Source organism: Gavia stellata, unplaced genomic scaffold (genome assembly GCF_030936135.1).
Source record: "Gavia stellata isolate bGavSte3 unplaced genomic scaffold, bGavSte3.hap2 HAP2_SCAFFOLD_85, whole genome shotgun sequence".
NCBI lineage: Eukaryota > Metazoa > Chordata > Aves > Gaviiformes > Gaviidae > Gavia > Gavia stellata.
Window position 1 is genome coordinate 108,002 of NW_026776263.1, and position 72,089 is coordinate 180,090.

A 72,089-nucleotide genomic window follows, 5' to 3' on the forward strand; every position below is an offset into this window, starting at 1 on the left:
TTCATCATATTTCCAAGAAACAATTAACATATTCATACAATTTCTGAGAACTCATTAATATATGTAAATGCTCGTGACGCATGCGCCTTCAGGTACAGAGGTGGTCGTCTGACGTCCTCTGGTGGTCGTCCATAGTCTTCCTCATGGTGTCCTTTAGTTGAACCCCATCTTTGCGCATGCTCAGGTTGGTTGCAAAATTCCATTCTTGGAATCATCTTAAGTTTTCCTCGGTTTACTGACCAGGCCTATAACTTACCATTCTCTTGACAAGCAAACCCTATCGATTCACAATGCTACATTGTTCAACAGTTAGTTTATGACTAAATCACAGATAAATCATGCCTAGTTACCTTCATACAGAATATATATAATTTATTTTTTATTAATCGCTCTCTGGATTATACTATTCTATCAATATCCATCCTTAAAATAATCAATGGTTATTTCTATTAATATCTATTGATTGGCATTCTTGATATTCAAATCAAGATGGGAAAGGTAAGGAATTTTCCAAGCAGCATCACTGGTGCCTATCAGGTCACATTGTCACAGGACTCAAACAACACTTTTCTGTTCAATGCTTCATCGTTCCATCTCGTTACTGTTAGTTCCTTAGTATGGAACGGCAACTCCCTGGTGAGGTTCCTATGGTTATTGTTTCTAACATAACAATCCTAACTTATTTATTTATTAATTAAATTTAACCTTTTCTATATATCATATTTTGATTAAAACCCAGAATATTTACAACAACTCTGTCCTGGGAGGGGGCCAGGGAATCCAGTTTGGACTGGGAATGATCCCAATCTGTCCTGGGAGGGGGCCAGGGGATCCAGTTTGGACTGGGAATGATTCCAGCGTGTCCAGGGAGGGGGCCAGGGGATCCAGTTTGGACTGGGAATGATTCCAGCGTGTCCAGGGAGGGGGCCAGGGGATCCAGTTTTGGACTGGGAATGATCCCAGACTGTCCTGTGAGGGGGCCAGGGCATCCAGTTTGGACTGGGAATGATCCCACTCTGTTGTGGGAAGTGGCCAGCAGATCCAGTTTGACTGGGAATGATCCCAGTCTGTCCTGGGAGGGGGCCATGGGATCCAGTTTGGACTGGGAATGATCCCAGCCTGTCCTGGGAGGGGGCCAGGGGATCCAGTTTGGAGTGGGACAGGGCCCAGTCTGTCCTGGGAGGGGGGCAGGGGATCCAGTTTGGACTGGGAATGATCCTGGCCTGTCCTGGGAGGGGGCCAGGGGATCCAGTATGGACTGGGAATGATCGCAGTCTGTTCTGGGAGGAGGCCAGGGGATCCAGTTTAGACTGGGAATGATCCCAGTCTGTCCTGGGAGGGGGCCAGGGAATCCAGTTTGGACTGGGATTGATCCCAGTCTGTCCTGGGAGGGGGCCAGGGGATCCATTTTGGACTGGGAATGATCCCAGTCTGTCCTGGGAGGGGGCCAGGGGATCCAGTTCGGACTGGGAGTGATTCCAGTCTGTACGGGGGGGGGGCCAGTGTAACCAGTTTGGACTGGGAATGATCCCAGTCTGTCCTGGGAGGGGGCCATGGGATCCAGTTTGGACTGGGAATGATCCCAGTCTGTCCTGGGAGAGGGCCAGCGGATCCAGTTTGGACTGGGACAGAGCCCACTCTGTACTGGGAGGGGCCAGGGCATCCATTTTGGACTGGGAATGATCCCAGTCTATCCTGGGAGGGGGCCAGGGGATACAACTTGGTCTGGGAATGATCCCAGTCTGTCCTGGGAGGGGGCCAGGGGATCCAATTTCGACTGGGACAGGGCCCACTCTGTCCAGGGAGAGGCCCAGGGCATCCAGTTTGGACTGGGAATGATCCCAGTCTGTCCTGGGAGGGGGCCAGGGGATTAAGTTTGGACTGGGACAGGGCCCAGTCTGTCCTGTGAGGGGGCCAGGGGATCCATTTTGCACTGGGAATGATTCTAGTCCATACTGGGAGGAAGCCAGGGTATGCACTTTGGACTGGGAATGATCCCGGTCTGGATTGGGAGGGGGCTATTGGATCCAGTCTGGACTGGGAATGATCCCAGTCTGTACTGGCAGGGTGCCTTGGTATCCAGTTTGGACTGGGACAGGGCCCAGTCTGTCCTGGGAGGGGGCGAGGGGATTCAGTTTGAAGTGGGAATGATCCCAGTCGGTCTTTGGAGGCGGCCATGGGATACAGTTTGGAGTGGGATAGAGCCCAGTCTGTCCTAGGAGGGGGCCAGGGCATCCAGTTTGGACTGGGAATGATCCCTGTCTGTCCTGGGATGGGGCCAGGGGATCCAATTTGGACTGGGACAGGGCCCACTCTGTACTGGCAGGGGCCAAGGGATCCAGTTTGGACTGGGACAGGGCCCAGTCTGTCCTGGGAGAGGGCCAGGGGATCCAGTTTGGACTGGGACTGGGACCAGTCTGTCCTGGGAGGGGGCCAGGGGATCCAGTTTGGAACGGGAAATGATCCCGTTCTAGACTGGGAAGGGGCCAGGTGATCCATTTTGGACTGGGAATGATCCCAGTCTGGAATGGGAGAGGGGCCAGGGGATCCAGTTTAGACTGGGAATAATCCCACTCTGTACTGGGAGGGGGCCAGGGGATCCAGCTTGGACTGGGACAGGGCCCATTCTGTACTGGGAGCGGCCAGGGGCTCCAGTTGGAACTGGGAATGATTGCAGTCTGTAATGGGAAGTGTCCAGGGGATCCAGTTTGGACTGGGAATGATCCCAGCCTGTACTGGGAGGGGTCCAGGGGATCCAATTTGGACTGGGAATGATCCCAGTCTGTCCTGGAAGGGGCCATAGGATCCAGTTTGGTCTGGGACAGGGTGCATTCTGTACTGGGAGGGGCCAGGGGATCCAGTTTGGACTGGGACAGGGCCCACTCTGTACTGGGAGGGGCCAGGGGATCCAGTTTGGATTATGACACGGCCCAGTCTGTCGTGGGAGGGGGCCACGGGGTCCAGTTGGAAATGGGAATGATTGCAGTCTGTACTGGGAGATTGCCAGGGGCTCCAGTTTGGACTGGGACAGGTCCCAGTCTGTACTGGGAGGGGGCCAGAGGATCCAGTTTGGACTGGGACAGGGCCAAGTCTGTACGGGGAGGGGGCCAGGGGATGCAGTTTGGACTGGGAATGATCCCGGTCTGGACTGGGAGGGGGCCAGGGGATCCAATTTGGACTGGGACAGGGCCCAGTCTGTCCTGGGAGGTGGCCAGGGGATCCAATTTGGACTGGGAGAGGGCCCAGTCTGTCCTTGGAGCGGGTCAGGGGATCCAATTTGGACTGGGAATAATCCCAGTCTGTCCTGGGAGGGGGCCAGGGGATCCAGTTTGGACTGGGAACGATCCCAGTGTGTACTGGGATGGGGCCAGGGCATCCAGTTTGGACTGGGAATGATCTCAGTCTGTCCTCGGAGTGCGCAGGGGATCCAGTTCGGACTGGGAATGATTGCAGTCTGTCCTGGGAGGGGGCCAGCGGATCCTGTTTGGACTGGGACAGGGCCCAGTCTGTTCTGGGAGGGGCCAGGGTATCCAGTTTGGACTGGGAATGATCGCAGTCTGTCCTGGGAGGGGGCCAGGGGATCCAGTTTTGACTTGGACAGGTCCCAGTCTGTCCTGGGAGGGGGCCAGGGGATCCATTTTGGACTGGGACAGGGCCCAGTCTGGAATGGGTGAGGGGCCAGGGGATCCAGTTTGGACTGGCAATTATCCCAGTCTGGACTGGGATGGGGCCAGTGGATCCAGTTTGGACTGGGAATGATCTCAGACTGTCCTGGGAGGGGGCCAGGGGATCCAGTTCGGACTGGGAATGATCCCACTCTGTCCTGGGAGGGGCCATAGGATCCAGTTTGGTCTGGGACAGGGTGCATTCTGTACTGGGAGGGGCCAGGGGATCCAGTTTGGATTGGGACAGGGCCCAGTCTGTCCTGGGACGAAGCCAGGCTATGCACTTTGTTCTGGGAATGATCCCCGTCTGGTCTGGGAGGGGGCCATTGGATCCAGTTTGGACTGGGAATAATCCCACTCTGTACTGGGAGGGGGCCAGGGGATTCAGTTTGGACTGGGAGAGGGCCCACTCTGTACTGGGAGGGGCCAGGGGATCCAGTTTGGACTGGGTATTATCGCAGTCTGTGCTGGGAGGGGGCCAGGGGATCCAGTTTCGACTGGGAATGATCCCAGTCTGTCCCGGGGGAGTGGCCAGGGCATCCCGTTCCGACTGGGACAGCGCCCAGTCTGTCCTGGTAGGTGACACGCGGAAACAAACTTCACAACTCACACAGAGTTATAAAGCTGACATTGGTTTATGGCGGCGCCGGGTGCAAGGGGATTTCTCCTCCTAACATGCACACCGGGTTAAAACCATGACAGGTATTTAAAACAGTTAACAAAGTTAGTTACGCCTCCTGGTAATTAACTATTGGTTAATAATACAACTCCTTAATTAACTATTGGTTAATCCTTTTCTTACTTCATCTGAAAGTTGCAGTTCTCTTTTATTTCACCACGCACGCTCAGGGAGTAGGGGGCTAAATTGGGTTGGGGCTTCTCTAGCTGGGAGGTGTGTTTTTTACTATGAAAATGAGATTATAATGAGACAAGTTAACTGTAGGGCACTATTTTGGCAGTCTTTTCTATATTTCTACGATTCGTCCTTGTGCTAGTTAGCAGAGAGTCAGTGAAGACACTCTTTATCAGCAGAGAGTCAGTGCAGACAGTCTTTATCTCTAATATGTCTAAGTACGGGGTGCAATTGTTACAAAGTATCTTCTCTGCACTTTTCTTTCTTACTTTTAGCCCTTGTTTCTCACGATGCCCTGTAACATTGTAAAGTTCCCCCAGGATCTAGTAAAAATCCTCCAGGATACTATCTTTTTGAATGTGAGGTATTGTGGTTGGAGTTCTTATTTTTAATTAGCTTAAGCAGGAATGTGTTCATTACTTGTAAAACATGCTCTGGAAGCTAGGCAGTATGCAGAGCTGAAAAGTAAACCCTCATCAGAGAATGTTCTGAGGGCCCCACAAGCTGTACCACGCACTTTTCAGAGTACTAGAAGTTGGGAAACTATTTGTCAAAATCGATGAAATACTGCCCTCTTTGGATTAAATTTGGTCTAGAGGTAGCTGCACTTGCAAGGAAAGAAAAGAGATCTGAAGAAAGAATAAAGGGACAAAAGATGCGGCTTGGCAACTGGGTGAACCTTCTACAGCGGTTGTTCATTGGGGAACCGTCATAATTTCTGAGTGGCAAATACAGTGACCCCCATCAAAGCGAGAGATATGGGTAGCCTGAATAAGAGCAACACGCAATGTACCGGTGTATTTTAGGATAATAGCGTAATGAAAAGAAAGGTGCCATGAAATGCAAGCAGCAGATGGATGCCTGACAGTAAGCAGGCGGTGGTTCTTGGTGTAATTAAGCAATGGAACTTCTTGCTGCTCAGTTTTGTGCATACTAACCTTTTGAAACGTTTAAAACCAAGGAATCCAAGCCCCCAAAAGAAAAGCCCATTGGAGAGCTTTCACACACAAAGACACATTCAGGAAGTATGACACAGGTGCAGTTTCTGCTACTAAGGAAATGGACTGAAATCTAGGACTGCTAGGAAAGACCCGTAACCATATTACGCGCTAGGATAAATGTTTTCTCTCTCTTCTGCCGATCCTGTTGTTTTTATTTCAGCTGAGACTGTTCAGTCTTCTTGACCTCACTTTGTGCATACTTCCCAGTGTTGTCCTCGCCTTCAAGGACAGAAAAACCCACCTTTAAAATACATTCTTCACAAGGGAACAGCAACAGCAAAATCACACATCTCTACTTCCGTTATTAGAAATAAACCAAACCGTTCCTCTGCCTGACCCTCCCTCCTAGCCATTAGCTTCCTGTTTTTCTTGCTCTCTGACAGGCCATTCATGGTTTCAGACAACCTACTCCATAGTCATGTGGTCTCCTTTACAGCTTCTTTAATCTTTTCCTCCAGTCAGGGTGAGAGTCCAGTCCTTCCATTATGTGCCAATGTACCATACGACCGGCCCAGAATTATGTCCTCCAAACACAGCAAATGAAATGAAATATTTAGTATGTGAACGGAACAAAGTCTCTAAGCTTAATTAATATATTCTAATCAGGTGACATAATGTAATCTGTTAATTATTCAGTAAAATGAATTGTAGGGAAAAAAGTAATGGCCTACAGATTTTCTAAAATCCAAACACCATCATTATGCCTCAGAGAACATTCATACAGTGATAGAAGATACTTCTTATGAAAAATTAAATAGTACACAAACAGGAATGCAGCACAGCCATGTGTATTTAGCAACCTTTTTCAAAAGCTGTTCAGCTTGTGATTTTGACTTTTAGAAATGAAAGGCTTAGTCCGTGTGATTTAAGTTGTTAGCCAACAGTGTATATGCCTTCCTGTATTCATGTAGTATTGCCTACTTCTTCAACCCATTAGGCAGCCAGAGGCATATAGTATAGTGTCCTTTTTCAGCACTTACAGTCTGTAACAAGACTGTCCTCCGAGGTTTGTATGACTAAGCTTAAAAAATGTGTTTGTCAGAAAATACTCTTCCACCTAATGAGGCCTTTGTACCTACTGCAGAGAACATACGACAATGTGAGAGAAATGCTATGGAAACATTTGCTGTATACTGAATGTATTGTAGTTAGGAGTACACAGCAACATCACTACACTTCTTCCATTACACTGAAACAGTCGTTTCAACAGAGTAGTCCTTTCCTTTGGTACAACGCCCTGCCTTGCTGCTTATGGTCCTCTTAAGCATATAAACTAACAGAGCGTAATTGACTGCTTTCGCTTTTAACAATTCACTCTCCATACAGCCAGCAAACACACTGCGTTCTAAGGTGCAACGTCCGATTCCCTTTCAGTCAGATGCTTGAAGATAGCTGCAAAGCTGAGGAACTACAGAACAGGAGACCTGGGACATCCAGGAGACAGAAAGGAGGCTTCAGCTGTATGTGTGGGCATGCAGTCACCAGTGAAACACTACGGGTGTGGAGCTTCAGGAGAGCATCTGCTTGGATAAAATGAGTATGTTCAGATTACCCACGCAACCTTCCTATGAGTGATGCACAGGGGCAGAAAGGATCTAACCGAATACAGGACACTAATCAAAATACAAAATCAAAAAGTTGGTAAGAAAATATCTGTTTACTTATCATTCAGATGCTGGAAAAAGCGCTGGTTATACACTTAGCTAAATTATAATGTTCTCATGTCTTTTATAGGTAATTTCTCAGTACTTACACAGAACAACGTCCACTGTATGTAGCTGAAGTCAGATTAGATTCATTCCTTTCTTTGCTTGCCTTACACTTCTCTGAAGCTGTCTTCTGTGCCTCTCTGCCTTAATCAGATAAACTTCTTAACCTATTCCTATTAACGAGACAGTAGGTTGAGCTTCAAAAGGGAACTTTTGCTGCCTGCTGATTAGATTGCTTTTAGCAAGGGTAGCATGTTGTGTAACTGAAAAAGCTGGCAGATGACTTGGAAAACAGAATCTTCACTTGAATTCTTAGTGAATGTTTGGACTCACTGTGTTTGGAAAGCCTTCCTGTTTGTCATTAGTCCTGTGGTTGCCTAAATACTGGAAGATAGTTAATTGTGCATTTCGATGCCGTTGACTACTGTCTTAGTATTTTGTGTTTTACTTCAAGCTCAGGCTCTGAACACCCAGAGATGCTTAAGAATCTCAGTTTTCATTACGAGGAAATGTTTTTGATCCTTGTGACTGCAGAGGAAAAGCTGAAAAGAAACAAAGAGGAGCAAAGCAGAGAGAGTAAGTAAACAAAACTCCGGGTTTCCCCACTTTCTGACTCTATAGCACCAAAAAACCCCGACAAACCAAAGCCAGGGAATTTGGTGACCAATTTTCTTGAATTCAATTGCAATTTTGAAAATTTTGCAACTTGCAATTTGCAAATTTTCCAAATTTCAGAGCAGAGGTTATGTAGCACCTGTTCAAAACACTAAGGCTATTAAAAGGTTATTAAAAGGCTAGCTCTATCCTGAAAATTTTTTTTTCCCACAGTGGACATTTGGGCAGCCTGATGGATCACTATTCAAAGTCTGCATGAGAGATCCTTGGTCTTGTACGCACTTCTAGGCTCGTTGTAATACTAACTACATGGGCAATTACCTAAAGGCTATGTACCTCAGGTATCTCAGGGACATCTCAGATACCTCAGAGAAGTAGGACATGAACTTGACGTCGGGGCCAACACACACAGGGCTGTTTACATTTCCCTGGGACTGCAGAACATTTCTGGAGAATCTTACCTGCTCTTTAACTGACTGAATGCTTCATGTGTTCTTTCTCTCTCCAGGACTTCCCCTGCCTCCCTGCCTTCAGGGAAAGTACACCAGAGTCTACCGACTCATTGGAACAAGTAAGTTTATTTCTGACCACGCAGAGATACAAATCTGGATACACGTGCAGCAAAATGCCCCTTTGTGAAACCTGGTGAAAAGAACGCAAAGGAGAAGTAACACAGTCACATTGCAAGCAGTTACCTCTTACTTTGACAGAGGGCCTTGGCAAAAAAACCCTAAACCAAACCATGCCAAAACTGGACCGTTAGTCGATACTGTAAGAAGAATACAAAGGCTTTGCTGAGACTGCCAATTAAGCATGCACTGGGTAAGATGGGGAACAATGGAGTTGTATGCATTTACAGCTAAATCCCAAGTTATTCATCAGTATATGAATAATTATTTTCTCCAGCGTGCCTTGAGTTTGTCTAGATTTAAGAAAATGCTTCACTGTCCTGAGCAGCTCCTTCTTATGGAGTGTGTTATAAATTCCTGGGCACGTAGCCTTTGTGAATGTTTTGGAGAATCCTGAAGTCCAGTAATCAGAAGCAAGCGAGGTGGTACCGCCAGGATACTGGAGCCAAAAGCAGGTATCAAGCTTGTCATTCCAGGCATAGGGGAGGTCATGGCAGTATGGCTTCTGGACTGCAGCTGACTGTATGCCTGTAGTCTCACTCAGAGAGACGCATACTCTTTCTTAGGAGTCACTCTTTCCTAATATTCCCTCCTTTTCTTCTCCATCTATATATTCTACGTTTTTCCTTTCATCTCCTCTGTTTAGCTTGTATTTAATGTTTCTGCCCCATAGACAGTACCTCGCTCAAACAATTCTGAAACAAGGAATTGGTGGGCCTTCCTGTGCACATTCAAGTGTGAAAAGGGTGAACCTAAATTAATCCTGAAACAACTCTGAAGACCAAAACTCTTTCATGTAGCCTGCTTTAGTCTTTTGTCTGTTTTAGAACAGGGAGTTTTACTTACTACAATTAAATCCACAAGATAAATAGAGGGAGATTAAACCATGATTTTTTTTTCCCACTGTCGAATAGATGGGTTAGTTCTGCTGTACGCAGGTTCACTGTACGCAGCAGTAGTGTCTATCATTCCAATGCAGCTTATCGGGTCTGTAGTTGTTCTTATTTTAATAATAAGCATATAAATTCTTTAACTTGGCAGATTGTTTGGGATCAACAGAGAAAGACTTTCTTTTTCATCTCTTGGAAAATAATGTTGCTGTCTGGCTGATGAGCACTAGCTCTCCTTTCCAGCATCTTCACACTACGCCAGACAAATTAGACAAGGTGCCACATCACCCCGTTCCATCTCACTGTAAAGTTTTCAGTAACACAAGAAACACTGCTTCGTGTATCTTCACATCGGGAAGTACAGGTGAGGATGTGTACTAACAAAGTACAACTGCAGCTCTCTGAAAATTTAGCTGGTATAAATTTAGCAACAAAACAGGCGCACAAAAAGACAGAACTTGAATTTTTAAGCCAAGATAGGGAGAAATTCATTTAGTTAAAAGCATAGTACACTTTAAACCATTTTTGTCTTGGCATAACAAGGGCGTAATTCCAGTTAGTGACCTTTCACATAGCTATTCCATGGCTGAACTTTATTTCTTAAACATAAGGCCAATAAAGTCAGTCTCTAACAGCTGCTCAGATTCCATAGTGACAGAATTTCACAGGTCTATACTAAAAAGAAATATGGGCAGTACAAGTGCTTGGGCCTTGTGAGAAAAGTGTTCCTCTGAGACTGACCTGAATAATGAAGCTTCACCTTACTTCCCTGGGAAGCAAAGGGGAATCCTTCCTCTTGTCAAGCCAATCAACTTTGTAAAAGTTTTTCCTATTGCAAATAGCAGCCGAGCAGCACAGTGGCTCTTCAGAAGCTTTCCCATTCTCGCTTTGTGGCGAGGGAACACTGTGTGCGCGGTCGGTCTGCACTCGCCTGTGAAGGGTATGGACTTTCTCCCACAGACACAGCAGATGAGAGGATTTAATAGCCTTACAGGCAGAAAGACTAAAGAAGCTGAGAGACTAAGGAGATGTACTCATGAGGTAAAGACTAAAGGAGGGGACAGACAAAGACTCAGAAGAAAAGACAATTCTCCCTCTACCTTCCAAACATAATTCTGTTTGCAGCAAAATTATTAATGCAAGCAGTACATTTATAATTATTTGCTTTTCTCCCATTGACAGGTTTCCCAAAAGCCGCTATCATCACTCATCTAAGAGCTCTATCTGCCTGCTTAGCATTTACTCAGTGTGGTGCAGTTTCTCAGCATATTCTGAAGCTCACTCTTCCCTTGTACCACATGAATGCTTCTCGGCATCAGTGGATGCACTGAATTAGGCAATCTTTGCCTTCTAGTGAATTTTCATTAACTTGAGAATGCTGTAACATTCTGTTGTTTGGCAAGTATCTCCGTTTGGTGAGTAACTCAAATATTATGTCTACCAATAGACTTGTGTCATTTTCTCATTTTTATCACCTTCTACGGTCTGCAAACAATATCTAAGATACATGCCTAGTTTTTGAAGCTTAGAACAGATGCCAATCGTTACACAGATCCACCATAACATGACTTGAGGTCTGCGTATTGCTCATACCACTGCGTATGTTCTGCAGGTTTAACTTAGAATCATATTTGTATCCTGTACCAAAAGTCTAAAAGGGCATTCACATAGGTATCTCGGCAGTCAGGCTTGATTTTTAGTGTCAGAAGGTACAAATGCATTGTGGAAGCTTTAACTAACCTTCAGAAGAAGGTCAACTAAATCTGTGTTGGAGCTTTTTGAGTCACATATTTGAGCAACACCTACAGAATTGGATTCTTTATATTAAAGGGAAGGAAAGGAAGAACGACGGAGCCTCCCCTTTTGATTCTGATAAGGGGGGTTATTTGTAGAGAGCTAGCAACCAGGTGTTTTTTCAGGTATGTCCTCCTGTCCTGTCCTTAGAGTCTTGCCCAGATGCTGGTTTTTGGTATGCTAAGTATACACCTGGACTGTTTTAAAAGCCATTTCAGTGCTTTGTTTCTTAGGGAACAGCATGGGCAGGCATGCTGGGCTACAGCAACTGATCCCAAGACTGCTGCTGCCGAACCAAAACACAAAAGGGATGGGAAAAGGCACCTTAAAAGTGCAAGGAATACACCCCTTGTGTACTCCCCACAGGACGACCTTCTGCAACAGGACAGGAGAGCATCATCTGCAAAGAGCAGGAAAGGGCCCCACATTACATCTTCTGAAAGTTTGAGCAGACCGTTTTGTGCTGTTAGGGGATGCCGAGAGGCATTCGGCAGTTTTGCCTCTCCCTAAATACTGACAAATTGCCTGAAAGGCACAAATTTGACTGCGAACAAGATGGGAACCTAACGGAGAAAGCACACAGAGAGAGTATACATTTAGAGAGAAGTGTAATTTTTAGAGAGTTTAAAGAATTGAGGAAAGCTATTTTTTCACTAATAGGTTACTGTACTAAGTAAATGTATCTTCAAATGCAGTTAGCATAGGTTATCTACGGTGCCTCAGGACAGCAGTGCCCTCTTCTCGGAAAAACCTTTGGAACAGACTTGTCTTTATGGTTCCATTAGATGGAGAAAATCTATATGGAGCTCTAGGGTCTATATATCTGGAACCGACTAAACCTGTTTGCATTTATGTGTTCTCTGACTAAAGCTTTTTTAGCTAGCTTACTACCAAAGATACTATCAGTACTAACTGATGAACATCTACACATGTGTAAATTCTTATTAAAGCAGATAAGAACAATCTTAGAAAAAACCCTCAAAATTACAAAAAACATATCGTTACTTTAAAAAACATCTTAGGGGAGGATAATAGGATGAATGCTGAACTCACAATTTTCTGAGTGGACAGATAATTCAGTCCCTTCTGAAAAAAACAGATGTGTCTTGAGAAAGAGTTCATCCTAATCAAGAGTGACAAACAAAAATATGAAATTCTCCTGCAAAATTGGATTTAAGATCAAATCAATCTTGAAAATTTTTCAGCAGTCCATATGTGGGCTCTTTCTAATATAACTTGCAACCATAGTTGACTGATTTTGTGAAAACCAGACAGGCTGAGAGTTGTTCTTCTCAACCTCCCTGACTTGACTCTAGAAGAAGAGCAGGGGCCCAGGGACAATGATGCATAGAACCAGTGTACTCCGAGGCTCTGAGATAGTAGGTTTTTCACTTGACTTTTGCTAGCTTTATTTCTTGTTTGCAGAAGGATATTAGGAAGAGGTTTCTAAGAGCATGCAGGGAGTGATTTCAGTTTTGCATTATTTGTGCTCTGGTTTGGTTTGAGGTTTTTAGGGTTTTTTTGGTTTTGGGTTTTTTTTTTTTCCAAAACTCGTCTTTCCATGTAGAAAAATCTGACTTTATTAAAATACCATCAAGGGATCATTTAAACAGAAAATCTCAGCAATCTGTATTCATAATACACATTTAAAATATTTAGTACCTGTGTTTATTGAACTTTTAATCTTATCATTACAACTTTTTAAATAATTACCAAGACAAATTCATGCTAGCTATTCAGTTTGGAGCAATCCCACCTGGTAATGACTGAACATTATTACCATCTGGCAGCTATTCGGTGCCTGTGTGAAATGACTTGGTGGTCTAAGCGTGGATCCTGTCCTAAGTGCTGCCAAAAGAGAGAAGGAGCTGGCAAACTTATTAGCAGTCTCAGCTCAGAAGCCAAAGACTAAATGATCTGGGAGCTGTGGAAATGGAGTAGCAGTGTGAAGAGGAAATCAGGCATGTTACAGATCACGTTACAGATCAAGACGGAAAAACAAGAACTGAAAAGTGGCCTGTTTCAGCAAGAGAAGTGAAAGAAAATGTTGGCTACATTGAAAACACCGTACAAGTAATAACAGTGCTTGAGAACAGTGTGTTTTGAGCTTTTCCCTTAATGTAAGCCACCTTTCAAATGAGATTATTTTATATACCACTTCTGCTCTCGTACACTGACTATCGTGTGTAGACCAACTTGTTCATGAATTGGCATTTGAGTCATTGCTGTACAGCAAATGCTTACACAGAAAAATAACACAGGAAGGCGTTTAGCGTATTTGTATTTAATGTCTTAAATGAAGTTTAACAGCTGGAAATGAGAGGAGAGCCAGTACCATAAAATCAGCCAGCTCTCTGCAGAGCATTGCCAAGTGTCCCATGAACTAGAGATTTTGTGATCAGCTGCACCAATGAAAGTTAAAGAAAATTCTTATTTTGAAACAGAAACTTCCAAGCTCGCATGTGGCTTTGATAGAGAAATGAGTAAGAAATAAATGCTGCATTTAGACTGAGATTTCACTGTACCTGTGAATCAGATCATTCTGTCTAACTGAAGACATTCCATAGTAAAATGGTATGATTCATTTTAGTCAGTAATTGCATCCAATTTTCACTGACACAGGCTGAAATGGAACATTGCATTTTACTTGAATTACTTCTTTGTTAGGATGTTATGCAAATCACTGCAACTTCCAAGCATCAGAAAATGCATCTGGTGAATGAAGGATTTAATCCAGAAATTATAGCTGAACCTCTGTACTTCATGCATCAGCCTGCACATTCCGATATTCCTTGGACAAGAGAGCTATACAAGAATGGGGTTTCCGGTGAAATACGTTTATAAAGCATACAAATAAAACTACAATACAGAAAGTAAATGTCAAGTATACTCCTGCAATCATTTCAACAAAAGCCAGGATGCACTATTTGTTCTAAAAACACAAGATAATTTGTTCTAAAAACACAAGATAATCAAATTAGTCTTAATGTGATAGAATTTACCTCTTCATAAGACAGAGCCACAATAGTTACGTGCATTGTGTAAGCTGCGCTGCATCTGCTCATATTACTTCCAGTGCTCACACATGCAAATTTTTATTTTACACTTCTCACCGATTCAAATTATTTTTGCCTAAGCCACCAGTATCTTACCTTAGCTGAATATTTCACTCCTTTAGATCATCATACTGATTCTGCTTTTAGAACGCATAAATGAGTAGATGAATAATGTCATAGGCAATAATAAAATATAAAATGGGCAGTCAGAAACAGAAGCAAAATACTGCGCAAGCACTGCATGTAGACTTCAGTTCAATGTCTGTTAATTATATTATGTAATATTTAATCGCAATATTTTATGTGATGCTCAATTTCAGATTTTTATGGAAAATAAACATTCTATGTCAAAATACAGTTGTAGTATTTAGTGGTCGTGATTTTTCACAACTTACACCACAACTAACACAGATTAAAGTCTCCGCAAAAATTCATGCCCACTGACACATGACCTCTTCCTTTACTTGTCAATTGTCATATTCCTGAAATAGAGTTCTCATGAAAACAGGGCAGAAATGACTATAACTTCCAGCTTTTGCTGGAAGTGAACACCCAGAACCTGTTACAAGGTGAGGTGACCCCTGAGGCCTCTCCTGCCCACGCCCCTGGGGGGTCCCTCACCCTGGAGCCAGGCCTTGGGCTGACCGATGGCCTTGTGAGGAGTGGGGCCCGGCTGTTCCCCCCGCGCTGAGTTACCGGGGTGCCTCTGCCCGCCAGTGCTTCGCTGCTTTTTGTTTGTGCAGATTAGCCTTTAATCACGTCACCTAACATTCTAGGTAGTTCCCAGGCGTGCCTACAGATTTTATAGGATGATAGATAAGCCATAGTCATACCAGCTGTAGGAATACTATTGAGTGTGTTTGCAGGTAAGAGAACATCGTTATTTCTTGGTCTAGGCTTTTTTTTTCTAGTTGTCTCAGTGATGAACGCTGAACGTATTGGTTTAAGTCTTTATATGCTCCTGTGTGTGAGTGTGCACAAAGCCCTGCCTTCTTCAAATAAACCTAGGGCTCTGACAAATTGAAAAATAGTTGAAAGGCTTTCTGTTATGATTTCTTTCTTAAACCTTTGAGAGGAAAAATGTTAAGGGTGACTCTGACATATCCGACTGCCTCTTGTTAAGCTTTAGGTCTTGTTACATCCATCTGTGCTGGATCTGAGAAGCAGAAAATGTCTTCAGGGGTTTCATCTCAGATGCCCCAATTCAAAAGCCAGTTACGGGAGGCGTCTCATGAGGCCTTGCTCCACCAGCCCAGAGGACTGCTGGAAGGGAGGTGCTCCTTAAAACGAGCCATGAAGGAAAGGTGGTGGAAATCCTCCTCGTGCGAAAGGTCTGTCTTATCATGAGAAGTTGTCAGGTGAACGGTGGGGATGACTTGTTCAAGGTTGACTGAGGAGAAGACCGTCAGACAGTTACAGGATTGCCCAGCTCTGTGGCTCAGGGCTGACCCCTCAGCAGCAGGTGGCCACAGCTCTCATTGCATGGCCCTGCATGGGCCTTACGCATGCATCACTGCCCTCCTGTAGTGACATTCTTCACGCCTCTGTCACCATGTCCATCAACTACTAATGGAAGTACCTCTTGGTAAAGTTAGTGTCAAGAAGTAGAAGAATCTGGTCGGTTTTCTGCCTTCTTCAGTGTGAGATGTAGTTTGGGGTATTCCTAATGAAACCTTGGGTTGTAAATTGAACAAGCCACCTCTCATGGTCATCACAGCTTTCCTCACATAGTAGAAGCGATCCTCCTTGCAGAAATACCAATGTGAACAAGATCAACGGTAATAAAAGAAGTGTATCTTGAGTTCCCTTTGGCTTCCTGTGGATAAATGCCATCCTCCTGAAGGAAATCTTTTAATATCCCTCCAAATGCAGTCACAAATGGAACGGAGAGAGGAGAAAAACTCTCCTAACTAGATTTTAATCCCAGGACATGCAAGGTCAAGCTTGGCTGCTTTTCTGAACCAATGTTGAAATAAAAGGTGGGGTTTTTTTCATGAAACACTAAGTTTATCTGAAAGGTTTTGCCGCAATAATTTTTTCAAAGGCTATTAAGCTCAAGTTGTCCATAAGAAAAGTGTGGCGGAGAGGAGCTTTAGCTTTGAAAGCTGGTTGGTTGGGTTTTTTTTCTGAGGGCTACTTCTTGGTGCCGAAGTGGTTCAAGGCTTACCTGCCATGAGTTGCACCACTATCAAGTCATAAGACTTACAGAATAAACTTGCCTAAAGGAGGGAGAATTCCCTTCTTAGCTCAACATACATGGTTCAGATTAATATGTTCTTATTTCCTTCTTCCCCTAGGAATTTTTCTCTGGCAAAATTGAATGCTTCAGTGGACACTGTTTGAAATCAATGAGAAAAAACATGCCGCCCTGTTCAGACTCTAGCTTTGACAAAAGCAAGGAAATATTAAGTGAAAATGTCAATCGAAGACGCTTTACGAGGTATTGTATTTCTAGATGTCCAATCTCTGTTCAATTCATAGAATTAAAAGGAAAAGTGAAAGCATGCACAATGAGTCACATCATGATAAATCTACAGCTAAAAATCTGCGGGGGAGTATGATTATGTTAATGTCAGTGTCAGTGTCTTAGAACCAGAATCACTCTTCTTAGTAAAAGTCTTCTGCTTGTATAAAAAACGTGCATCTTTTCCCAACTCCTTTGAGATCTCTCCTCCGCTTTGGTTACTGAGATGTTATTTGCACTATTGAGACTTCAAGATTAGCCGGTTAGGAAAGTTGCGTCCTTACCGAACTGTCTGCATATGGTACGCAGCAGACTTGGGATCTGAATCCTCAGTGTGGTCCACAGGCTTTTCTTTGCATGATGTGGAGCACTGGATTACAAACTTGGTCAGGTTCCCTAGTCTTGATGGGGAACAGTACAATACAAGACTTCTATACAATATTCTAATACAATCATTCTTTTCTTCTTTCTCTCCTCTGTTCTCTTTCTTAATGTAGGCAGTTGGCAAAGCCAAAGTCAGACCAAAAAAAAGGAAGAATATAAAGAAGGTAAGTAGTGGTAACTCCCTAGGATTCCTTTTTACTCTGGTTTCTGAGAAGGATTGCGTTTGGTCACACCATCTATTTAACTTGGCCACAAAAACTGCTGAACGCATCAACCCAAAGCAGCTGAAGTTGTGAAAATAGATAGTGAAAAGATAGTGAATTTCCTATGAGTTTTACGAAAAGAGGTAGGTGAGAATAGGAGGATATGCTATTAATTCCTGTCAGGCTTGGGGAGAACACAGCGTGAATTCCAGCCTGCTCTTAGGCACTAGTGCCTGAGAATCTGTTCCTTAGCTCAGGTTTCTTTGTGACACGGATTTTCTGGAGTCTGCAGGACACAAATTAATTGAAAATCGTTCTTGCAAATAGGAGGTAATATTTGAGTTAAAAAGTAATTCAGTCATGAGGCGCACAAACCCGCTGATGTGGGGAAGGTGTCACTGAAGTTCAGTGATTCACCTTGGAACTGAATCACTGTGCTGAGTACACAAGCAGGCTTGGTGCTGTGAGGCTGCTTGCTGGCAGCTGGGAAAATGCGTTATTTCCAGGCAGCGTCCTGCCAGCCATGGATGGGCTGAACGCAGGAAGGGGCCTGAAATGCGCTTTGTGTGTAGTAATTCAAGTTCTAATTGTGCACTACTTCCTCACTGACCTCTCTTAACTGTTTTAATGATAGTGCAAGTAACAGACCCGTGGCAAAGGATGCTGTGTGGTAAATACTGGGCAGATAGTTTTTAAAGCAGGCAAGCCTTTGAGTTCTTTGCTATTTGGGAGTTTATCTTGAGACGTTTCTTATCTTCTAGAGCTTTTGTGTCAGGATGCAGAAAATGAGTGATGCATGCTTAAACAATGGACTAAAACCACGCATCTTAAGAAGAGACTTCCCACATAAATAATTTTTTAAAAAAACTATTCGATACAATTTGACATGGATGGAGTAAAAACACCTTAGAGAGAGGTATTTGTTGTTTTCACTTTTCCAGAAAGAAGTAACTGGAATGAACTTGCTTCCTGCATGGAACAAAAGTTGCGTGTTTGTTTTCATCAGATTGGCTTCCCAGTCTATTAAAAAATTGCTATACAAGTCATGCTTTTAGGTAGGTAAACATAATTAATTTAAGTTGAATGCTGTGGTGATGACAATAACTTCCAATTCAGTATTTAAAGAAAAAATCAAGCCACTGCAGATTTTTTTACATTTTACTAGAGCAACGGTGAAATAAAGGGACTAACGTATTTTCTGTCTCAAAATATTTTATACATTAATGCATTGTAGTCACCAGAACACTGAAGACCAGAGCTGATGCAAAAGCTGCACAACAAGTCCATGAAGAAAACGGGGATTTGGAGGTCCGCTGAAGCTGCAGACGTCAACAAAGTCGTTACACCATTACAAATCAATCTGTTTTGTTCGACAAACTTATAACAAAGTAAGTGGGTTTTTTTCATGATCTTACAAAGCTACTAAAATGAGCCTTACTAGCAAGCCTTTCTGCTATGGCATCATATTGGCTAGGGACTTTCTCCTTCTTTTGACAACAGAAAAAGGTATTGTTATTCCTGGCAGCAAGAGCTAAATGTATTCAGTGCTCAGGCTGAGACTTCCCTACGTGCCCTTACGTATACGGTACATCCGTGTGACAACTGCTGGGCTGCAGGTGCCTTCCATAGTAGAGTTCCACCAGGGTGGTGCAGCTTGGAACTTCTGGGTTGTTACTGGCAACCTCCGCTAACATTCCGTGGTCGTTGATCAGGTAGGGTCTCCTCCTCTTCCTCTGCCTGCACTGGTATGTCCTGTAATTATTGTTAATACATTGATTTGTGTAAGGTGTGGGCCTTTGTACTTGGCAGCAAAACTGTTTAACCTGTTTTTTGGAAATAGGTGCTTGTGGCTGCTTAAGACTTCCAGGTCTGAGAGCATGTGCGGGAGGATGTATTTGGAAGGTGTTTCATGTGTAAAGAATTTGGGCACAGCCAATGTTGAAATTTGCCACTGGTGTCTCTGTTTTGGGATTGCCAGTTGCAGAGAGGTCTTCATACGAGAGCATCTTTTATGTATGGGCTCGGTGGGTTTATGTGTTGTCTTGTGAACCAAGAAGATCACTTTACGTTGTGACTTTCAGTAGATTTAACTTGCCCTCTAAATGAATTTTCTTAGCATCAGAACTGCCTTCATTTTTAATTAACTTTTCTTCCATGCTTATGAATGTTCTTATAATGCTTGGTTGAGTTAAGATACTGAGGAAAGTTGGATAAAGCCAAAGTGAAGTAGTCCCAGTGTTTCTGCCTGTCTGTCCATGGCTTAATTCTCTTTGTGAAGCCCAAATGGACATTGTTTTCGGAAAGGTTTGCCAAGTGTAACAGCAGTGGGATGTTTTTTCCAGCATGTCTAGTCATGGAAAACCAGCACAAAACTTAGATTACAGTTAAGAGAAGAACAAGCAGCCTGTTGTCTGAGGAAGGCTGTGAGCTGAAAATTACTTAATGCTATCATGCAGAACAACTTAAGTGCTATTAAAAACTGCCATAATTTCTTTCTGTTGTCTTACTATGATCTTTAGAATTCTTATTTTTCTCTTGCTTAAATGGATTTTTTTTACTGTGCTCACCGAGAGGGAAAACAAACCTGAAAACAGTGTATTTTTGCAAATCTCAAACACTTGTTCTTAAATCTATAAAAACCTTGAACATTTGATCTAATTTTTAAGTAGTGTTTAAAAACTTGTCTGTCAATGATTCTTGCTTTATGAATACTGTATTAAAATATCATATTGATTATGTGTACTGTTTTAAATGGGTGTTTTTGTTCTTGCCTGTCTTTGCTCTTACATGTTAACTTTTTATCTTAGTACTGCAGAAGCAGTCTTGCAAAAAATGGATGACATGGAGAAAATGCGTAGGCGGCGAATGATGGAAGACCTTGGGGTGTTCCACGATGCAGAAGAAGTAGATACAAATTTATTTTACTATTTTTGTATAAGTAGTGTATTTCACGTAGGGGAATTACGTAGTTGTAATTTTAATTGAGCTGAAATAAGTTCTTCCAAAGAATAGCGTAGTCTAAAATAACATTTGTTTTTGCTCTCTAATTATAATTTAACATCTTACTGGTATGATCATGCTACAGATACGCTCTAAGGGTGAAGAAAATACCTTCTTCAGAAGACATGAAAGAGCAGTGATATGCTGAAATACATGTCTTATACTATGCTTTCTGAATTGCCGTATGATTTTTGAATGGACACTGTTTACAAACAGCTGTTTCAGGGCTTGGGTTTTCACTTCAGATCTTACTGAAAGCTGAATTCATTGATGCCTGCTTTATCTATGTGTGTTCTTGTGCCAGCCTTGCCTGTGAGCTTAAATAGTCCTCTGTCCTTAGAGGAACTTACGTTAAAATTATATACAGCAATCATATTTCCTCTGTCTTAGTTTTGCTCTATTAAATTAAGTTCTTCTCCTGTCTTGTTGAATGACAAGCACTTCATTTTTTAAACATCTTCATAGCCGGCTTTCAGAGGTTTTTTTGTTTAGATCTGAAATCCTTTTTTTTAATGAAACCGGAATTGTCCATAGTACTTTGTATATCATCTCTCAAATGCCCGCACAAATTTTATGTTGTTTGCTAGGGATTGCTTTTTCCTGGGCTCTGCCACACTCTTGGATTATTAACCTGTAATTAACTGATACCCTCAGTTTTGTATCTGGATCAGTATTTAACTATCACATGTACTAAACCCTATTTTAGAGCAGAAATTCTTGTTACTAATTCTGGATGCCAGAATGATGTTCCAGTTCTCTCTTCCCATACCTTAATTTAATCTTTTCTGTCTCTGGAGTGCCTTGATAATATTACTCTGTAGGCAGGCAATATGCCTATGTCGGGTTTTCTGCATATTTGTCACTGATCTTTCTCGTTTCTTTTAATTAGGAAAACCTCGATATGTACTCCCAAGGAGAGAAAGAAATCCAAAGAGCTGCTGAAGAAATAGCTGATAATCAAGGTGGCACTGTAGATTAGTTCTGTTTTAAATTTTCTTTACTACGCTGTAGCCAAAAGCCTTGTCTTAAACAACTGAGATGAGCTGAACTACTCGGTATTTTTCATCTATTAAAAAATCTATATTGCTGTTGACACTACAAGTCACGGACTTCAGGGCAGTACTGCAGAGAGCTCAGAACAGATATTCAGAGAAAAAAACAGGTGGGAATACAAGAAATGGACGTTATTACTCAGAATGAGAAAGAGTGATCATGCAACAGCAGCAGCAGGACAGTTTTCACGGTTTTGAGCAGTACGGCAAGAGTTTTCAGGAAGTAAGGGACGCTGCCCGGTGTGTATGGAAAGCTCCTCCAGAGGATGAAGATCAGCAGGGGAGAAGACAGTGTTGTTCATTTTTGTGTTCAGCAGGTAGTCAGTGAAAGCTGCTGTCTGGTCCTGTAATTAGGAGCTGTCATCCCGGTACTCAGCGGGAAATAACACGAGGAATCAGGTTAAATGGTAAAAGGCCATATTAACTTTATGTTTGAAGTGAGGGGGAAAAACTTTAAGGTTTTAAGGAGAATGACAGTTGTGATTAAGGCAGTCAGTCCAACGATCCTTGTAGGAGCTTTCTGGATGGAACAGAATGGGTCGAGACTGTACTCAAGGACAGAAAAGGATGTGGCGGTAGTTGAGCCGATGGGTGTTAGGTTTTGCGGTAGACCTCCTCTGCACACCCACAAAGGAGCTCAGAGAGACAGTGGCAGGAGGGGGAGCCCAAATAATACCCCGCCGGGCTACTCCCAGGGCCATCAGCCCATCAAAGTCCTATCTGCACAAGCCCAGAGGAGCACAGGGGTGCACGACGGCAGGCAGGGACCCAAACCAAGGACTCCAGTCAAGGAGGAAGAGCCACCTTGTCTGGGCCCCTCCCAGGGCTGTCTCAGCGGAGCCATCCGCCCCATCCGCCCCAGCGTCCAGGGGTGAAACCCATCTGGATGAGTCATCGGGGGCAGCTCTCCAGATCACCTTTCCGACTAAGGGGTTACTGCCTAGGGGTGGGACATACTGTGGGATGCAGGGGAAAAGCAGTTCACCCAGGACTTATGGGATCTTTAGGGCAGGAACCAAAGGCGGGACAAGGGTGGGGTTTAGGTGATTCTGGGAGGAACAAGAGTGGGCAAGTAGAGGGGCAAGGGTATAAAAAGGGCCAGTCACGTGTAAATAGTTGGCTGGTCAGTACGCTTGTCTGACTGTGCCCTGCGCCTGATCACCTGTCTGACCATCAGACCATCAGAGCTTGAATAAGAGATGATTTATGCAATACGCAGTGAGGGCAGTATCTTGGACATGTTACACAGCCTGTGTAAGACTTGACCACTGGCAATGGAGACCTACAAAAAGGTTCAAGCTAGATGTCCAGGTGTTAATGAGCACTGGGGTGATCTTGTTCAGAGAACAGTCCGTGGCCTGTTCATGATTGAACCCGTGGCTCCCAGGTGTGCACCTTGGTGATCAGACCTCCTCTATATGGCTTGGTTCAAGTGTGTGGATGTAGGGGTGCTGGGCAGGAGAGACTTGTAGAAAGTAATTACAAATCGTATGTTGAATGAGAAAGAAAGAGTATGGGGCAATTCATTTGTGATCAAAGTGAAAACTCTGGAATTTCAAATTAGGAAAAAACTAAAATATACTTCTATAATTAAAATCATGCCAGGAAGGAGTGGGGAAAGGAAAGCGTGTCAGTGGTGGTGTAAAGAAGATGAGTGGAGCAAGGGGAAGGACTAGAGGAGCAGAAAAGCAGAGAAATTCATGCCTTTGTGACAGGAGCGTTGGAGTACCAAGGACTTGGGATGGTAGTGGTGCCAAAATAATTTTTCAGTTTTCCATGTGCTGTCTATATATCTTGTGTAATTTATCTTGCATTCAGAAAGCAGTGAGACCTTTTGGGGGGAAGAAAAAAATGGGTAGTGCTTTCCAAGGAATAAAATTTTACTTAATTTTAGTGAGCAGGTAGGTGAACAGAGCATGTACATTCCTCACCTGGTGTCCAGCTATTAATGTGAGAGGGTATTATTAAGAACCTGCTAGACAATTATACGCTGTCTTTTGCATTCATATTGTCTTTCATGAAGAAACTTCAAGTTACTTTACAGAAGCTAGTGGCATAAACTGTATGCATTTGACATTGTTTTCTGACTGGGGAGGTTCACACCTGTGGCTTGCCCATTATTGCTCATGTGGCTGAGCTAGGGTTTGGGAGCTAGATTACCATGCTTAGTCTTAGCACTGTAGAGTATTAAAAACATTTCTGTGAAACACTTTCTCAAAATAACAAGGAATTACTTTCTGAAATAGTGGTTTTCACAGGAGCTGCATCTTAGCTAAGCAAGATGACAGTATTGTTGTTACTAAGACTGATGAGACGTCACCCAGCAGTTTCAGTGAGGACAGAACAATATCTATATGTATGTTCCTCTGTGTATTGTAATTTCTGGAATGTGTCTTGCATAAATTGGTCTTAAGGTTTTGCAGGTTTTCAGATCTATTGTGTCATTAACATGAAGGTAATAGTAAAACCTATAGGCATCTGTGCAGTGCATTTTGAATTTAGTATCATTTACAACAGTACTTAAACAGTTTAACGTTATGTCGATTTACAGTAGTTTCAACAGAAGAAAGCGAAGACACTCGAAAGCGTTATGACTTTCGACAGAGGAAAACTGTTGAGCGCTATCAAGCTCCACTGGAAAGTAGGTTATATGCACAGTTTCTCTTAAGAGCTAATTTCTTGCATATAAGTGAGCTACTCTTTTAATGAAAATGTATACACACACTCAACTCCTATTTAAATTTATTACCTTCATTCTGCAGTTAAATTTTATTAAATGTATGTATCCTGTGCACATTGTATTTCTTTGCCATTTGGCATGCTTCCTGTTGTTTTTCAGTAAAAAATGACCTATGTATCCTTGAGAGAATGGTAATTAAACAGAATTGATAACCTTACTCTTGTGGTTTTCAGTTCTCCTTAAAAAGTAGGTGCGTGTTTTTTCACTTCTACTGTGCGCTGATTTAAAAAAAATAAATACACACACCCCGCCCCCAATCACTTGAAACTTCCCCTGAAATGAGAGATCAGTGAAACACATCACATTTTCTGCCTCTTTCACTATCCTGCTTTCTCTTAAACTTGTTTGTAACATTATTCTAAATTCTTTGCTTTCAACAGAACCAAGGCAACGTAAGAACTATCTTTCGGGCCGGTCTTCACCTGTCAGACAGAGATACTCATTTAGAAGTGCTCAGTCACAAGGCTCTTGCTGCAAAAGAACTAACAGGTTGGTGTATGGTTAGTGATAGTTCTTATTTATCAAGAATGCTGTCAGGCCCCTTACTGAATAATGCTTTCAAGGGGCAAGGGTTTTGAATTGGTGGTAGTTACAGATTAGTAGTATGATTATTGCTGTGGTAGTCTGAGGGTATAAAGAAAACAAATCTTGGGGGGGAGACTATACGTTTTATTAGCCGTTAGATTTTTTTTTTTTTGAATGCAGTATTTGTGGTCACTGATGAGGTGATTATGGAGGTCGTGGCTGAGATTGTATAACTGAAATTCTTTTGTTCTGGAATTGAAGCCAGAATCTCACTCTGAAAATTTTAGACTCTTCAGTCTTGAAGGAGACCAATTATTTTCTTAAAACTGAAGATAATTTAGTTAGAGGGAGAGCCTGTATGGAAGTTCTAGTGGAATTTTTTTTAATCACTCAAATACTGATTCTGGTTTCTCTTTGCAATCAGTTAATGTTTCTGTATGAAACTATCATTAAACAAGAAAAATACTAAATGAAATTATAGATGATAAATGGCAAGAGTAATGACAAAGGGGGTTTGGGTCCTGTAAGCAGCTGAAGCATGGAGAACGCTGTCTCTTGCTAGATATGAGAACTTTGTTTAGCATCCCTGAAAGCAGACAGTTATGGAAGGAAGGGTTTCTGAAGCCAGATTTTTAAATCAGTTAAAAAGGTTTATGTTTCACGGAGTGGGTACATAATGCTAAGTGAAACTCTATTTGTGTGTGAGAGAGAGAGATTGGACAAAATGCGTCATTTGTTCATGAAATTTATTTGCAAATTAGTTAAACATTTTCCCTTCCTAAAAAAAATTGAATTTTGCTGTCATAAGGAAAATCATGTAGTGTACTTTGAAATCAGATTCATAAGGAGTACACTGATCTGGAAACTTAATAGATCTCAAAGTAAATTCTGAGATACAATTCATTTAAATTTTGATATCACTTAGTCTGTACTTCAATTCTTTTCGCTTGTTTGTTTAAATGTTTGCAGACGGAGACACACAGTCCACAACAGGGATTCCACATCCTCTTCCTCATCTGATGACGAAGAGCATTTGGAGAGGCGTAGGAAGCGCAGCTGTAACAGAGATTCAAAAAGGTTAATGAAATTGGAGCGTAGGGGAGGGAGAAATCTACTTGGGAGGAGTTTGCACCTGTCTAACCGTGAACTGTTATCCTCTTCATCTTGTATAGTTTCTAAATTGTGGCAATATTTAATCGTATCTCTTGGTACTGACGACTGTAACTGGACTCTCTAAAATTGGATTTTTAGAATTGATTTTTAATAAGCAATTTGATTTCTAGGTGGGAATGGGGGGAGGAACACTTTTATGTAATTTTTAAATGTAAAACTACTGCTCCTGTGCTTTACAGTAGTTCATTCCGAAAGAAAACCATCGTAACAGAAAATGTTATAAATAGAGGAAATGACGGTGCTCTTATTACTTAACAATTGGTCTAGAAAAACTATTTTGATAACAATCTAAGAAACAGGTTTTCAGCCCAGTGTCTTTCAGACATGTGTGTCTTCTGACACACGCATCCCAAAGTCCTTGGGAAGGACCAGCAGTGGTGGGCAGCCTTTATAATGTTAATCCGCACTGAAATAAGTATCCCCTTGGGCTGTAACTTTTTGAATGTAGAAGCAAAAAATCTTTGAAAGATGTCACTGTGTTTTGGGGGGTTCTTTCATCACACAAATCGAGGTCAGTTCACGGTCTCCACATAGGGAATAACTTGTTCGAAGCTTGCATTCATGTATGTGCTGTGTTGACTGGTGTGGCTATTCGTAACTGCTAAGAGTTGTTAAAGTAAACCCAGTTTAATGCCTCCAGTGACCTTTTTCCTTTATTTACTCACAGACATTAAATATAAAACAATTTGAACACGTATTTAACTATTTAGGAAGTTTAAGCTCATTTGTAAGGTTTTCTGCATTCACTTGCCATTGTTATAAAAGCAAAAACCTTCTAGCTGCATCGTAAGTTAGAAAGCGCTTTTCTCTTTCTTCTTAATTCAAAACAGGTGTCTTCCACTAAACTTTCGGAAAGATGATTTGAAGGGAATTCACAAGGATCGAATGAAAATTGGAGCAAGTCTGGCTGACGTTGATCCAATGCAAACAGATTGTTCAGTAAGTATTTTTAGTTCATTGTGTCAGTGAGATGTTTCCAGTGCTTATGAAAGCTTTCAATAATGTGCTGTCTACAGCTACCTTGGTTTACAGTTTTCTCTCAAGCAGTTTGAAAATTGCCCAGAGCATTTCCTTTGTGCTGACATACAATTTCTGATGGAACCTTATCAAGGTTGCAGCTTTCTTTAACATATGAAATGTGTTCTTTTGAATTTATCTTTAGGTACGGTTTGATGGTGTGGGTGGTCTTTCTGACCACATTTCAGCTTTAAAAGAGATGGTCGTTTTTCCTTTGCTTTACACAGAAGTCTTTGAGAGATTCAAAATTCAACCTCCAAGGTAACAGACATTGTTTCATAGAATCATAGAATGGTTTGGGTTGGAAGGGACCTTAAAGATCATCCAGTTCCAACCCTCTTCCATGGGCAGGGACACCTTCCACTAGAGCAGGTTGCTCAAAGCCCCATACAACCCGGCCTTGAACACTTCCAGGGTTGGGGCGTCCACAGCTTCTCTGGGCAACCTGTTCCAGTGCCTCACCGCCCACATGGTGAAGAATTTCTTCCTTATAGCTGATCTGAATCCACCCTCTTTCAGTTTTAAAGCCATTACCCCTTGTCCTGTCACTACATGCCCTTGCAAAAAGTCCCTCTCCAGCTTTCCTGTAGGCCCCTTTCGGGTACTGGAAGGCTGCTCTAAGGTCTCCCCGGAGCCTTCACTTCTCCAGGCTGAACAATGCCAACTCTCTCAGCCTGTCTTCATAGGAGAGGTGCTCCAGCCCTCTGATCATCTTTGTGGCCCTCCTCTGGACTTGCGCCAACAGGTCCCTGTCCTTACGTGGGGGGCCCCAGAGCTGAACGCAGTACTCCAGGTGGGGTCTCATGAGAGTGAAGTAGAGGGGAAGAATCACCTCCCTCGACCTGCTGGTCACCCATTTTCATGAGAATATTCAACTGAGGTATCAATATGTTTCCATGCTTCAAAATTTTCAGGAGTGTTGATGGGGTTTTTTAGCAGTAGTAAAAAGTAATTTCTTAAAAATGGATAGAATCCAGAATATATGTAGGTTCAAAGATGTACTGTGTGGGGAGAATATACTTTGAAAGTGTCTTGCCTTTAAAAGGCAGGGTTGGAGTGTTTTTGTTTTGAGTTCTACGTACAAGTCAACTTCATTAGTTTATAAGCAGGAAGAAGGAATTACCTACTGGTAGTCAACAGTAATTTGTTTCTTGGATGTCCAGTTGTCTCTCCCACCGACTCTCTTTTTTTTCAAGTGCTCAAGTATCAATTTTACAATTGATAGGACTTGCAACTAGAACCTTGCAGCGTTTGTTGTACTTAGTTATGAAATGAAATTATTAGAGATTTAATTGTTAGCTTTACATATTCTTGGTCAGCAAAACTCAATCATGGTATATTGAAATACGACTTTTAATCCTTTGCTTTCAGTAACTTTAAAAGTATTACAAAGAACGACAACAAAATCTGTGTTTTGCTTCTTTATTCATTTAAATTCTTTTTGAAACAGCAGTGTATTGGCTTTTCTAGCTGATGGCTATATTTATCTGATGGCTATATTTATCTGATGGCTATATTTATATATCCCAGCTTTAGACTTCCTCCTCGTTTATCATCAGCAATGGGAGACCAAGTCCACTAACTTAAAGCTTTTTACGGGAGAATTAAATGCTTTACTATCAAATCTTGCCTTTTGTGAAAACAAGAATGAATGTGCCGTGTATCATTGAAGAATGAACTGGTGATTCATAAGTTAGCCCAGTCTTAGATTCTGTGCTGAAGTTTGTTCTTGTTTGGCTCCACTGTGCTGTAACCACCCCTGTTAGTTTGTCAGCAGTTTTGGAAGTGTTGTTCTGGGACACTACGATCATTTCTCAAGGTTCTGTACATCTGCATGATCCTCTTTATTCATGTTGTTTACTGCCTTGTTGAGTTGTGTAGGAACACAAAACTTCCATCTGGTTTGACTTTTCTCACGCTTCAGCTGTTACCGCTCTCTTACACGTGAAGTGTAAGCTAGAGAGAAGAGTTGTGTGTTGTAGGGATGAGGGTTGTAATAGGTACTTTGCCATGATGTTTTTTTCTTATGTGAATCTTTGGTATTTTTAATTGCAGAGGCTGTCTCCTCTATGGCCCTCCAGGGACTGGGAAGACACTGGTTGCTCGTGCACTTGCTAATGAATGTAGCCAAGGTGACAGGAGAATAGCCTTTTTTATGAGAAAAGGTGCCGACTGCCTGAGTAAATGGGCAGGGGAATCTGAACGACAGCTTCGTTTATTGTTTGATCAGGTAAGGTGGAAACGTGCCACGTGTTCTGTCCGAGTTGTAACTGTAGTTTTCTGTGGTCAATATTTTTAAGAACTCACTCTTTTTTGGGTTTTGTCAGTTCCTTCCACTGAAACGGGATTGTCAGTGTTTCTTTTTTCAGTGGGTTTTTTAGGGGCTTGAAATCTTGAGGTGTATTGGGAAAGATTAATAAAGCAAATGAGAGAACCTCACAAAGTAACACACACCCCCTCAAAAAAACATCAAACAGCCACAAAAAAGGTTTCAAGAGGCAAGAGACGGTGGCTTTAGATCAGAGGGAAACAGATGCAGGCTGCAAGCATGGTCATTTAAATTCATAACAGAAGCTTGCTTCCAGAACCTCTAATTGAATTAAGTCCTGGCTCTGTTCTCGGTGGTTGCCAAATAGCTGTAAAAACTACTGGTATGATTTGTTTCCTGTCACCCAGTCTCAGCGGGTTGACATAGCTGCTGTCTTCTGTTACTCGTGCCACTTACTCCGTTAGCTCCATTAGTAGAGATCCCTGATGCTAGTTGGAAAAATCTAGCTCCAGTGACTTTCCAACTATGACGTTTTTCTCTTTAAAATTGTGCTGGTTTACTTATGTCAGTATTCCTGTGTTTTCATTCTAGGCCTACCAGATGCGACCTTCAATTATTTTCTTTGATGAGATAGATGGTCTTGCTCCTGTGCGGTCCTGTGAACAAGACGAAATCCATAGGTAGTACATTTTTTGTACCTACATAGAAGCTGCTTGATCTTTGTGAAAAGAAGACCACAACCTATTTAACTTCATGTGACACATTCATTTGTCCTGAAAACTAGTAATTCAATGCTACTAAACTTCAGACGGTTTTTAAACAATAATTGAAAACAATTCACTAAGCTTGATAGCAGCACAAGACCTGTGTTACCTTGTCTGTTTCTTTATGTCTTAAAACGAGTCTTTCAGTAAGGAGCATCTCATCAATAAAAACTTGTCCTTTTTGAGTGGTCATTGGAGAAGGTCATGTAAAACGTAACAAAATTTACTAAACCAGTGAATGAAAATTATATTTTTCTGTTAGCTCTATTGTATCAACACTTCTGGCACTTATGGATGGGTTAGACAGCAGAGGAGAGATTGTGGTAATTGGAGCCACCAACAGGCTGGATTCTATAGATCCTGCTTTACGAAGACCCGGACGGTTTGATCGAGAGTTCCTCTTCAGCCTGCCAAATAAAGAGGTCAGAACTTAAACTCAACCCTAATGCTAATGTGGCAAAGTCCCTCTTTGTAACAAAATCACATAACAGTGCAGTATCACGGAGCAGTTAAAGTCGAAATCAGTGTTGTACAACTTGGACAAAAGAGGGATGTCTGGAGAGAGCTGCGTTGTGCTGTGGAGGGCAGATCTGGTACTGAATATATATGACTAAGATGATTTCAACAAGTAGGTAGTTCTAGAATTAATTTTGGTTTCACTGTGACCAGCCAAGAAAAGGGGATGCTGCTAGTCACTGAAACGTTTAAGTAAGGATCAATGTCTGAATTAGCTATAAATTACTGCTATCTCATCTAGAAAATGACAGAAATGGTGTGCACGCAAGAATTCCTTTTTGCTAACAACAACTTTTACCAAGGCTGGTGCTGGAGCAACTTAAGATTTTTCATTCCCAAAGTGGTTCATGTTTGCTTACTTATTTAATCCAATTAGGCACTTTCACCCTGAAGCACTCTTGCTCTCAGAAAAGATATTTTCAAGATTCACACACGAGACTGGACCCCTAAGCCACTGGACATGTTTCTTGAAGAGCTAGCTGAAAAATGTGTTGGTAAGTTTGAAAACAAAGTCAGTCACTGCACATGACTGAGTCCTAAGGAATCCGAGCTTGTACCAGGCAGCACCCGAGCTCTTGTGCCTTGCTGCAGCGTGAGGCAGCTGACACGCCTTGGGAGCAAACAAAGTTAGATGCTTCTTTTCTTGTCATTTTCTTCTTGTCTCTCAGAACATTAAATAGCTTTGGGGCATCTTCCTCAGGACTAAAGTTCTGATTAGGAGGCCGCTTCATAAGCGCAGGGTATCAAGCTGTGAGCCACATAACAAAACTTCTCTGCAGTTCGGTAACGCTTTGGATTATCTCTTAGCCTGTTAATTTTTAGCTGCATACAAAGTCTTTCAGTGTTGCACTTTGGAAACCTTGGCCTTGACTTCTGTGTTGCCTGAGACTGACATAACATTTGATTCTTGTTTTGTTTATTAGGATACTGTGGTGCTGATATTAAATGCTTATGTGCTGAAGCTGCCCTCTGTGCTCTGCGCCGCCGCTATCCTCAAATATACAAAAGCAGTGAGAAACTGCAGTTAGATATTGCTTCTATTAAAATAACAGCGAAGGATTTTGTCATGGCTATGCAGAAGACTGTTCCAGCTTCACGGAGGGCTGTGGCTTCACCTGGGCGAGCACTATCACCTATTTCAAAACCACTGCTTGAAAACACACTAGCAAGAATTTTACAAGCCTTGCAGAGAGTATTTCCCCACGCAGAGCTTGCTCTAAAGAAGGACCAACAGCAAGGTATAACAATAGTAGCCGCTTCTTTAAACTTCTGCCAAAGCAAAAACTTCTGATTTGTGCAATCAACATACAGAAACCTCTCAGCCATAATGACAGTAGGATTTTATAATATGCACATGCACGCCTTTATTTCAGGAATATCGTGCATAGTTTTTATTCTGGATTCTAAACTGAAGTGCTGGATGGGAGCTGTGAATGACTCGCAATACATAGGAGAGAACTATGCATTCTCTCCTAGAGCACCCTGTTTCTCACAGTAGCTAATATCGTGTTTATCATTCGTAGAGATGGATTTAAGGTTTAATGTGTGAGGCACCTCTTTCAAAATAAATGTTTAAATGGGGGGAGAGGGCATTTTTACATGAATGCTTCTAATTCCTGTGAAGAATGTCAGAACCACAATACAAGTATAAGTGGTTTAAGCTAAATATTGTTACAGCTACCGTGATTTTTAACCATAGTCTCTTAATTTGAATGTTTGTGGATCACACTGTACGCCTGCACATGAGATCAGAATGTTTCAGTAACGTATACTCTGGGGCTTGGCTTGCATAGCGTATGTGAGCTCACACTCCTGACTGCATCAACCCTGACCAAGTTGTCTGTCGGTTGGTGACAGCAAATAAATCGATAAACTCGCTGCACTCCTGATTAACGGAGATCCATGAATAGTTAGTTATTATCCTAATCCCTGGAAAATATCCTACCAGTATTACTCCCAGTAGAGCTGGTAGATTGTTTGCATTGGTGAAAGAGGCAGAAACCCACCAACAATATAAAAGCAGAGAGGCTAAGGGATTGGTAATTGCATCCCGTCTCCGTTGTCGGCCTTTCATGATCTCTTCCTTCGGGGATCTTTGAGGAGCCTTATTTAGAAGATGTGTTGGTCTGTATATTCTGACTCACTAGTCCTAGACAAAGGGAAGTCTGTGGCCACCACGTTCACTTAATTTCCCCACATCCAGTGGGGGAACCTGCTCCAGAAGGAAGTGGCCTTGTTGGGTTTTTCAGGTGTCTAGGAACTACAGAAGTTCCTAATCATCTTTATTCTAAGGAAGAAACCTCCTGTTGTTTTCACCAACAGAGAGAGAATACCTTATGCAAATCATGCGATGTAGGACAGCTTTGTAGAGACTTGTGCAATCTCCTTAGATCTGTGGTAGGATAAACTCTTCAGAAAATAACATTCTGCATGTGCCCTCAAATGAAGAAATACAATATAAGGGGTCTCCAGCACTGATTTAGAAGCTGTATTAATGTGAGAGCGAGATATGGACTATTCAGGAAAGTTAACAAACCTCTCTTGTCTTTCAGACAGTTTAAATCATATTTTAAGAAATTATGCGATTGACAGTGATGAGGAATCACCATCAATCTTTGAAGATAAGCCAACTCCTAAAATGCCTGGTAGACAAAAGGAAAAATTCCTCAATTTTAGCAGGTACATATTTGTCCCTTGATGTTTGCATTATTCAGATGGCCGTGTCTGTAAACAGTTTTGGTGTGAGGGGTGGTAGATGAAGAAGTAGAGAGGAGGGGTGTGGGGGGGTGATCAATATTTGCAAGAAGTAAGCGTGAAGATCCAGCTGGGTACTGAGGTTCTAATGGAGTACACTGCCATAACCCATCAAACTGAATGGCCCAGCCCTCTTTTCCTAAGTCAAAGTGGTCCACAGACTATTAGAATGTGTTGATTTAATCCATGGCATTCCTTGAAAGACTCAAGACCAAAGAAACGTGCTACCTGTCCTTTTAGCTAAAAAACCCCTACAGATTCGTGTAGACATCTTTTGCCCTTCTAATTTCCAAGATTGTTAAACCAGCAGCGAATTATGTAGCAGAAACAGAACTGAGAAATGGTTTGTTAAAACACTGTGAGAAAAACTTAAACAATGTCTGCATTTTGTACCTTTAACCGACTGAGTTTATGTTAACTTTTTAACATTTTAATGTGGAAGTCATATAAGCTGACAGTTGAAAAAACAGATTATTGTCGTCACTGGTGGGTCAGTTATTTTTCTCACTTTCTATTGCTGCGCTGTCCAGAAAATCTTCTGACCTGCTGAGCTTGGTTAGGTCTCTATACCTTTGTCTTCAGCCAGCAAAGGTACAATAGTATTGTGGTGGAAAAAAACGAATGCTCTTCACAAATGTGTTTCATGCTAGTAAAGCAGGATTACTAGGAAATTAATAGACAATTCAAAGATGAAACATTAGAATGACTGAATAAAATAAATATACATCTTAATACATATTGAGTGTACTGCTGTAATTTAACCAGTCCATTTGTGTACTTCTTCAGATACAGCTAATGTGTTTCAGTGCCCACGTTAATTTTTTTCTAGAAATGTTGTTCTACTCCTTCCTTCCCACTATGTCCAGTAACTATGGCCAAATTTCAGCTAAACTAGACAGATGTAGAGATCTCACAGCTACTTAAACTCAAGACCTACTGAAAATCAGTGTCTACGGGCAGTGAGGAGATCCAGATTGGCGTGTGCTGAGAGATAGAGTTGTTATTCTCCCCCATATTGGGTTACTGATGAGTTGTCACATGTGTATTTAGCTGGACAGTCCCCCTGTATGATTTAAGAGCTGTTACTTAACCCAGCCAAGGAACAGCAGACATGCTGGGGATTGGCAGGATTTCTTAAGGGAGGTATGGTACAAGTTTTTTAAAAAGAAAATGGGCTTTGACAGTGTTCCTGATCACAGACCAGCTTATTATTTGCTGGAACATGGAGAGTATTTACCGAAAGGGAAAAAAAAAAGAAAGGAAGGTGTATAGGAAAAAACCTTATCATCTGTGTGCCTATTCATCACCTCATTTTTAAACTTGTTTTCTTCTTCCTGTTCTAGAAATGCTTATTACCAGCCAACATCTTGCAGGCCACGATTCTTACTAGTTGGAGAGCCAGGATACGGGCAAGCTTCTCATTTGGCACCTGCAGTAATACATGCCCTGGAAAAGTTTCCAGTCTATACACTAGACCTATCTGTTTTGTTCGTTAGCATCACATCATCGGAAGAAACATGTGCACAGGTACCGTTTTTTCTCTTTAATCTCATAGGATTCATGAACTGTATATAAACTAGTAAAGTAAGCAAAATTCATTGTTAATGGAGGTGGCCTGGTTTGAATGTGCTGTTAGGTTTACTTCTGTCTGAAAAGCCACTTTTCTGCTAGATCAAATGATACCAAATGAGGATGTTACATGTGGCCCTATCTTTCATTCCAAAGGAATGGAAAGTGAGGATGTTGCTAGCAGCTCGGGAAGCTGGGAGGTGCTGCTAATAAACCCCTCTTTATAGCAAGAAGTCCTCCCCATCTCGGTGGGATCCAGAAAGTTGTTTTCATTGCTGCTTAAGAATCTGTGCTCCCAGTAGATGGCTCTGCAGCAGCCTGACTGCCTGTCATGCACTTTTTGTAACCTTCATTTTCATTATATTTGTAAGGCAATCAAGCTTTTGGGGAAAAGAAGTGTTTCTTTTCTTATATATACATATACAGCTTGTACTGCTGCAGTATATGCAGTAAAAGCGTTAAAATTCATGGAACGCTTATGTTTGTTTTTCTTATACTATAAATTAAATATAAGCAGATTTAGTGCTGTTTTCCTTTTTACTTTTAGGCAGGAAATCCCTTTCATTGTTTGACACCACTGTATTAAAATATTTTCACCTTTAGTAGCAGCATTTGAGAGCTCTACAAGTAAGGATGGACATGTTACATGACTGGATACTCATTTGTCACATAAGAGGAACAATTCCTTTTGTGTTATGTGATGGTTGCACCTGCGGTCATATAACTATCATGTCTAGTCACTGCCCGGATATACCACGTGCACTTCCCATCTTGTGACAGGAACTCCCTGAATATTGATAATCTGAAAGGGTGCACGGAGAAATTTGTCATGTGAAAGGACTGTTGCCGCTTCCCTCATGTGGTAGATGCATGTCCTCTTCTGTGATCGAGGTACCATCTGTAGGCAATGGCTTGTGGTCTTCCAAAGCACGTAATCTGGTCTGATTGATAATGAGAGGCTGTGAGTGATTTAGCTATTCAGGCAGCTATTCAGACTGGTCACCTCTTATAAAATGTACGTGAAGTTATGAATTGTAACCAGGCTTCTTTCACAGTGTCAGCCCTCATCTTTTCACATAGGTCTTTGCTTGTTCAAACTGTGCTTCAGAGTGACTTGGATATGTGCGCACTCTGAATTGAAAATGGTGCAGTCAGAGTCGTGTAGTGATTTACCCAGGCTAATACATCTTGCTCAAGGGTTAGTCTTGTTTTTTCAGGCACACCACCACAGCAGCTGAGTTGTAAGGCTCTTTAGGCATTACCTTACACCTAAGTAGTTTTGAAATCAGGCAGAGATTCAGGTCAGTTTCTGTCTGTGTAGCAATGTCCATATTTGAGTAAAGTGAAAATTTTACCTTATTGTTAAGGAGTTGTTCTTTTGTTGGATTGTTTTGATGTTTTGGCTGCATGTGCTCCTATTTCATAAGACAGTTTGACTGACGCGTAGTTATTTATTAGCCTGTTGTACATGGTTTAGTTTTCTTATCCAAGCTTTCATTTTACCAGTTGATGCGAGAAGCACAAAGAACAGCACCAAGTATCATTTATATTCCACATATCCATTTGTGGTGGGAGGCTGCTGGAGCTACATTGAGAGCTACTTTTACAACACTACTGCAGAACATTCCAGCATTTGCTCCAGTTTTGCTGCTTGCAACATCTGATGTGTGTCATGCAGATCTCCCAGAAGAGGTATTTCTGTTGATACTTTTCTTACTTTTTTTAGTCAGTTTTTTGTTAATTTATAAATCCTTTAAACATTGGAGTACTGTGCACTCTTAAGCAAATTCATACTGTTATTACTCAGGCACCCTAACCAGGTCTCTTAAAATTTGCTTAGACAAAACAATGCTTGAAAGCATTTGCCTAAAGTGTTTTCTGAGTAAAGAGCTTGACTTTGACCCAACTTTTTCCCCCTTCTCACACACTCATGCTCATTAGACAGACATAAACATTTACTTCAGACAATAATTCCAGTGACTTCAAGATTGTTAGGTATGTACTTAGGCAAGAATATACGGTGCTTGAAATGTACATGGGAAAAAGATACTTTTACTGAAAAGTGAAAGATAGTTTTACAGAGAAAGTACGATGGTCACACTCTTAATGATAGAATGTAATTTCAAATTTAAATTCTTTATTAAAAATTTCAATTTCTTTCTTCATATCGGTGAAAGCTTTACAAATCAGAAAGCTAAGTTCCAACTTCTGTTTAAGTAACTTGGAAATCTATTTTTAGTTGTATTTCTTAACAAAATTCAGTAAGAGTATGTGCTTAGCTTTCTAGGTATCTGAGAGTGTGCATTAAAGGAAGGTGTTCAAAATGTGAATATGCTGCTCTGATTATTTTGTCTCATTTACTGGGGGGGAGAGAGGGGGTTGCCTAGATGTGTTTATCATCAAATGCTTTGAAAGGGCTTAACTTTCTACAGAAATTCTTCTACGGTTAATAAATTCTTTCTAAAATAAGTATTGAAATTCCTTCCATACTTTCTGGTAGTAGAGATTGAAAAATGGAGTAAAACTTGGAAGTGTGCAGCTTTAGACACCTCATTTAAATTAATTTAAAAAAAACCCACAGCACCTTACCAAAAAAGCCCACACTTGTCTCCTGAATCCTGCCTGTTCCTTCTATAGCTGCCATAAAGATTCAAACTAAAGGACAGCAAGGCAGGTAAATACAAAATAAGCAGTCTAGGAGGTGCTGAATGTCAGCACTTTATCAGTGTATCATAGGGTCCCTTCATTGAGCTTTAACTCTAGAGGTGTTCCTTAGAGAAGATACTTTAATTTGCCATGCTAACCTATGAAAATCCAGCCTTTTAAGGCCAAGAAGATACCTTTTCACAGTTTGTCTTATCAAGGTGATTATTCAGTTTAATTTGGAAAGGCACTCATCTTTTTGGAACAGAACATGAATTTGTGTGACCTTACATCTGAAATATCTTTTCTCCTCGTGCTTTAGATAAAAGAATTGTTTATCAATGATGATGAAGTGTTCAAAATCCAGTTGCCTAATGAGGAAGAAAGAAGAACATTTTTTGAGGACTTAATTGTAAATCAAACTGCTAAACCTCCTGCATCAAAAACTAAGACAGGTGAGGATATTCTACATAGAAAACTTTGCTAACTGTAAGTTAACAGCTCTACAGCATTTGCTTTGGTGGTAATTTTCTATCAATAATTTTTCATAGGCTTGTATTTGAGTACCGTAAATTGACTAAAAGTTTCTGATTCTTTTAAGCTTGGCAGACATTGGAAGTACTGCCTGTAGCACCACCGCCTAAGCCTCCACAGCTGACAGAGGAAGAAATAAGACAGCTGGAGGAGCAGGAGGAGGATATATTGCGAGAACTTAGGATTTTCTTAAGGGATGTGACTCGTAGACTTGCCGGTGACAGACGTTTCAGAGCATTTACAAAGCCTGTCGACCCAGAGGAGGTAAATTAGTGTTGATCTGTAATACCATTTTATCTGCGTGTATTCATAATTTCTGCGTGTTTATATTTCTCAGAGTTTGTGTGCTCTTTATAGGAAGGTTTGTCTTTGTTTTTAGGACCGTACTATTCTGATTTTTCAAGAAGCAGAAAGTTTGCTTTTACTTTTGCTGACTCCTTGAGGCCCTCAAGTGTCTGTTATTTGAGTTTCACTGAAAGCCCCGGGTTCCTTCTGCAATGCCTTCAGAACTTTAGAGTATTTCAGTTGGAAGGGACCTATAACGATCATCTAGACCGACTGCCAGTTAGACCAACTGCCAGTTAGACCGACTGCCAACACAGTTCACTCATGAAAAGGCTTTGACATGTAGGCATGTTACAGCACTGAAAAGCAGAGAGATCTCTTTCTTTATAATTATAAACAGTATCTATAGGACTGTTTTAATAAAGCCTAAAGCTCTTTAATTGACTGTCAGTAGTTTCTGTGAGAACAGGAGTAAGAACAGCAGTTTTTAAAATAAATTCCAAGATTCTATTCTCTGTTTCGTCTGGGGCTCCTCCGTATAAGATCAACCATAAGGGCTGTGTGGTTTCTTCTTCCTCCCATACGCTTCTGTCTTTTTTTTTTCTCATGTAATGTATTGAATAAGTCTAAGCCAGGGGCATATACTTGGAAGTCAGCTGTCGTTTTAATAGAGCTTTGCATTTCAGCAAAGTCCTGTTCCCCTAAACATCCACTGACTTGTCTTTCCCTTTACTTCTAGTTTCTGAGATGTAAATAACCTAAACCTAGATGTCCTCATCTCTACTAGTCATTAGGCTCCTTTTATGGTCTGAGTAAAGAAATTGGCACCTCTCGGTCCAGTTATCTCATGCAAAAGTAGATGCCTAGGACAGATACTTCAAAGGTGCATTCCTGCACCTTTTTCTTCCCGCCAACAACAAAGAGAATCTCGGGTGACTCTACTGAGAAAGCTGTGATTTTCTGAAGTGAAGTGAAATGAATCCCACTCTGGGTGTCTGCTCCCTTCTCTGCCCCACACGTGCTTCTGACCTCCCTGCTTCTTGTTTTTCCCTCTTCTGGTCTGTCTCTTCAAAGCCAGTTGAAATAGCCCTTCTATTTTCAAGCAACTAACTGGTTAATTTCCATATCTTTGGATGTGTCATAAATATTTGGGGTTTTGAAGAAGTCCTTTATTTTACGTTATTAAAATAATTAATGTTGGTAGATACCATGTTAAATCTCTGAACACGCATATTTCATTTGTAGGTACCTGATTATGACGCAGTCATTAAACAGCCCATGGACCTTTCGGCAGTTCTCTCGAAGATTGACTTGCACCAGTACCTAACTGCAGGAGATTTTCTAAAAGACATCGATCTAATCTGCAGCAATGCTTTACAGTACAACCCAGATAAAGACCCTGGAGGTAAGAATGTGTTTTGATCCCTAATTTGGAAAAATTAAAAATGTATAAATTGATAAACGTCGTCTGTGGACAGTAGACTTGGGATTAGATCATTTTAAACATCCACAGAGAGCACTTCTTGCCAGGTTGTAAATGTTGTAGCATTAAACTACTTGGACAAGAAATTGTGATAGAAGTGTTGATCAGTAACTAGTGCTTTTGCTTTAATGATTAACTTTTATGTTGTTATGCTGAAAATATTCACTGAGATAACCCTTCAGAACCTATCTATGAAAAGCGCAAAATCTTTCGATAAGTAATCAAAATAAAGGATTTCATCGGCTGGTAGAAAAGACTCAGTTCTGACTGTAAAATTTCAGATCGTCTCATTAGGCACAGAGCTTGTGCTTTGAGAGATACTGCATATGCCATCGTGAGAGAGGAAATGGATGAAGATTTTGAACAACGCTGTGAAGAAATTCAAGAATCTCGCAAGAAAAGAGGTATGGTTTTTGAAGCTAATGATTTTAAGACTTGTCTCGGTATTTGTAACCAACAATGCAAGACACAATTCTTTGATATCTGTTCTTTGTTGCAAGGTTGTAGCTCTTCGAAGTATGCTCCGCCTTACTACCGTGTAATGCCAAAGCAGAACTATGTTCCTGGCTGTGAGAAAACAGACCCAAAGTGTAACGAAAAGATGAAGATGCCAGCAGCGCCTGTAGATTCCAGTACACCGTGCTCTGAAGGCAAGTTGCATTTTATTCAGACTTTCTTGGAGAAGGTGCTAAAGTCACTGATACCTTCTCTGGTTTTGTGACATAACAGGTTTCGGTGATGCCTGGTTCTTTGTGCCAGAGGTGTTCAGTGTTTTTAATTTGCTTCAAAACGTGAGATAAATCCAGAGGTCATTCATTCGATATAGTTATGAAGTTCAAGTACAGTGGATGGTTTACACTGTAAGACACTGGACTTGATGACCCAACTGACATTTAACGGCTCCTAAATTGCTCTCTCTTGAAGTCAAAAATGTTGTACATGGCAGTTTCTGAATACTCAACTAGCTTTTAGTTATGAGAAACAGTATTTTTCCCTTCCCTGCCCTCAAATGCTAAAATCTATGCCACCTCTTAGTGTGATTTCCAACTGAAGGGGGAAAGGGCAGAAAAATAGGGGAGCAATAATAATAGATATGTAAAGGAAAGACAATTATTTCCTCACTTTTCCTGTGAAAAGGACATGAAAGAACAAAGGGACTTGGGTCTCTTTCGGCTAAAACGCATGACATGGTGTGAACTTTCCTGGTCTCCATAACAGGACTAGGAATTTTGCCATTGACTTCACCCATGCGCTTTGTGCAGTACTCCGTCGATACAAAGAACGGTGGGTTTTTCTGGAAGGCAAAAATGCTAAGTTTGTTTTAAACAAGGTTAACAGAAAGCGTGTGAGGTGTAAGTCTTCACAGGCAAATTTTTCTCCAGCAAATATTCCCTTAAAATTGTCTCTTTAACTCTGCCCAACATGTGTTTAGCTTCTGAAGTTTACAGCTTTATAACCGATTTGAAGAAGGGCTCGTCTCCAAATGCTTTTCTGTTCATCTATATTAGTTCACGTAGTAAGACAGTAAGCAACTTCACCTAATAACCTTGCTTTCTGGTAATACTTCCTATCTAAAGTAAGAATTTTCTGCTCATAAAATCTTGAAGCTGATGGTTTTGTGAGTGAAATTCTGTAGCTGGCTTTTTAAAATTTAATAGCAAATTGACCTCATTAACTTGCACCTCTTTCTCTAGACATATGTAGGGAGACAGACAATGTTACCTGAGCTCCTTTGATAATTTTCCTTGTAAGTCAAGTAAGATGAGTGTGCTGGTTTTGGCTGGGATGGGGTTAACTTTCTTCATAGCAGCTAGTATGGGGCTGTGTTTTGGATTGTATGGGGCTGTGTTTTGGATTTGGGCTGGAAACAATGTTGATAAAGCAGGAATGTTTTAGTTACTGCTGAGCAGGGCTCACACAGCACCAAGGCCTTTTCTGCTCCTCACCCCACCCCACCAGCGAGTGGGCTGGGGGTGCACGGGAAGTTGGGAGGGAACACAGCCGGGACAGCTGACCCCAACTGACCAAAGGGATATTCCATACCATATGACATCATGCTCAGTATATAAAGCCGGGGGAGGAAGAAGGAAGGTGGGGACATTCGGAGTAATGGCGTTTGTCTTCCCGAGCAACCGCTACGCGTGATAGAGCCCTGCTTCCCTGCAGATAGCTGAACACCTGCCTGCCGACGGGAAGTGGTGAATTAATTCCTTCTTTCGCTTTGCTTCTCCGCGCAGTGTTCTTTTGCTCTACCTATTAAACTGTTTTTATCTCAGCCCACGAGTTTTCTCACTTTTACTCTTCTGGTTCTCTCCCCCACCGCACCTGGGGGGAGTGAGTGAGCGGCTGTGTGGTGCTTAGTTGCCAGCTGGGCTTAAACCACGACAATGAGGATGCTGGATTTTGAAGGAAGAACTGTTCTGGTAATGTTTTGGCTTACTTTTTCTGATATCTCTTTGTAGAGATGTCAAAAAGGAAACGCAGAAAGAACAAAGCGTCTTCAAGTATCGCAGCAAAGAGGAGGAAATTTTAGTTCAATAAAGAGAATAAAGTTCCAGAAAACCAAAATGAAGTAGAGAGTGCGGAAGAGTCTCCAGAAGAACATGTTTCTAACATGGATTGCACGGAAGTTGAGTCCACACAGGATTCTTCTATGGAAGAAAATGGAAGCGTACTTCAAGAACGACAGAAAAATGGGAATGAAAATAAATCTGGGTCAGAAAATGAAAGAGAGAGGGTTCTCCTTGTGGCTAAATCTGCTTCTGAAAAGAAGATTGTCATGCTTTCTGAACATTCAGACCTAAGAGGGGACAGTGAAATGCCAGATTGCCAAATAGCAGAAAGTTCTGAAGATGGAGATTCAAATGGTAAGTGAAAGGTCAAACAGGTCCTTTAGCTCCTTTTTCTTCCTGAGGAGGATTACACTATTTATTAGGTTTTAGCCTTCTTTAATTCCATTCTGCTGTTTCTGTTGCATCTCTCTAAAATCAGCACACAGTGTTTCTTGCATAATCGTGCTGCCCCTCTAGTTATAGTAGCCAAACTCATGTTTGTCTGCAGCTGCTGTTCTTTTGATTCTGAAGTTTGTTTTTCCAAATGGTACCTAATCGAAAAACAGTCATTGACTTTCTTTTATTGTATGAGTATTGTTCCACTAAGGAGCAGCGTAAGTTAAAAAGCTGTACTTCAAGCAATGTGGACCCAGAGTCACATGTGGAAAAGAAGACTTCTGTCCTAATGTTTGCAATGCAGGATGTGTTTCCTAACCTAAATTACTTTGGAGTTTTACCCTGCAGTGCTGTAATGGCAACGTGACTCTATTTTTTTTCCTATTTTTACCCTGCCTTTTTCTCTAGTGCTTTTCTGTGTGCCTGAATTTCTAATTTTTATGGAGCACTGGCTTTTGCCAGAAAGAAAGTAAAAGTCAAGCATTTCTCAGTGAAAAAATGGTAATGGGTCTGCCTCTGTCATTGCAGAGAGAGACTGTATTCCAGGCACAGGACACTTCACTGATACTGTATTCCCGATAAACAGAAATCCTTGGCACCGCAGGCCGGTGGCCGCCGGCGTCTCCTCGTCCTTCGGCCAGGCGAGGTGCCGGCGTGCAGCGGTTGCGCAGGTTGGGAGTTCTCGGGTGGCAGGGACGCCCTCACAGCCCGCTCCTTCGCCGCCAAACTTCGTCTCCGTGCTAGACCGTCCCGCCACGCACCCAGATGGTTTTTAAAGACAGCATCGTCTCTAGCCCCGTGAAGGGTTTTTCTCTGACGCCAGCCCCGAGTTTCTCTCAGGCGCCCTGAGCTGTCGCTGAGGGAGGACATGGCCACAGGGTCCAGAGCCCCAAACCAGGGGCGAGTGAGCACAAAGTGACGGCTCTGAGGGAAAAACCCCACACCACACCACCCCCCCCCCCTTTTTTTTTTGTTTAGTTACAGAACTTGGAGAACGGGGACCTTTTCCTTTAGTACATAACCTAGCTATTGAGGCAATATTTAGTTTTGACTCCCGCTGCCTACTTGTCAAAAACGTTGCGTTTCTACATACTATTTCTTTGATCGCTGCTTGCCGTTTTGGTTCAGACACTAGAATACGACTGTTTCCCTGAGGAAGAAAAATAAAGGTGTGCCTTGTGGGAACCGTTAACAGTTGGTCATGGAAGCTCAAGATACACAGAGCTACAATTTTTTTAAAAAACTGTATAGGTACAGTATCCTGTCGAGACTACTGCCAGGAAAGAGTTTGGTCAAAGCTTTGAAAAGCAAAAGATTTGATCGCAGGAATGTTTCTGGTTCCTCATTTCCACAGTCACTCCTGTTCAGTTTTTCAAACAGTCATCTTGGGGAACGTGGTCAGCAAACCACCCCCACAGTCCCATCGAAAATGGCTGTCAGCAGTCAAGGTGGAGATCAAGTTGAGGAAAATTACGTTAATTCCTTTATTACCTTTCCAATGTAATACATTACATTAAAATGTAAATTTTCAATATAATTTTTCATCCTCCTGTGCTTGCCTTGGCCACATAACCAATACACCTAGAGTGGGGTGTAGCTAGCTACACCTAGCTCATGTACAGTTCTTATTTTAAAGTCTTAAGGCTCATGCTGTTTTTCAAGTGTAAGATTGTTAATGATCAAAATTATTCTGTGCTTAAAATAGAGCAGACAAAACCCCCCAAAAAGGTGATTCATTTTTTATTAACACCCATCCAAACAATACAGATAAAAGAAAAAATTCTGCATAGTACACAGATGTTGGCACAAACACACTAGAAAGAACCAAACAAAGGAAACTAAAACATGCGTAAGAAACTAAGCACGGAGGGATTGCACAGTTAGGCATTCAGTGTCACCAGACGTTGTGTGTGTGAGGTGACATAACAGCAATGTATCATGCCACATACTTTATCACACCTGATACAAACTTTTATTCTCATAAACTTACACTTTGCCTATCCTCAATTTTTTAAAAAATAGCTGTCAAATTAACAGAGACATTTTCTCTGCTGGTTTGAAGAGGCATACATCTTCAAAATGGGGTACTGCTTTGCTTTTACTTAAACATACTTATCACTAACAATATATTCACTTTTATGTAATAAACAGATGTAATTCTCCCCAGGTAACTAGAACACTATTTACAGTTTAATTCAACTACAAGCCACCTGACCTGTAACTAACAATTTATATTAAAATGCAATTCTCTGGTATCAAGAAGATTGTCATTATTAGAAGCAAGACTCAACTTTACCTTAGAAAGTTACAGTAGTACATCTTGCTTTGTTTCAAGTTAGGTTTTTTTGACAGGCAAACATATGCCATAGCAAAAGTTCTTATGTTTGTGGAAAGAGCGTTTCTCCCACATACTTTCTTTAGGTTGTTAATTCTATGAAAGCCACTTGAGGTGCCATCAGGTAATTAAAAAAAATTACCTCTGAACTGCATTAAGAGGTTTCTAAAGGATTTACTTTTCATATACCAAAATGAGATTTGGTTTAAAACCTTTATGTAATATGCAATTGACTATACAGCACCACAAGCTACTTCAGAAAAATGTATTCCCACAAGCTGGAAAACGATGGTAAAAGTGTATCAAGTTTTCAATTGTTTCCTTTTAAAGAGAGGTACTGAAACTATCTGGGAGATGTTCGTATCTGCAGCATTCCAAAGGCAATCACAGCAGTATGTCACATAAAAATATGTATATAGGAGACAAATATGAAATAAAAGCAGTTGAAGGACTTTATTTCAGCTTTCTTAAATTTTAAGGTATATTTGTTTCATGTATGTATAAATATATAAGTAGAAGTAATCTCTATTGAATTATGCACAGGTAACAGCATGCAATGAAAAGAAAACATGAGAGTAGAAGTCGAGTACGCTGAAATCAAGTATCACTGAGCATAACTGAAGGCTGTAATTTCTTTCTTCATTTCCTAATAAGAAAAAAAGACAAACTAGCAGTCAGCATAAATATAAGTTTAAGAGCCCTGTTTATTTCTTCATAAAAAGAATGAAGAATCTGTACATACATACAATTGTCAGTAATATTTAGCAAATACATGTGCTACCACCACCACAACGTCTTTCTATACCCACTAGCTTCAAACGCATCCTTATGCATCCAAAACAGAGAGTAGGCTAGCGAGACTGTATGGCTCTGTATCAAGAGACTATGGATCTGTATCAACAGTGGTTTCAACAATTAGAAAGAGGAGACAGTTCCTGAAAAGCCACAACTAAAAGCTGGAAATGTTGTTTTCTGCACTCTGAATAATGACTTGTCGAAGTCTCTCTCTTCATACAGTAGAGCTTGCTCCTGACTGACCTACACAGTCACTCGGAATAGGAGATTTTTTTTTTTGTTAAAGCTAAAGGTAGAAGTAGAAAACAAAGAAATCAAGTCCCTTTTAATTTAAGCATTAAAAGTTAAGTCACAAAAGCTCACAAGCCCTGAGATAACAAATAAATCCCTTCTCATGCTAAAACACATCGTTATCCTAGATGAGAGAAGGGCGCATTTTTCAGGAATGGCCTCCCTGAAGCCAAATAATCCTCACTGTTGCACAATGGGAACAGAGCATCTGTTCTAACTCTTCATCAGACCTGGAAGAAGAGATCGAGATGACCAGGGCTGAAAAGAAGAGGCTTCCCCTTTTTTAAGGCAGACTGAGAGGCATAAAAAATTTTATCTATTCTCAGGCACAAGCGTCTCAAAGACAAATGGATTCAAGGATATTGAATCTGAAGACTGAATATCCAACCTATCTAAATTGACTCAATACTGGGAATGCCTGACTGGGACCACAGGTGCTTCTGGAAGATTTCTGCTGAGTTCTGACAACTCAGAAATCTTCTCTTACAGGAAGAGATCACAGAATCTCACTCATTAGCATGAAACTGGCATAGGCAGAAATCTCCCCTATGTGAAATTAAAGATCATAGAATCGTTTAGGTTGGAAAAGACCTTTAAGACCATCAAGTCCAACCGTTGACCTAACACTGCTAAGTCCACCACTAAACCATGTCCCTAAGCGCCTTGTCCACATGTCCTTTAAATACTTGCAGGGATGGTGCCTCAGCCACCTCCCTGGGCAGCCTGTTCCAGTGTCTGACAACCTTTTCAGTGAAGAAGTTTTTCCTAATATCCAATCTAAACCTCCCCTGGTGCAACTCGAGGTCATTTCCTCTTGTCCTGTCACTTGTCACTTGGGAGAAGAGACCAGCACCCACCTCCCTGCAACTACCTGAAAAGAGGTTGTAGAGAGCAATAAGGTCTCCCCTGAGCCTCCTCCAGGCTAAAAAACCCCAGCTCTCTCAGCTGCTCCTCATAAGACTCGAGATGCTCGAGCCATGCTAGTTAAAAAGGGATTCTGGTGAGACTACAGAAAAACCTCAACGTCTTGTTATATTTCATACTTAATTTCTTTTCAAGAATAGAATGACTACTATACCAAGTATTACCATGTCTGACTGCCTGTAAGGGGAGAAAGAGGAAGCAACAGACTGTGAAAAGCACCCTCCTTTCATAGCCCCCCACACCTAAAAAGGTTCTGGAGAAGGACTGTTTGCAGACTGAAGTTTACTGCTTTGAGAGAGCTGTGTGGATGGACCCATTGTCTTCAAGTTGAAGCCTTTTCCTGCTGAAACTGCCAACAATTATGCCAAATACAACAATGGTTTTGCAATATGGATAAATGTCTTCCAGACTGAAATGAAAAAGTCTTGTGACACAGGCGACTAAGCAGTAAAGAGTAATGCTAAATAAGCATGATGTCCAGCGTGCACGCATACATATGCATAACACACACATGCATAACAGTGGTAGAAAGTGCTATAAGACAAAAAAATTTACCTTCACTAATTCGGTTTTGTCGTAATCTTCCCGATGTTGGTAAATGCACTGACTAAGAACAGCATATAGTTTTACCAAGTGAAATACATTGAAGTTCTTGGTTATCACAGTGACAAAATGCAAGAGTTGCTGAAGAAAAAAATGGGAACTACAAGTTTAGAATAGCGCAAGATCCTTTGAATAGGCTCTTTAGGTTTTCAGAAGCTAAACAATAACAATGCAACAAAGTGCCATCTTTCTTATAATTTTAAATAAAATATGAGTGACACTTCAGAGAACAGATTAAATATCTTGCAAGATTTAACTGGAGAAAATGAGTTAATTTTTCATACTTCAGAAAAAAGGAAGGCTTACCTTTCAGACAATATTTTATTACTAATCAATCTATCACATCAACTATCATAATTGCGAATCAACTGCTTCCAGAACAGCCGGGAATGACACAATCCACTTTGTCGTAGAGTTGCTGCCGCAGCAAAGCCACTGTAGCATTTCATTAGAGAAACTGTTGCTGCAATGCAGGGCACCGTAAAATGGACCTTTGGAAGGCGGGCTACAGGTCTTCTAGATACAGCTGTCCCAGCTGGAAACAGAAGCATCCTTAGGTGCTCACCTTTGCCCATTAGCTGAACGTGTACTGTGCCTACAACTCTGAACACACTGCTCAAGTGTCTAAAGCAGACCAGGAAGCAAAGTTAGATCACTTAGCTCCTACCTTTAAACTGAAGAGTGGATAAACTAGCAGAGTGACTCTGCCTGGAGCAGATTACTAATCTCTCACACAGTCGTTTCTGTTACCAAAGACGTAAATGTGATAATCTCTGGGAAAACAGCAGTAACAAGCTAGTGGCAGCACCTTCTTCCCCTGCTGCGCTGTTCAGCATCTGTGTTGTGTGAGGCTGTGTAGCTTAAAAGAGCAGCCACACCAAATGAAAATATTACTGCCTCACAAGTGCCCGTCATCAAACTGCCTCCCTCAGATCAGCTAGCACAAAATTTGAGTATTCCCCTCAACTTCACTCTATACAACGTGCAGTTAAGACGCACAAAAACCATGCAGTGTGCTTTCAGCTGCTGCAAACAGAAAAGGTAGGATGTGACAGAGGTGTATGGTCAACATCCCATGTGAAACTATTTCTCATTGCTGCCACATAGATGATGGCATGCTCTTCTGTATGTTCATAAAGTTCTAGGACTGTTACCGAGCCAAGAAACAAACAACAACAACAACAAAAAAAACCCAAACAAAACCAAGCAGCTACATTTTGGAGGTTCACCTAGCTTATTCGCTGCCGGTGAGTTCCAAAGAGGCTCTCTGGTATGAGCGGCTAGTTCCAATGGCACCCATGTTAATGAAACAAGTTTTCTAAAAGATGCATTTCATGACGGTAGCTCTCCTCATAGCTGAAACATATCTAAGCTGAAACATATATATAAGGGCTCTACAGTACCATTTCTCCAGTGGGCAATAACTTCGTAGCAGCCTGACTCTATGAAAAACCTGTATGGCTTCTCTATATACACAGGCGGACATGAACAACAACCCCCCCTGAAATCTGCTTCCTGAGGAACCCAGCTTTAAAAAGTTAGTTTCACCTCTACAAATTAGGTCACAGCTTAAAAATGTGATGGAAATTGTGTTGACAAGCCCTTTCACCAAAGGGGATTCCTATCTGGTCACATTGTCCCCACACTGGGGAAACATCCATGTAATATTCCCTTTCTCATCATGGCAGGTAAACAGTAGCCCTGCTCTGCACTGGCCAACTTCCAGGACTCCAACCTAGCAATTTTGCTAAGTTTGCTCACTGCAGTATCCCCTGAAGATCAGGTCCTTGTTCTACCCTCTCCAGTTCATGCGAAGGAACCTCTTTTACCCCCTGCAGCTGGGCCCATTTTTAACCCTTTCCCCAACTGTAGCCTGGAATAGCAACTTCTCTCCTACGAGGGACTCGAAAACCCTTATCACACTGTAACTGAATGAATGCAAAATTCTGACACTAGATTTTGAAAGAATTTCAGAAAAGTAGGTATTAGTGTTTTATCCATGATGAGCTTTATGCCAAGCTGTGAACTTCAGGTTTAAAGTCATCGCTGCCAGAAATAAAGGTCCTTTTCAGGTTCCTAATAAATGAAAACATGCAAAAGACAAAACAAAACCCCCAAATACATCATAAAAACATGCCTGCTTTATAACTGTGTGAGTTGTGAAGTCTGTTTCCGCGTGTCACCTGCCAGGAAAGACTGGGCCCTGTCCCAGTCCAAACTGGATGCCCTGGCCCCCTCCAAGGACAGACTGGGATCATTCCCAGTCCAAACTGGATCCCCTGGCCCCCTCCCAGGACAGACTGGGCCCTGTTCCAGTCGAAACTGGAGCCCCTAGCACCCTCCCAGTACAGACTGGGATCATAACCAGTCCAAACTGCATCGCCTGGCCCCCTCCCAGTACAGACTGGGATCATTCCCAGTTCCAACTAGAGCCCCTGGCCCCCTCCCAGGATAGACTGGGTCCCTGTCCCAGTCCAAACTGCATCCCCTTGCCCCCTCCCAGGACAGACTGGGACCATTCCCAGTCCAAACTGGATTCCCTGGCTCCCTCCCAGGACAGACTGGGCCCTGTCCCAATCCAAACTGCATCCCCTGGCCCCCTCACAGGACAGACTGGGATGATTCCCAGTCCGAACTGGATTCCCTGGCCCGCTCCCAGGACAGACTGGGCCCTGTCCCAGTCCAAACTGGATCCCCTGGCCCCCTCCCAGGACAGACTGCAATCATTCCCAGTTCCAACTGGATCCCCTGGCCCCCTCCCAGGACAGACTGGGATCATTCCCAGTCCAAACTGGATCCCTTGGCCCCCTCCCAGGTCAGACTGGGCCCTGTCCCAGTCCAAACTGGATTCCCTGGCCCCCTCCCAGGACAGACTGGGCCCTGTCCCAGTCCAAACTGGATCCCCTGGCCCCTTCCCAGTACAGACTGGGCCCTGTTCCAGTCTGAACTGCATACCCTGGCCCCCTCCCAGGACAGACTGGGCCCTGTCCCAGTCCAAACTGGATCCCCTGGCCCCCTCCCAGGACAGACTGGGATCATTCCCAGTCCAAACTGGATCCCCTGGCCCCCTCCCAGGACAGACTGGGCCCTGTCCCAGTCCAAACTGGAGCCCCTAGCACCCTCCCAGTACAGACTGGGATCATAACCAGTCCAAACTGCATCGCCTGGCCCCCTCCCAGTACAGACTGGGATCATTCCCAGTTCGAACTAGAGCCCCTGGCCCCCTCCCAGGACAGACTGGGTCCCTGTCCCAGTCCAAGCAGGATCTCCTGGCCCCCTCCCAGGACAGACTGGGCCCTGTCCCAGTCCAAACTGGATCCCCTGGCCCCCTCCCAGGACAGACTGGGCCCTGACCCAGTCCAAACTGGATTCCCTGCCCCCCTCCCAGGACACACTGGGCCCTCTCCCAGTCCAAACTGCATCCCCTTGCCCCCTCCCAGGACAGACTGGGCCCTGTCCCAGTCCAAACTGGATCCCCTGGCCCCCTCACAGGACAGACTGCAATCATTCCCAGTTCCAACTGGATCCCCTGGCCCCCTCCCAGGACAGACTGGGATCATTCCCAGTCCAAACTGGATCCCTTGGCCCCCTCCCAGGTCAGACTGGGCCCTGTCCCAGTCCAAACTGGATTCCCTGGCCCCCTCCCAGGACAGACTGGGCCCTGTCCCAGTCCAAACTGGATCCCCTGGCCCCTTCCCAGTACAGACTGGGCCCTGTTCCAGTCTGAACTGGATACCCTGGCCCCCTCCCAGGACAGACTGAGATCATTCCCAGTCCAAACTGGATCCCTTGGCCCCCTCCCAGTACAGACTGGGATCATTGACATTCAAAATTGGATCCCCTGGCCCACTCCCAGAACAGACTGCGATCATTCCCAGTGCAAACTGGATCCCCTGACCCCTCACAGGACAGACTGGGCCCTGTCCCAGTCCAAACTGGAGCCCCTGGCACCCTCCCAGGACAGACTGGGATCATTCCCAGTCCGAACTGGATAAACTGGCCCCCTCCCAGTACAGACTGGGATCATTGACATTCCAAATTGGTTCCCCTGGCCCCCTCCCAGGACAGACTGGGATCATTCCCAGTGCAAACTGGATTCCCTGGCCCCCTCCCAGGACAGACTGGGATCATTCCCAGGCGAAACTGGAGCCCCTGGCCCCTCCCAGGACAGACTGGGATCATTCCCAGTTCAAACTGGATGTCCTGAACCTTTCCCAGGACAGACTGGGCCCTGTCCCAGTCCAAACTGGAGCCCCTGGCACCCTCCCAGGACAAAATGAGATCATTCCCAGTCCGAACTGGATTCCTTGGCCCCCTCCCAGGACAGACTGGGCCCCCTCCCAGTCCAAGCTGGATCCCCTGGCCCCCTCCCAGGACAGACTGGGATCATTCCCAGTCCAAGTTGGATCCCCTGGCCCCCTCACAGGACAGACTGCAATCATTCCCAGTTCCAACTGGAGCCCCTGGCCCCCTCCCAGGACAGACTGGGCCCTGTCCCAGTCCAAACTGGATCCCCTGGCCCCCTCCCAGGACAGACTGGGATCATTCCCATTCCAAAGTGGATTCCCTGGCCTCCTCCCAGTACAGACTGGGATCGTTGACATTCCAAATTGGATCCCCTGACCCCCTCCCAGGACAAACTGCGATCATTCCCAGTGCAAACTGGATTCTGTGGCCCCCTCCCAGGTCAGACTGGGCCCTGTCCCAGTCGAAACTGGAGCCACTGGCCCCCTCCCAGGACAGACTGGGATCATTCCCTGTCCAAACTGGATTCCCTGGCCCCCTCCCAGGACAGACTGGGCCCTGTACCAGTCCAAACTGGAGCCCCCGGCCCGCTCCCAGGACAGAGTGAGATCATTCCCAGTCCGAACTGGATTCCCTGGCCCCTCACAGGACAGACTGCAATCATTCCCAGTTCCAACTGGATCCTCTGGCCCACTCCTAGGACAGACTGGGCACTGTCCCAGTCCAAACTGGGTCCCCTGCCCCCCTCCCAGGACAGACGGGATCATTCCCAGTCCAAGCAGGATCTCCTGGCCCCCTCCCAGGACAGACTGGGCCCTGACCCAGTCCAAACTGGATTCCCTGCCCCCCTCCCAGGACACACTGGGCCCTGTCCCAGTCCAAACTGAATCCCCTTGCCCCCTCCCAGGACAGACTGGGCCCTGTCCCAGTCCAAACTGCATCCCCTTGCCACCTCCCAGGACAGACTGCAATCATTCCCAGTCCAAAGTGGATCCGGTGGCCTCCTCCTAGGGCAGACTGGGATCGTTCCCAGTCCAAACTGGATCCCCTGGCCCCCTCCCAGGACAGACTGGGATCATTACCAGTGCAAACAGGATTCCCTGGCCCCCTCCCAGGACAGACTGGGCCCTGTCCCAGTCCAAACTGGAGCCCCTGGCCCCCTCCCAGGGCAGACTGGGACCATTCCCAGTCCAAACTGGATTCCCTGGCCCACTCCCAGGACAGACTGGGCCCTGTCCGTCTTACAACTGGAGCCCCCGGCCCGCTCCCAGGACAGAGTGAGATCATTCCCAGTCCGAACTGGATTCCCTGGCCCCCTCGCAGGACAGACTGGGATCATTCCCAGTCCAAGCTGGATCCTCTGGCCCCCTCTCAGTACAGACTGCAATCATTCCCAGTTCCAACTGGATCGCCTGGCCCCCTCCCAGGACAGACTGGGCACTGTCCCAGTCCATACTGGATGCCCAGGATCCCTCCCAGGACAGAACGGGCCCTGTCCCAGTCCAAACTGCATCCCCTTGCCCCCTCCCAGGACAGACTGGGCCCTGTCCCAGTCCAAACTGGATCCCCTGGCCCCCTCCCAGGACAGACTGCGATCATTCCCAGTCAAACTGGATCCCTTGGCCCCCTGCCAGGACAGACTGGGATCATTCCCAGTCCAAACTGGATTCCCTGGCCCCCTCCCAGGACAGACTGGGCCCTGTCCCAGTCCAAACTGGAGCCCCTGGCCCGCTCCCAGGACAGACTGGGACCATTCCCAGTCCAAACTGGATCCCTTGGCCCCCTCCCAGGACAGACTGGACCATGCCCAGTGCAAATTGGATCCCTTTGCCCCCACCCTGTAAGACTGGTCCCTGTCCCAGTCCAGACTGGATGCGCTGGCACCCTCCCAGGACAGAATGAGATCATTCCCAGTCCGAACTGGATTCCCTGGCCCCCTTCCAGGACAGACTTAGCCCTGTCCCAGTCCAAACTGGATCCCCTGGCCCCCTCTCAGGACAGACTGGGATCATTCCCAGTCCAAACTGGATCCCTTGGCCCCCTCACAGGACAGACTGGTCCCTGTCCCAGTCCAAAATGGATGCCCTGGCTGCGTCCCAGGGCAGACCCGGATCATTCCCAGTCCAAACTGGATCCCCTGGCCCCCTCCCAGGACAGACTGCAATCATTCCGAGTTCCAACTGGATCCCCTGGCCCCTCCCAGGACAGACTGGGCCCTGATCCAGTCGAAAGTGGATTCCCTGGCCCCCTCCCAGGACAGACTGCGATCATTCCCAGTACAAACTGGATCCCCTGGCCCCATCCCAGGACAGACTGGGATCATTCCCAGTCCAAACTGGATCCTCTGGCCCCCTCCCAGGACAGACTGGGATCATTCCCAGTCCAAACTGGATCCTTTGGCCCCCTCCCAGGACAGACTGGGATCATTCCCAGTACAAACTGGATCCCTTGGCCCCCACACTGGAGAGACTGGTCCCTGTGCCAGTCCAGACTGGATGCCCTGGCACCTTCCCAGGACAAAATGAGATCATTCCCAGTCCGAACTGGATTCCTTGGCCCCCTCCCAGGACAGACTGGGCCCCCTCCCAGTCCAAGCTGGATCCCCTGGCCCCCTCCCAGGACAGACTGGGATCATTCCCAGTTCCAACTGGAGCCCCTGGCCCCCTCCCAGGACAGACTGGGATCATTCCCATTCCAAACTGGATTCCCTGGCCTCCTCCCAGTACAGACTGGGATCGTTGACAATCCAAATTGGATCCCCTGACCCCCGCCCAGGACAAACTGCGATCATTCCCAGTGCAAACTGGATTCCGTGGCCCCTTCCCAGGTCAGACTGGGCCCTGTCCCAGTCGAAACTGGAGCCCCTGGCCCCCTCCCAGGATAGACTGGGATCATTCCCTGTCCAAACTGGATTCCCTGGCCCGCTCCCAGGACAGACTGGGCCCTGTAACAGTCCAAACTGGAGCCCCCGGCCCGCTCCCAGGACAGAGTGAGATCATTCCCAGTCCGAACTGGATTCCCTGGCCCCCTCGCGGGACAGACTGCAATCATTCCCAGTTCCAACTGGATCCCCTGGCCCCCTCCCAGGACAGACTGGGATCAATCCCAGTCCAAACTGGGTCCCCTGCCCCCCTCCCAGGACAGATGGGATCATTCCCAGTCCAAGCAGGATCTCCTGGCCCCCTCCCAGGACAGACTGGGCCCTGACCCAGTCCAAACTGGATTCCCTGCCCCCCTCCCAGGACAGACTGGGCCCTGTCCCAGTCCAAACTGAATCCCCTTGCCCCCTCCCAGGACAGACTGGGCCCTGTCCCAGTCCAAACTGCATCCCCTTGCCCCCTCCCAGGACAGACTGCAATCATTCCCAGTCCAAGCAGGATCCTCTGGCCCACTCCCAGTACAGACTGCAATCATTCCCATTCCAAACTGGATCCGGTGGCCTCCTCCTAGGGCAGACTGGGATCATTCCCAGTCCAAACTGGATCCCCTGGCCCCCTCCCAGGGCAGACTGGGATCATTCCCAGTCCTAACTGGATCACCTGGCCCCTTCCCAGTACAGACTGGGCCCTGACCCAGTCCAAACTGGATTCCCTGGCCCCGTCCCAGGACAGAGTGCGATCATTCCCAGTACAAACTGGATCCCCTGGCCCCGTCCCAGGACAGACTGGGCCCTGTCCCAGTCCAAACTGGGTCCCCTGGCCCCCTCCCAGGACAGACTGGGCCCTGTCCCAGTCCAAACTGGATCCCCTGGCCCCCTCCCAGGACAGACTGGGATCGTTCCCAGTCCAATCTGAATCCCTTTGCCCCCACCCTGGACAAACTTGTCCCTGTCCCAGTCCAAACTGGATTCCCTGGCCCCCTCTCAGGACAGACTGGGATCATTCCCAGTCCGAACTGGATACGCTGGCTCCCTACCAGTACAGACTGGGATCATTGACATTCCAAATTGGATCCCCTGGCCCCCTACCAGTACAGACTGGGATCATTGACATTCCAAATTGGATCCCCTGGCCCCCTCCCAGGACAGACTGGGATCATTCCCAGTCCAAACTGCATCCTCTGGCCCCCTCCCAGGACAGACTGGGGCCTGTCCCAGTCCAAACTGGATCCCCTGGCCCCCTCCCAGGACAGACTGGGCCCTGTCCCAGTCCAAAATGGATTCCCTGGCCCCCTCTCAGGACAGACTGGGATCATTCCCAGTCCGACCTGGATACGCTGGCTCCCTACCAGTACAGACTGGGATCATTGACATTCCAAATTGGATCCCCTGGCCCCCTACCAGTACAGACTGGGATCATTGACATTCCAAATTGGATCCCCTGGCCCCCTCCCAGGACAGACTGGGATCATTCCCAGTCCAAACTGCATCCTCTGGCCCCCTCCCAGGACAGACTGGGGCCTGTCCCAGTCCAAACTGGATCCCCTGGCCCCCTCCCAGGACAGACTGGGATCGTTCCCATTCCAATCTGAATCCCTTTGCCCCCACCCTGGACAAACTTGTCCCTGTCCCAGTCCAAACTGGATTCCCTGGCCCCCTCCCAGGACAGACTGGGCCCTGTCCCAGTCCAAAATGGATTCCCTGGCCCCCTCTCAGGACAGACTGGGATCATTCCCAGTCCGAACTGGATACGCTGGCTCCCTACCAGTACAGACTGGGATCATTGACATTCCAAATTGGATCCCCTGGCCCCCTCCCAGGACAGACTGCGATCATTCCCAGTTCAAACTGGATCCCCTGGCCCCCTCCCAGGACAGACTGGGATCATTCCCAGTCCAAACTGCATCCCCTGGCCCCTTCCCAGGACAGACTGGGCCCTGTCCCAGTCCAAAATGGAGCCCCTGGCCCGCTCCCAGGACAGAATGAGATCATTCGCAGTCCGAACTGGATTCCCTGGCCCCCTTCCAGGACAGACTGGGCCCTGTCCCAGTCCAAACTGGAGCCCCTGGGCCCCTCACAGGACAGACTGGGCCCTGTCCCAGTCTAAACTGGATCCCCTGGCCCCCTCCCAGGACAGACTGGGCCCTGTCCCAGTCCAAAGTGGATTCCCTGGCCTGCTCCCAGGACAGAGCGAGATCGTTCCCAGTCCGAACTGGATTCCCTGACCCCCTCCCAGGACAGACTGGGCCCTGTCCCAGTCCAAACTGGATCCCCTGGCCCCCTCCCAGGACAGACTGGGATCATTCCCAGTCCAAACTGGATCCCCTGGCCCCCTCCCAGGACAGACTGGGCCCTGTTCCAGTCCAAACTGTATCCCTTGGCCCCCTCCCAAGACAGACTGGGGTCATTCCCAGTCCAAACTGGATCCCTTGGCCCCCTCCCAGTACAGACTGGGCACTTTCCCAGTCTAAACTGGATTCCCTGGCCCCCTCCCAGGACAGACTGGGCCTTGTCCCAGTCCAAACTGGATCCCCTGCCCCCCTCCCAGGACAAACACGGATCATTCCCAGTCCAAATTGGATCGCCGGGCCCGCTCCCAGGACAGACTGGGCCCTGTCCCAGTCCAAACTGGGTCCCCTGGCCCCCTCCCAGGACAGAGTGGGCCCTGTCCCAGTCCAAACTGGATCCCTTGGCCCCCTCCCAGGACAGACTGGGATCATTCCCATTCCAATCTGGATCCCTTGGCCCCCACCCTGGACAAAGTTGTCCCTGTCCCAGTCCAAACTGGATGCCCTGGCCCCCTCCCAGGGCAGACTGGGCCCTCTCCCAGTCCAAACTGCATCCCCTGGCCCCCTCCCAGGACAGACTGGGCCCTGTCCCAGTCCAAACTGGATGCCCTGGCCCCCTCCCAGGACAGACTGGGCCTTGTCCCTGTCCAAACTGGATCCCCTGGCAACCTCCCAGTACAGACTGGGATCATTCCCAGTCCGAACTGGATACGCTGGCTCCCTACCAGTACAGACTGGGATCATTGACATTCCAAATTGGATCCCCTGGCCCCCTCCCAGGACAGACTGCGATCATTCCCAGTTCAAACTGGATCCCCTGGCCCCCTCCCAGGACAGACTGGCATCATTCCCAGTCCAAACTGCATCCCCTGGCCCCCTCCCAGGACAGACTGGGATCATTCCCAGTCCACACTGGATCCCCTGGCCCCCTCCCAGGACAGACTGGGCCTTGTTCCAGTCCAAACTGGATCCCCTGGCACCCTCCCAGTACAGACTGGGATCATTCCCAGTCCAAACTGGATTCCCTGACCCCCTCCCAGGACAGACTGGGACCTGTCCCAGTCCAAACTGGATCCCCTGGCCCACTGCCAGGACAGACTGGGATCATTCCAAGTCCAAACTGGATCCCCTTGTCCCCTCCCAGGACAGACTGGGCCCTGTCCCAGTCCAAACTGCATCCCCTTGCCCCCTCCCAGGACAGACTGCAATCATTCCCAGTCCAAGCAGGATCCTCTGGCCCACTCCCAGTACAGACTGCAATCATTCCCATTCCAAACTGGGTCCGGTGGCCTCCTCCCAGGGCAGACTGGGATCGTTCCCAGTCCAAACTGGATCCCCTGGCCCCCTCCCAGGGCAGACTGGGCCCTGACCCAGTCCAAACTGGATTCCCTGGCCCCCTCCAAGGACAGAGTGCGATCATTCCCAGTACAAACTGGATCCCGTGGCCCCCTCCCAGGACAGACTGGGCCCTGTCCCAGTCCAAACTGGAGCCCCTGGCCCCCTCCCAGGGCAGACTGGGCCCTGACCCAGTCCAAACTGGATTCCCTGGCCCGCTCCCAGGACAGACTGGGAGCATCCCCAGTCCAAACTGGATCCCCTGGCCCCCTCCCAGGACAGACTGGGCCCTGTTCCAATCCAAACTGGATCCCTTGCCCCCCTCCCAGGACAGACTGGGATCGTTCCCATTCCAATCTGAATCCCTTTGCCCCCACCCTGGACAAACTTGTCCCTGTCCCAGTCCAAACTGGATGCCCTGGCCCCCTCCCAGGACAGACTGGGCCCTGTCCCAGTCCAAACTGGATTCCCTGGCCCCCTCTCAGGACAGACTGGGCCTTTTTCCAGTCCAAACTGGATCCCCTGGTACCCTCCCAGGACAGACTGAGATCATTCCAAGTCCGAACTGGATACACTGGCCCCTACCAGTACAGACTGGGATCATTGACATTCCAAATTGGATCCCCTGGCCCCCTCCCAGGACAGACTGGGAGCATCCCCAGTGCGAACTGGATTCCCTGGCCCCCTCCCAGGACAGACTGGGCCCTGTCCCAGTCCAAACTGGAGCCCCTGGCCCCCTCCCAGGACAGACTGGGATCATTCCCATTCCAATCTGGATCCCTTAGCCCACACCCTGGACAAACTTGTCCCTGTCCCAGTCCAAACTGGATGCCCTGGCCCCCTCCAAGGGCAGACTGGGCCCTCTCCCAGTCCAAACTGCATCCCCTGGCCCCCTCCCAGGACAGACTGGGCCCTGTCCCAGTCCCAACTGTATTCCCTGGCCCCCTCCCAGGGCAGACTGGGCCTTGTCCCTGTCCAAACTGGATCCCCTGGCACCCTCCCAGTACAGACTGGGATCATTCCCAGTCCGAACTGGATACGCTGTCTCCCTACCAGTACAGACTGGGATCATTGACATTCCAAATTGGATCCCCTGGCCCCCTCCCAGGACAGACTGCGATCATTCCCAGTTCAAACTGGATCCCCTGGCCCCCTCCCAGGACAGACTGGGATCATTCCCAGTCCAAACTGCATCCCCTGGCCCCCTCCCAGGACAGACTGGGCCCTGTCCCAGTCCAAACTGGAGCCCCTGGCCCCCTCCCAGGACAGACTGGGATCATTCCCAGTCCAAACTGGATCCCCTGGCCCCCTCCCAGGACAGACTGGGCCCTGTCCCAGTCCAAAATGGAGCCCCTGGCCCGCTCCCAGGACAGAGTGAGATCATTCGCAGTCCGAACTGGATTCCCTGGCCCCCTTCCAGGACAGACTGGGCCCTGTCCCAGTCCAAACTGGAGCCCCTGGGCCCCTCACAGGACGGACTGGGCCCTGTCCCAGTCTAAACTGGATCCCCTGGCCCCCTCCCAGGACAGACTGGCATCATTGACATTCCAAATTGGATCCCCTGGCCCCCTCCCAGGACAGACTGCGATCATTCCCAGTGCAAACTGGATTCCCTAGCCCTCTCCAAGGACAGACTGGGCCCTGTCCCAGTCCAAACTGGAGCCCTTGGCCCCCTCCCAGGACAGACTGGGATCAAAACCAAATCAAACTAAACCAGGCTGTGATTGCTGGTAACAGTACAGGAGAGGGCATCAGATGCTTCCACCCGAGGAGCAAAGTGGCCATGAGACCTTTTCACTTGTGAAGTTCCAGAGCTACATGGGATATTTCTGAACAGGGAAAAGAAGAAAAGAGGGGGGGAAAAAAAGAAAAAAAAAAGAAGAGTAATTTTTGACAGGAAATCTTGCTGTTTGCTGGGATTATTTGGGTACCAGCTTCTGTTTTGTCTTTTATGTATTTTCATATTTAAAAGGACAAAACAGATGAGGAAGAAAGCAGTGTAAATGCAAGTCCCGGGGAGAAGCTTATAAGAGACCTGAAGGCTGAAAATAACAAAGTGTTGTCCAGTCTGGCTGGGCTCGGGAGCACAGGGCCACCAACAGCCGACGAAACACGTACGTATTTCAGCATAAATAGCAAGTAGATTTTGACTTCCCCAAGCGTTATCAGGAGGCATCTTTGGTAATCTGTAACATCGAGGAAGTGTGGTGGGAATGCAGCTGAGGTAGGTCCACCGGTGGATTTCTTACAAAGTGGGTGGCAGAGAACATTTGGAACAACTGTGAACACGCTGCGTGGCTGCCACGGTGCTGGTCCTCGTTCCTCACGGGGTTTGCTATCTTACACGTAGATACCCTGGTTAAAGCTGTTCAGAAGAGGTGCGGTTTTTGCTGGCTGAGCATGAGCGGCGGATCCGGAGCACACGGGCAACGAGGGAGTCCCGGCTGGAGGAAGCCCGGAAGGAGTGGGAGCACCAGTATGCTGCCATGGCTCAGGCGAGTTTCCCAGTAACAGGCACTGTAGCCAGATACCTTAACCTGTGGTCTGATGTTTTCCCCTTCTTGTCATCTTTAAGATTTGTTACTCACACACCTCTCTGCCAGCAAGGCCCCGACAAGACCTTCCAGGGGCTTTTAAGCCTGGGTAAACTGGCAATAACGTAGCCCTTGGTTAGGGGTCCACAATGTAATATCAAATCTCTCATGAGTTCAGCTGACAGAATATGCTGTCTACTTCTAACTACATTGTAGTTTGTGGTCTTCATTTTGTCGTTACAAGAAATTATTACAGAAATAAGAGATGCCAGTGAATGCACCGAGCCATGTCGAAGCAGCTCAGGCTTGTGTCGTTTCAAAGTCCTTGACAGGGAGAACCAAAGATATTCCCTGTAAAACCAGCCATGAGATAAACACCCTAGAACATGGGGCAGACGCGTTCTTTGTTCTTTTTCTTAAAAAAGGGTAATACTGCTTTTAATTTGGGGCATGTTTCTGAAAGCAACCGATCTCAACGTGACTTATTTAGCCAGACAGAAGCATTTCAGTAGGAGGCTGTGGCGTGTAAGAGCCAAGGAGTGCGTGACAGGCTGCTCTGGGAAAGACGGGGTCTGATGGTGACTTGCTTAATAAATCGTTCAAGGCAAACCTTCACTGAAAGGCCGTATGCTGCTCCCCTCCCAGTTGCTCTTCGTGAACCGTTTCTTTGCTTCAACATGGGTAACTGCCAAAGGGAGGCGTCAGGAAATTCGCTATCTGCGTAGAGCGGCGATCACGGCAAGAGGGCTGGGTTTAATGGGGAGAGCACAGCTTTACAGGAATCCAGCGCGTTTTGTGGGGGTCTCTTGATTTTTGCACGAAGCACGCATCACGCAGCAAAGTTACTGCCTTAAACAAAAGTGCTTGACTTCTTCCTTAATGAAGGAAGGTGACTCCGGGTCTGGAGCTGTCTGCTGCTCGTAAAAGTACGTTTCAGAATGAGCTATTCAAAAGCCGTGTGGGCACGGTGCTGGGCAGCCTGCTCTAGGTGACCCTGCTTGAGCGGGGGGGTTGGGCCACGTGGGTTCCAGGGATAGGAATCCTCTTTGTTGTGATTCTGTGATTCCGGAACTTGTGCTGAGAGGGGCAAGCGGTGTGGTACGCTGGAAATCCCTTGTTAACTCCTGTCTCCCTGTGCTGGAAGGCTGCGTGTGTGTTCTGTACTGAGACACTTGGCACCTTTATCCGTCTGCCCAGGTAGACCAAGCAATGTCAAAAAGGGGCACGGTGCTGGGCACGGTGCTGGGCAGCCTGCTCTAGGTGACCCTGCTTGAGCGGGGGGGTTGGGCCACGTGGGTTCCAGGGATTGGAATCCTCTTTGTTGTGATTCTGTGATTCCGGAACTTGTGCTGAGAGGGGCAAGCGGTGTGGTACGCTGGAAATGCCTTGTTAACTCCTGTCTCCCTGTGCTGGAAGGCTGTGTGTGTGGTCTGTACTGAGACACTTGGCACCTCCATCCATCTGTCCAGGTAGAACAAGCAATGGAAAAAAGAGCGTAATTTCAGAACTGGCTTTAGGAACTTTTGCTAGCTTAGCCACATTAGGCAGGGACTGCAACTCTTGAATGGCAGTATAGTTGTGTTAGAGAATAACCATAGGAGGTAGCTGGGTAAACTGGCTGAAGTGTCAAATTCCGATCTGTGTTGGTTTTGTTTGTTTTCTCATTTAAAGGGAAATCAAGGCTACGGTCTGCATCAGATACAGGATCTTAGCTGTTGGGGGCTGTTGGGCTAGAGAGCTAAAATTCTTTCTTCTTCTCTTTCTTCTTCTTCTGGGTACTCAGTTATAGCTTTCCAGATATTGCTGTTTAAAAAAAGTAAAGTGGTCCTAACATAACTGTGAGAGCATGGAATGTTGTCAAACGTTCTTTGTTTCTGCAGATGGTTCGTGCTTGCCGAACTCCGGAGTCGTTCACATGACTTGCACCGGCTTGCAGAAGGAGGTGATCTTTTACTGTATCTTTATTGAGACTGTCAAGAGATGTACCTTTTCTAAGTTTTCTCTTGCACTGCTTTCAGTGTCAGAGACCATTCTATGCTCATCCTGCCCATCCACATGCAGAATCGCAATTGTACCCTGCCACTTTTATGCCAATGGTAACGTTTTCGGTCCACTCTTGGGACTGTAAAACTACCATTGTCTCCTGTTGAAGCATGATCAGGGATTGAGTGTCTAGAACGGAATACAACGTTGCTGTAGGAGCAAGAACAAAAATGTCGTGGAAGGCGGCGAAAGCTGTTACTTCTATATTACCCATCAGTCGAACTGCCTGCTTAGGCTTCAGTTAGGGTTTGGATCCCTGATTAACCTGAAAAAGGAGGACAGAATGGAGAAAATGAAAAATTATTTGACTGCTTAAGAAGCAATGAATTCTTTGTTCTCCCAGACTTGGCCAAATCATAACTTCTGAGCCACGGCACAGATTGTAACAAATAATTTTGAATTAAGTTTGAGCTCACTAAACATTTCCAACGTCAACCAGCTTCTGCGCAAACAAGCATAGCAAGGGTCTTCCACAGTGTGATTTAAAGTTGTGTGTCAGTTTTGGCTTCGATAGAATGCATTTTGCGTCAGTGTTCGGGGAAAAAGAAAGGCCTGTGTATTGACAGAGAAGATAGAAAATACTTAATTAAGCATTGCAAGGGCTGACATTTTGTTTTACAGGACTTTTTTTATAAACTGTAACTGTTAGTTTGGCTGCCGTCTTTAAGACTCTACATAGTAATGCTTACTGAGATGGCTAACCTAAAGGGTATTACTGACGCAAGCTTTCTGACAGTTTCAGTGAACATTTATGTTATTTCTCGTAGTGCTTATCCAGAACCTTAGTGACTGAATAATAATGCTGTCTTAATCTGTAGTTTTTGATTGATGTTTCAGACCTTGAAATTTTTGAAGAAATCTGGTCCTTTGACAAGTGAAGCCATTCACGATAGCTACAATAGGTGTCTTGCAGCTGGCTTGCTGTCTCCAAGAGTAGTCGATGTCCAGCCATCCAGTTTGAGTCAGGTGAGCGCATATCAGGGAATCAAGGGGGAAACACACCCATCTTGTCTGACGGGGCTCCAGAGGCTACAAGACACGATAATCTGATTTTCCTATTATGTGCAAGTTGCACTGAAATGCAGGTGGTGACTTTAGTGAGCAGAAGTAATAGCAGTCCTAGATCCAAGCTACTGAGTTTGACTGGGCACAGCCCTAACAGATCTGTCTTTAGAGACCCATCTATTAATTCTGTGCCACAGCTATGCACAAGGAAGCATCTTTCCCTCAGGACAACCTTTATCCCTGTCAGTTTCTCAAAGCATTAGGTTCAGTGCAGTAGCTGACGATGGGGGTGTCTCGCTAGGATGTGAGCTGTTGCAAACATCAGCTTGCTGCACTATACCCGATCATTTGCTTCCAAGGAGGTGGGCCGTGGTAAAGGATTACTGTTGTCAGCTCTACCTGACAATTTCCTCACCGCTTCCCTTCATTTTCCCATCATCACTCGGCTTTTCTGTGGCCTCTCAAAGCAGATCTTCACCTCTGTAGCCTTTGCCTTGCGCTCCAGTAGCACAATTTCCCCCGCTTAGACAGCCCTCTTGTTACTGCAACACCTTGGCCGCCTTTATCTCATGATGCCCTCTCCCTTCGATCCTCTTTATCCCACCATGGTGACTTCAGCCCCCTCTTTCCCAGGTTTTCCATTTGCAGTGCACTACCCCTGCTCTCTCATCTGAAGAGTTTCATGAGAGATGGAGCCTTTGTGATGAACAGCCCATCCTCACCCAGGCAGCATCTAAGCGAAATCATCAGCTGGCTAGTCATCATACAGTGGAGCAATTAGTAGGAAGGGGAGAGCGGTCTTCCCACTGCCCTCATCTTCCTGTCTACCGGATTCTTTGCCAGATTTGTGGAAGTGTCTTAGGGCAAATAACACTTCTGCGCAGTGTGGTAGCTAAAATAAATTTCTTGGCCAGCTGACCTAGCCCAGAGACTGCTTATTTTGCAAGCCTGATGTAGACTCTTACATTCAAATTAGATGTTCTGCTGTCAGCTCCAGTTTGGGAATAACTTGGGAAATCAAGGCATTTTTTAATAACCTTTGCTGCATTGTGACTGTATCGTTCAGAGACTTGTTAGGCATTTGAGCAGGGATTTCTTTTGAATGTTAGTAAGGCAAATTTCAGAATTAGGGTCAGGAAGCCTGGTTTGGAGTTTTGTTTGCCACCCTACGTAGTATTTGGTGTGTTTCCTTGTCTGAAAGCAGCTTTCAGAAACAGAAGGAAGTATCACATGTGTATTCTAATGTGTAGAAATCGCTTTGAATGCAATGATTTTACCCAGAAGGGAAAGAGACTTTTGAATTACGTTTCAAACAAAGAAACAAACAAAACCCAACCAAACAAAACAGTGAAATTTTATGAAGGATCATTTCAGCTGAAAGAAGTATCAGAACACCAGCTGAAATAAACTACTCCTTAATATCGCATGCCTGTGCGTACCTGTGCATTATCCTTCTGAAGGATTACCAGCACGTTAGAATACAGTATTTGAACAGCCTAAAATTTAAACCTATTAGAATTTAAATGGTTCACTTCTTTTCTGTCATTTGAGAAAAGTATTACTTCATGTTCTGGGTGTCAGAACTGCTTCATGTCTTCACAGTCTAGAAAGCTGCTTGACCTGAGCTTCACTGTTCCCACGCAAAGAGGGTATTTGTTCTGTCCCCTTCACGCATTCCTGATGGCGAGCTCATGCGCACAAAATGCGTAATGGGTATTAGCAGAGGATGTTACTGAAAATAGTTACCTGGAACTCAGGAAATTGAGACTATAATGCAGAGGCGTGCAAATAAAGATTAGAATTAGCCTTCGGTAAGTTGAAATGTCAGAGGAAAAGTTTAATGTGTTCCTCAGACCAAGCAGCAGTCCAGCCTGTGGCTAGAATTCAGAAGAAGAATGTGGAATTAGTTGCAGGTGTACTACTTGACTTTGTGCTGTCTGCATGAGTATACCAGTAGAAGCAACCATTTGCTGTTGATGGTTCAGCTATTGAAAGTATGTAAGATTCTCATTTTACTTTGTCTGTTACGTTTAGAAGGAGCAGTTAGAAGCGGTATTGTCAGCTGCTGTCCAGACAGGTTCTTTAGAACTTCTGACTGGGTGCATTAAACAGTGGGCATCTGAAGGTAATACTTCTTTACATTGTTTTTATGTTATATATTGGTTAGTTTGAAGTTGTTGATTTGTTTCTTTTTTGTTGTCTCTTTTTAAAGAGCAGCCAAGTTCTGCTGCTAATTTACGGCTTGTTCTTGAGTGGACATGGAACAAAGTGATCTCTACAAAAGAAGAATTGGACCAAATAAGTGAGTACTAGTGTAGTCATTCCACAAACATAAAATCATTCCTTCTAATTGAGCTTATCCAGTAATCTGCTGGTATATGGTATTGCACATGGTTCTTTAAGTGTGCTTTGAAACTCTGAAATTGCTCTGTAGGCTAATGCTTTAATGTTTGTTCTTGAAAAGGTGTTCCGCTCTTTGATGGCTCTTGCAACTTCATTGACCCACAGACGTTACAGTCTCTTCAGCACTGCCAGTTGCTTTTGAGCAACCTTAGGACAGTCTTAAACTGTTTTCTAACAGAAGCACAAGAGCTGACTGAAAAAGGTTTGTCATAGTATTATTAAATCTTTGGTATGCTTTCTTAAGGTTTGGAATTATGCTTGGGTTGTAATTGTGGGAACATGAGCTTTTGTTGGGTTTGGTGATTGGAAGACGGTTAAATTTAGCTGGGCGAAGGGGCTTAAATCTGAGAAGCTGGGACGACCACTCAATATGCGTTGAGTTCAGGGAAACAGTTTCTTGTGGAGTTCATGCAAGCGGCTAGGGGAGGCTACGCTCAGCAAGAAGCTATGTAAGCACCTGGGTTGAAATTGCAGCACCTGAATGTGGTAATGCTCAACATGATTCTTTTTAATTCTTAGCCAGCAATTTATAATTGCATGCAAATATTGAATTGCAAATTACTAAAAAAGATAAAGGAAGCGCAAATGAGTGACTTGTAAAGTAAGTTACTTGAGTTTCTGTAGCTTTTTAGATCATAAGTTGTTCTTGGAATATTGAGAAAAAGAAAGACTGTCCCTTTGCTCTAGTAAAAATCTCTGCTACTTGAAAACCAGGTGTCGTCTTCCTGCGTGTATTTAATAGTTCAGGCTTAATTTTGTTTTATGTTAACCTTTAGTGAATCTGGTTCTTTGGAGGGGTTGCTTTCTCTTTTGGTGGTGATTGTGGGTTTTTTCTTCAAATAAGAAAGCGATACAGAGTAGAAAATGCAAAGACGAGAGATTTCTACCGGGTTATTTTTGTATTTTCTATGTAGTATGATGAAGGGAGTTTTGTAAAAAGGAAAGGAATTGTGTAACAAAAATCATCCTATGCCTTTTTTCAGGTTTTGCAGACTTGACAAACAAGAAGGTGGTAACTAGCCTCATTTCTTTGTATGCACGAGTGGTCATCTGGTTCTGTCGAGCCAGTCTCCTTCCAGAGGGTTTAGGTAAGCATAAACCGTAAGACATTTGTACCAAGGAGACTGTCCAGTAAGTGATTCCTAGGAACACGTGCTTAGACACGCTTTTGTAAATGTTTTGTCAGCAGCAAATCCTGTTGGTTCAGTGACAATGTATGCCGAGAAGCTCTGGTGGTGAAATTGAGATTTTACAGGTTTTTCAAATACATAGCGTAGAATAATGCAAGCAGTTTCTTCCTGGATGTTTTTTAGAAATAGCAATAAGGCTCTGATTCAAGGAGCTGCTGGTGTCCACAGCTTGAAATACTTGGGATTTTAGACAAATTACTATTAGGCAACAAAAGCCTGTTGGAATGCTTGTTTGTACAGTAAAAGCACTACCTGCATGTTTTGAACTTTTTATGTATTGCTTGAGGAAACAATAGGCCTTGGAAATGCTTCTTTATTTGGATGGATTATAAGTTCTATTGTCAGCCCTAATTGTCTTTACAAATGCTCACATGACATGTTTAAAAAGCCATTCCCTTTGAGAACTGGTGTTTTTTATAGTGAATTTCAGCTAACGCTACATGTTCTGAATGCTACATCAAGTGCAAGCTTGAAATGGCACTTGAGACAAGAAGGAATTGAGTTTTGTCTCTTACATCTCTTCTGGCAAAGGCAGAAATGGGCTTGGCTTCTTTCAGAGTTGGTGATGCTTACCTTGTGTCTGCCTTTGTAGTCAAAAATTTTAGTCGAAAAATGTGCTATTGTTTCTTTAACTTGCTTTTACGTTATTGCCTGTAGATGATGATATGCATTTGTCTCGACCTTTCTACAACTATCCTCTGATTCAGAGCTACTATGCTGGTCAGCGACAGAAACTCGAGCGTTTGTCAAGGTAAGCCTTACTGGAAAACTCTGGAACACTTCCACTGCAAATTTAGAAGTGGAAGGGAACAGCTTTTATCTCAGCCATTGTATTTGCTGTGCTTAATGCATTTGCCGGCCATACTCGTGACTTCAGTGATGCATGTGTTCTCTTGAGCCCAGGGGTTACTTGCCCATGGTAAAATCCTTATATATCCCTCGGCTTAGTACCACTTGTTGGTATCATCGTTTTTTGTAGGGTACTTAATTCATTGGCTCATCTGTATAATTTGTCACTACTGGAAAAGATCACGTGACCAGGCTAGGATCAGTCGTGTCTGGTTCAGGAAAGCACAGCGTTCACAGAACAATTGTTTTGGACACAGAAGAAAGCATGTTTAAAAAGAAAACAAATCATCTCTTTTATGGGCTAGTAATAGATGGTAATAATTGTATTGGCCTAAAGCTCCTACTCGCAAGTACCTTTGTGTAATTTCGTAAGACAGTCAGAGTTACGTGTAGTTGGCACACCTAGCACTCTATCGGCTAGTGCATAGAAGTCCCTTCCTAACGTAAACTCTCTTTCCTGGACTAGCTTACTAGCATATATGTGATAGGCCTTGGATTAGACGATAATAGATTTTTCTTTGGAAATGGTACTGGAAACTAAGGAAAGACCTAAACAAGCTTAGGCTATGGCACTGTGAAGAAGAGGCTGCAAGATGAGTTAAGGTGGAAGCTGCAGCATATTAGGTATTGACTGTAAAGTTCATCTTTCTGAGCTTAATTCTCAAGTAACTTGCACACAGGCTCATGTGATCCTTAGAAGCACACAAGCTCTGGTGTGCTTTTGGCGCTTGCTGTCGTCGGGAAATTAAAGGGTAGCGTGGCAGTCAGCAGAAGGCTGTGATGGACTTGTGAGGAATGTAATTGTTAAAAGTTCAGCCATCCGTAATTGTAATTCTATTTTGACCTCTGTTAATAACTGAACATGATCTAATGAACATCTTTCACCTGACTCAGAAATTTCTTTCACGTGCATTTCAAGTTCTAATCATGCCTTTGTATGTCTGTTACTTTCTTTGACTCCTGGGAGCTTTTTTGTTTGCTTTTGACTGGAGGAAATCTGTTACACTGCGAGGGTGGAACTTGTGGTTTACTCTGCCTGAATCCTTGCTACCTTCTGTTCCAGAGGAAAATGGGATTCTGACTGCTTGATGATTGATGGAATGGTTTCCCAGTTAGGAGACCAAGTTGAGAAGTTGTGGCGGAGAGATGAAGGAGGAACTGGGAAATATCCACCTGCTAGTTTACATGTGAGTGTTATGTTCACAGAAAACAAGAATGACAACAGCAACAACAACAAACCCTCACCCCCCCAAAAAAAAACCCCACCCAAAAGGCAGTGATTTATGAAAGACAGGAGTTTTTAAAAAACTTTCAATTTTTCATTTCAGGCACTGCTGGATCTCTATTTGCTAGAAAGCATTGAAGAAAGCTACAAGCATGCAACTGTATCCTTTCTAGTTATTTTTATTACACCTTCAGTATATGCACGTAAATGTTCTTAAATGCTTGTCACCTACGTGTTTCATAACATTTTTTAATTTATCCTTCAAACACAATGCAAGTGAAAACATTTCGTTTAGAATTAAGTCCTAGACAGAAGCATTGTTTTATTTCTTTGTACTGTGCATTTCTTTTTTCTTTTTTTTTTTAATGTTTTGTTGCAAAGCTTTTGTGCTGTTAAAAGTGCACGCCCACAGAATAGTAAACAGAGGGAAAAGTCATTGGGCAGAAACTTAATTTCTAAGCTGCGGAAATATCCAGAATTGCTTTTGTTGTTTGTTGCCTAAGCCGAGAGGAGAGCCTAGAGAGCAAGGGGTTTAAAAACTGTTGTACCCCAGAGCTGTCTTATTAGAGTACGTCCCTAAAAACGGATGTCAGAAAGCGAAGATGACACTGCCAGTGAGTGATCCACATACTGGTGTAAATCCCATTTTAATCATTCCGAGCTGAGTTGTGTTGTAAGGACACCATAATTTACATTGGTTCATATACTCTGGAAATGAGGAAAAAAACCAACTGTAGAATTTGTTTGCTTTAATAACTAAGCGTGGGATGTTCCAATGTTTTGAATGTCCAACTGGTAGCTCCACTGACTAAAGAGGGAGCCTGAGTTTCTAACTGAAGTAGTTAAATACCCAAAGTTAACCTTTTTGAATGCCTTACAGAAACCAAAGAGCCTTTCTTTCTGGTTATTTATTCAGAATGCAGTTTTGTGGTTAGGACCCAAATGTCGTCAGGTTAGAATAGCTTAAAACAGCAAGACTAAGCCATTAGTATTTTCTGCTTCCTACCACTTGCATATCCTTACTTCCTGATGTTTTTCTAAATGTTATGTGATAAATTTTGGTCTTACAAATTTATTAGCCTTAATTAGATACGTGATACCAGACAATTTACTTGCTGCTAGATGTCATGCATTCCTTTCCGAACAAAACAGAAACTTTAATCGACTCCTTCCCAACTGCCTTTGCTATCCCTTGGGGTCTTGTTAAGCTTGTTCAAGGTTTCTGGCTTCTAGATCACAATGATTATGAAGTAAGTATGTAACAGTTTAGCAAGACATACATTGCAGTACAAAGCGATAATCTAGAAAGCAATTTTAATAAATTGGTGCTTAGCTAGTAACAGGTGATAAAACTTCAGAAGCTTTTTTGTAATACTGCCACGACATCTTCAGCAATAAATTATGCTTTGAAATGTTTGTTTCAATGACTTTGACAGGCAGTTGGTGAAAAGGAAGACAAAGTCCACTTTAATAATGCTTGATATTTGACTTTTCAAAGCCATCCGTTTAGGCTGTTTTCAGCAGACCAGTTGAGCACTTTCTCCAAAACAGTGGTTTAGGTACTTTAAATATTAAAGCTAAGATCATAGCAGCCAGAGTTGAGACAGAAGACTACAAAAGTGACTTTTCAACCTAATCCATGTTCTTTCTGATGCTGAAGGTTGTTCTTTGCCTGTCACAGCGTTGATGGAATCGGTTAGTCTGGGAGAAGAACTTATTATTTAGTAGTGTATTTATAACAAGCGGTGTTTGTATGCAGAGATTTGATGGACCTAGAAAAGTGTGACCTACTCCTTTTAAAACACTCACTTTGTTCTGTATGGCTAACTGAATGCTCTAATGCTTTTTCCTGCAAATACTTGTTATCTACATGTCCCATATCAGGTATTTCATTGGTTAGTCACCTAAGTTTATTTAACACCCGTTCACCCTTCCTTAAGAAACTTTTGAATATTTTTGTTGCCTGCGTGTATGTATGTATCTTAGTAAACGTGATCTCTGACTTCTACAGAATTCGCTGGCCCTGCTCTTTCATCCAGCTACAATCAAAACTGTGTCATGGCAACATATGAGAATTCTTCAGTCCCTCATGTGCCAAGGAGAGCATAGGCGAGCCCTCAGATACGTACAGATGATGAAGCCCTCAATGTCAAGCAGTAGTGAAGCGCGGCTTTTCCTCACTGTGTTGTTGTCCAATAGGTAAAGAAATATATCCCCCCGTTTTGGCGCTCAAATATTGTGACAGGTGGAGAACAAATAATACAAATCACGACGCCCTAAATTTCCTTTAAACTTTGAATACCACAACTTTGGGGCATCTTTTTGGCTATACTATTAATATTCCTTTACGTCTCACAAAAATTAATTGCAGGTGCATGGTGGAGGCTTGGGGTCTGTTGCAGCAACATACCACTAATTTAAACCCAGAAGAGCTGTTAAAACACATGTTTGAAGTCTGTCAGGAGGTGGGACTAATGGAAGACTTACTGAAGCTACCTTTCACAGGCCCTGAACGAGTAAGTGTGGACAAGAAAATAAAAATCTTAATCGTCTCTTTGAACAGAGAAGAGGCAGATTCATAATCGATTTTTGAAATGTGTTATTTCTCATA

The 72,089-nt window shown here is 44.5% G+C and overlaps 1 pseudogene; it reads left to right on the forward strand.

Annotated features, from left to right (window-relative positions):
- Nucleotides 1–16,560: 16,560 nt before the first annotated feature.
- Nucleotides 16,561–43,311, forward strand: LOC132320823 (ATPase family AAA domain-containing protein 2-like; annotated as a pseudogene).
- Nucleotides 43,312–72,089: the final 28,778 nt, after the last annotated feature.